The sequence below is a fragment of the Pinus tabuliformis genome, chromosome Q (assembly GCF_031772625.1).
Source record: "Pinus tabuliformis cultivar Carrire ecotype Pingquan chromosome Q, CPIR1, whole genome shotgun sequence".
In the NCBI taxonomy this organism is placed as follows: Eukaryota; Viridiplantae; Streptophyta; class Pinopsida; order Pinales; family Pinaceae; genus Pinus; species Pinus tabuliformis.
In genome coordinates this window covers 376,335,529-376,407,617 of record NC_142296.1, presented here as the reverse complement: position 1 = coordinate 376,407,617, position 72,089 = coordinate 376,335,529, and positions in this window count along the sequence as shown.

Sequence of the window (72,089 nt, the reverse complement as noted above, 5' to 3'; positions counted from 1 at the left end):
TTTCACCTCCATCAAAATCATTTGCTCCGTTCCATGTCATTGATGTGGGATTCATTAAGGCCCTCCTTTGACGGATCGCTTCTTGTCGACATTAGCTCATTATCCAAGAAGTTGATCTGGGAACACCCCATTCAGTACTTTGAAGCTTGCATGCCTCAATGGCAAGTTTCTCACTTCCGGCGACAGGTATACATCAATGACCTTCGACTGAAAGATTTTGCGTGGTGTTCAACGCCAAGTCCTTTATTCACACCATGTGAATTGTACTGTAGTACCTTGAGGGTCATTATCATTATCGGTGATTCCTCTCGCGCTTGTTAACAATTTACATCATTGACTGGTAATCAAGGGATGTCTTTCCATGTTCGACTTCAAAACATTTCTCACATGGATCGACTTGTACTTTGAGTGAAGATCGGACGAGATTGAAGACCCCGGATCTAGTTTCATCCATCTGGGCTGCGATATATATTCAGGAAAATAAAGACATTAAATGTACAACATTGCAGCACAGATAATCATCCTACCAAAAGGATGATGGCTCCATCAGAATCATCAGTCTACCATCAAACGATTGTCTGTCCTATGTACATGAAAATGAATTTATAAAGCTGAGCATGGGAATGCCTGCCTCAGCTAGATCATGAAAACAGTATGAAGATAACGTATTGTATTGTATCTTATTACAGGTCTCTTCCCAGCATTGAAAGAACTTCGGATCCTCCTAATAAAGCATTTCACCCGATAAACGGCCTCATACTTTAGGGGGCAACTTTTATAGACATTTTTGTGCCTTACAGCTCTAAGCATGAAATGTCCATAAACCAAGGGATCCTAAGTCCCTAAAAGTGTTGTTTCGACCCCTAAAGGAACAAGGTCAACAAATTACAGCTTCTCCCAGAAGTTCTCCACCAAAAACTGCTTAGAATCAGTCAAATCAGGATCATTTCAGCTGCTCCACTGGCTAGCTGCATTGCATAGCACCCAAATACACTAGCTAGGTGCGTTGCAACGCACCTAAATGCACTATCAGGGTGCGTTGAGCGGGAAATGACAAATGGCAGTGCCATTCCGCGAGGTGGAAGGACAATGGAAGCTTCCATATTCTTCTCCAATGACACTTGCCTCACTGAGTTCGACCAAGGATGAGTAAGAGGCTCTCAGTCTCCAAGTGGAAGCAAGAACTGACAGAGAGAAGCCACTAGTCAAATCATAAGCTGACTCATCTTCCTTGCATACATCTATATATGGATCCCTCATCCCAGAGATCCGGAGGCTGGAATTTTGTACATTACAAAGAATTGTTGTTGGTTTTGAGATAGATATCAGAGTATTGGGTGATTTATGCTTTGTTGGAGGTGAAGAGGGGCTTCTTTGCTGGGAGGTTGATGCTGGATCAGGAAACATCGGTTGTAACTCCTCCTGGATCTTCTTGTTATATCAATAAAACTATTTGAGTTTCTCCTACATGCTTGTGTATCATTGATGTTTGTTAGATTTGTATGTTTAGCTTAAATCTGATCCTAATCTTTTTATGAATATAAACCCATGTCTTTGTATAGTTTCCTTCTTCTGTGATCTTGCGGGTACTTGGTGAAGCTGGGCAAGTAAGGGAGCAGGTAGCTGGAAGCTGGAAGCTGTCAAAGAGGAGAGAGATTGGATCAAAGGACTAGCGCAAGACACAGGTTGGTTCATCCTATTCCTCTTCGTTTATAGTTCATAAAGAAGAATACAAAAGTAGTTTTTTTTGTTTGTTTCTAAGGTCACTGTCACACCTTAGTGGGATAGGGTCGTTCTGAATAGACACTTTTCCCGTTAACATGCATGGCCATAGTCTTTTCTATCTGCAACCACCATAGAAGATGTGACAATCCTGGCATGTTAAAGGACTTCACCAAATGATTTTAGCAAAACTATAGCAAAGGAAGAGGTGGTTTAGGACAACCAAGAAAGAGGTGGACCACCTCGTCATTTGTTCTTCTGCATAAAGAGTAAATCCTCCTTGAAATGACTAATATATATATCAAGAAATATATATGTTACAACCATATATATCAAATGGGTAATAAGTGTTAATGGATATCTTCCATGATAAACATAGAAAAACATGAAATAATTTATATATATATATATATATAAAGAAATATATATAATACAACCATATATATCAAATGGGTAATAAGTGTTAGTGACATCTTCCATGATAAACATATAAAAAAAAAAAAAAAAAATGTTACATTAAAAAAACATATATAAATTAATTAAATTATAGCTTCATTTAAAACAATTATTATTATTGTTATTAAAATAATAATAATAAGATATAACTTTTATATATATATTTTAAAAAATATGTAAGAAGATTCTTAATCATGGAAATTTAATGCCACTTTTTTATGGAGATTCTTAATTTGTAAATAGGATTTGTTACAACTCATTGGTTATGGCTTATCAGTACCACCAATCCAAAAAACCATAACTCATTTCATATGACACTTGTTCATTTGTCATTTTTTTAATTAGTGAATTTAATTATAAGAGAAAAATGCTTAACTGCCTTATAAATAAATATCAACTTTTGATTCGTGTATATTATTAAGAATATTCAAAAGTATTCTATGGAGGTTAAATCAATACCATCCGGTCAAGGCTACAGTTCAGCTCAAGTGGATCCCCTCTTTGGCCAGCACTTTCCCTCATAGCCGAGCCGATCATGTTGGGGTGAACGATGGGCTTGACCGACCCTCTTTGGTCCGTTAGGCCCCTCCCATAGTGATTCTTCCTTTAGGAATTCCTATGACCAACTTGTGATTTAAGCATGTCTATTTTCAAATAGGGCTTCCAAATTTTTAACCTAATTATCAATAATTAGGTTAAAAAGCTGATAGCAATTGACTCACTCATAATGAGTCTTTGAATTTGTTAAAAAGTCGCCACTCACATCATGCAATGATGTATTATGCACACAAAAAGAGTGAAATTTAAAACAATGACAATCATTATCTATGTCCACACCCATGTGCTATCCATATGGACAATCCACATGACACATAAAACAATAATCTATGGAGATAAATTAACTAAATTTAAAAGTTCTTTTTAGTTGTTCAATAAAAATAATAATACAATTAAATTTTAGTATTTATTTTTAGGTGAAATAACAATTTATCAATTTATTTTATAAGTTATTATATAATTTTTTTACTTGGTTTAATATAAAAAGCTTATTTACTAATTTATTAGTTTATCGAGTTTTTATAAAATAAATAAATTTATTAATTTGATTAAAAAAACTCTAATCATAATTAGATATTAAATTTGAATTGTGTGGTTAGTGTTCAAGTAAGAAAAATATGAATGCTTTATCTTTTTTTATTATTAAAAATTAATAAATTATTCAAAAATTTAAGCCATGTATATTATGATTGTTGGAAACATCTACCCAAATTACTAACTAAAAATAAATTCAAACTTATTTATATTATTCCTCAAAAACTTTTAAAATTAATTTATTATAATTAATAAAATCTTTAACTATTTCCAATTACACCACACACTAATGAATACAATTAAATATTTATTTAATTTTCCAAACTAATATAGTTGGTTGAACCATATTTATATTTAAACTAAAATAAAAAATTTCCCACAAACCATTTTATATCCACAGCTATTTGAAAAAATGCAAAACCATCTAACATATAATACATCATTACTTAAATGATAAATAAAAATAAACATTAGCCATCCTAAGGGCAGTTTTAAACGAAAACTGCTCATAAAAAATGTATACCCTGCTGAAAACAAAGCCTAATATTTGTCAAAACTACTCGCCACTTCCACTCAGTCTGGAAAGACGTCCAGCTGGTGCATGTTAATGATGGCTAATTTATAAAATTGCAAGTTAAAATAGAGGAAACGAAAGCTGCCCATCCACATGACTGTGCTTCCAGAGAGGCTAACGTGTGCAGAATTTGTTAATATTAATATCAAACCGCTGTTCTCCATGAACTTATCTTCTTGAATTATTAACGATCTCTTTATTTATGATAAGGCCGTATTATCTTACATTCTTGAAAATAAGAATGTAAGATGATGTTTGCGCAAGATTTAGGTAAGGTCCATCTATTTCAATATAAAGGAACAATTGAAAATTTAGGAGAAGAAATTCTTTGTACTGTTCGTTCGCAGCAATCGAATTTGGAATATTATAATATTTTTTCTATTATGGTTTAATTAAAGTGGGGTGATTTTCCATGCTTAAAAATTTTGTTACATGTTTTTTAAATATATATATATATAACTAATGGGTAAACTCACAAAAATTATTTACAGTTTTCTGGCAAGTAGGTAGGGTGGAAGAGGAATAAAAACAACTTGATTGAGCACCTTTTAATCATTCGATTGAGCAATGTTTTAGCCCTGGATCATGCTATTTGATAGCTAATATATTGTTCAAAGGATCTATAAAACAAACCCTTCATTGAGATCCTATGTAACCATGATTACTTAAGTGCTTGATTCAGCTATTTTTTCAAAATTCCCGCAAAAACAAAATGTCATGGATTTAAAAAAAAAAGCTAAATCAAGCTTTTTGCATGGTAATCCATGCAAACAAATCTTTATTAAGTTCCTTTAGTGTCTTAAATAGCCTTGTGGTGGTCCCTACAAGTATTTTTTGCACAGACCGTGGCCAAGACAACTTAATCAAGAGGTGTAATCGAGAAATAGAGCTCAATTGACGAGTCCAAAGCTTGACCTAGAAGAACAGAGCTCGACAGAAAAGAACAACGCTAGATCGAGGAGCACAAACCATGATCGAGGAGTGCATAGATTGGATAACTGCAAAATGTCTAATGTTCAAGGTAGGTTTTTTGCCATTAAATGTTCTAAATGTTATGCTTTCAAATGAATAATGCATATAGAAAACTTGTTTAATTCTTAATAAACAAATAATAATTTTAAATGAAAACCATCATTGAAAACTACCACAAGAAAACCACTATAGGAAAATCACATTGAAAACCACCATAGGAAAAGCACCAGAGGGAAAAAAATGATAACATAATTGTTGATTTATTTTTTGAATACTAAATGTGTCTTCATAGTGATGATGATAACTAGATTTGTTAAACATATTTCTAGAATTCTTACAATTCTTTGGGATTCTTATTTCCCAAATTACATTTGGAAAATTATGTTAGGAAAAGGAACTATGATTTCTCCCTCCAAGCCACTAGTGTTTCATCAATTTGAAACAACCAAAACATACAACAGGGTGGTACATGACTTTGACATTGCTAAATTGTACTCTGCTTTTTAACATAAAGATTTTCTTTTATAGGTTCTATACATGGTAAGATTGTATATGTTTTGAATGATTGTATTTATATGTTTTTGTAGAAGTATTTTTCTCAAGAGTAGACATTGCCAAATGGTTATCACATCCTCATTTGGAATCCACTTTAATAAAGTAAGATTGAATAGTTTAAAGTAGGTTTGCTATGATCATAGATATGGTTGGATACCCCATGTACAAAGAGATTATTTTTGAAGACCTAATCTTATCATTTAGGAAATACATTGAGAAAAAAATTGAAGTCCAAAGTATACAAGATTCTAAAAATATGATGTATTATCATACATTATTTATATTATGTTTTGACATGGTATTGAAGCCTATAAGGACACTACCCCTTGTGAGCACGTTAGAACCCAAAATTTATATCCTAGGTACTTTGATATGTCTCCTAAAATAATTTGAAATTTCACTAAAAAATAATATGTCCCATAAAATAATTTGCAACTTCACTAAAATTTTTATAGTCTGTTAGCACTCAGAACTTTTCCTTAGAAGTTTTCAAAAGAAGGAAAGGACCGAGGTAACCACAAACCAACTTTTAAGCATAGGCTCTAGCCAACCTATGGCTCAGAGAGGGCTCTCTCTATATGATTTAGCTTTGTTTGCTGGGATTTTAAGCTATTTCTGAAGGTTCAGGGGGTTTTGATTTGTATTGGAGGTTGGATTGTGGAATCTGTAAAACGGATGGATAGCATGATGTCTTTGGACCATTGGGCTATGGAGTCAAAGAAGGGTAGCAGAACTAGAATTAACTCACTAAAGGGAGTGTTTAGAGGGCAAGCTAGCAAAGTACAGTGCAGGTATTTGAGCCAGATGGGTGAATTGATCTTAACCAGAGTGAGAGAGCACTTAAGAATTCTCAGACCGGGATTAAAAGGAGGAACAGAGGATAATCATGAACAAAGGGAAATTAAGAATCCTTTGCTATAGATTACAAGGAGACTACCTAAACTAAGGAGCAATCAAGAATTCTTTAACTTAGATATTTAACAGAAAACATTAAAATGCATAATAGTTAAAACAGAGTGCAATGAAGCAAATTCTGAGATATCATTCCATATTATAGCATTCAGATTTGAGGTATACAATAATGATGGTGGAAAAGACTTTTAAGAAAGATAACAACGCAAGAGGAAATACTTGTCTACACTTTGCTCTACACATGAATCTAATGAAATGTCTTGTCTTTATTCATTAATCCAGCTTGCTGGTCCAATCAGTGATACAATAGCTTACAGTCTTTGATAAAAAAGGCCTATAGAAATGTCTAAGAATCCACTCTACATAATTTGAATGGTGAATTATTTATACAAAAATTATTACAAAATATCTCAAAACAAACTTGAGATTTAATCTAGGAAATAAACAATATCTTCTTGCAGGAAGATAGAGACAACTATTGAACTGTTTCATGTTGTCCCTTTTATTGTGGTACTGCTGGCTTTTATGGTTGGATTTGTAGCCCTTTATGTTGGCTTGTTGTTGTGGTCTTTTACACTGGAATCTTCTTTGACTTTTACTTCCTCCTGATACTCTTTGACCCTGATACTCTTTAACCATGCTGACCTGTTTTCATCTGTTTACCTAGTTGTTCTACTTTTACTGTGCAGTAACTTTTTACTGTAAATTTCTCACAGTAAATCAGTCATCTTTTCCCACCATTCTGCATCAGGTAACTTGACATTCATCATCCACCTATATATCTCATCAGCCTCAGTATATTTGGAAAAATTGGGTTTAGTGATGAACAAGTGTTTTATCTCATGCTAGAGAAAAAACAAGTTCTCAAACGTATTATACAAAACCTTTCCTGTTAACAATGCTTTTATAGATGAAGAGCTAGGTTGTTCTTCAGCCAACTACCTGAGTCTATTATCATAATCCAACTATGTCATCAGTTTGTCTTTAATGACCAATGGACTGGGCAATCCTTTCTCCCTCAAAATTTGGAATTTGGCCATGAATCTATCAATGGCCACTTGCATGTTGTGGCACTTTTCTTCTAAGTTCAACATTAGGTTTCTCTTGGAAAGGAACTTCCTTATCTCCAAAATGGTTTCAACCCTGTCTTCTATATTTAGCTCCTGAAGCTCATATCTATTTTTGTTGTTAAGGAAGTGGATGAGTCTATTAGCATCCTCAGGCATGTCACCCAATTCCTCCTTGACTTTCTGAATAGCTACTATAGCTATATTTATCAATTTTGTCTGCTAAAAAATAACTTGAATAGATGGCCAAATATCCTTGACGGAGTCAATGATATCGGCCCATAACAGTTCCTTGGCTTGCCCAAGTTGTTTCGCCAATGTTAGGTCCTTTTCCAAGGTTTTGACCATTTCACTCATCTTGTTGGCCTTTTGAGTTTCTTATTTTTGCATAATTTGGGGAAGTTTGTAATCAATTTCTAAACTTGCCACCTTTTCTCTTAGTCTATTAATTTCAATGGCTTGGATAGACATTTCATTCATGGCCTTGACTAATTTATCTGCATCCTCTCCTGGTGTACCCATTTTTGTAGACTCTGTTGTAACTGGCAATGATGTGGCAGGTGGAGCTGTAGGTGCTAGTGAAGCTGCCAATGTGGAAGGGACTGTTGTAGACATTGTAGGGATGACGTTTGCAAAAGTTGATGCAATGTTAGTTTGTTTCATTTGGATTAAATTATCCAATTCTTTCTCTGTTTCCCTTAGTTGATCACTGAGTTGCAGGACCAAGTCCATCAACTCCTCATGCTTTTGTTGGGTCTCCAAAACTTCCAGCATTTGAGGATGTTGCAGCTGGAGAATTTTCAATTTCTTCCTAAGTGTAGCAATATCATTGTTTTTATTCTTTATGAACTGCTCTGTAGCTTTAATATCCAAAGACTTAATCCTAGTATGCTTGGCCTGTGAGGAGGCCTTTTCCAACTGAAACTGTGCTGAGATATTATTCAATGAACTTCGTAAATTATGGGCAGCTATGGCCTAACCTGTAAGGGTCGAGTATATCATTTTCCAACCTGTTTATGCAGTTCTATTTGGTCTATGGGATGAATGTCCCTTGCCAATACTTCAAAGTCAACTCTCTTCAAAATCTGATGATGTTTTGGGTTGTTGTGTTGTAGGCTTGATAAAGGACATCTGCAGCTTTCCCTCCTTGATGTCAAAGGCTAACATCAACCTTGTTTGATTTGTGGGAGTGAGCTTTAGGTATTGAGCATATGTTTGGGCTTTAAGCTTCTCATTCCTCATTTTGATGTCTTTATACCTATCTTTTAAGTCCTTGTCCTTATCAGCAGGCTTATTGAGTGAGGACACTTCTAAACTTATCTGCCTTTCCAATAGCTGAGTCTGTGAAGTGGAAGGCTCTTGCATGTCTGAAGAAGGAGTGGTGGCCCTGCTTCTGTCTGTTTCTGTGGTGGTCACCTGTATTGATTCTTCTATATTTTCCTGTTCAGTGACAGGATTGAGTCTTTGCCTCTTACTGTGACCAGTTTCACATTGTGCCTCAGATGTATTCATAGGTGAGGTGGAGGCTTCTTCTCTGCTTCTTTTAGGATTTTTCTCCTCGTTCTGAGGAGTCTGCATGACTAGAGGGGTGCTCATGGCTCTTTCTTTCTCTTCTGGTACCTACAGAAAAGAGCTCTCATCAAGCTGCTTTTCCAAATCAATCAGAGCATTTTCTACATCTACCCTTGTGTTGTCTCTGTCTACTAAGGTATTTTCCACCCAGTCTATCTGATTTGCATATGCCTCTATTTCTGGTATGGGGTGGTGGATAAAAGGTCCTAGCTTGACCTTTTTCCTTTTCTTGGTAATGAATTCTAAAGGGTCATATCTCCATACAAAACTCCTTTGGAATTTCATGCTTTGTAGGATCAGGTCTGCCTCTTTCCCTACCTCTCTAGAATTGCATATGAAGGGACCTAACTGGTCTTTGATTTTGAAATAGGCCTTCTTCTTAGCAGTGAAAAAGTTGACTTCATCTGCATTGATGATCTGTCTGTAATATTCTAAGGAAAACAACCTCATAGGGAGGTATCTTGGCAACTTATATGGTGCAAGCAGGCAACCATATATTCTGATTTCTGTGTGGTTTTGGTAAAGGTACCAATCTCCCACTTTGGTTTGCTTGGAAATTTGGAGGACTCTTTTTATCTCTGGACTTATCCTAGGTGGAGGATTTCCAGTGAGCATAGTCATGATTAGATACAAAAAAAAAATTATGAAGTCTGAGTATGTATATGGTGATCTAAACTCATGGAAAAGTGGGGTCCAAAAAATGACAAATCTGGGTTGGCCCCTGGTGTCAAGCTTCTGGAGAGTAAAAGGAAACTTATCCGACTAATAATACAAAAATAGATGGTACAATACAGAGGAGTATTTGAATACTCTCTCATTGCCCATTCTTGTGAACTGCTCATGCATTCTATCAGCTATGAATTTGGAAAAGTCATATGTGGTTGCAGGAGGCTGCCCTGGGGTATAAATGGACATGAAGGCAAGAATAAGTTCACTTGTGGTGTAACCCAAAACACATGATATCATGGTTACAATGTACTGGCCCCATTTAGAGAAAATAGCTGATACATATGGAGGGGGGTCCTTAGGGATGTGTTTTTCCTCTATAATGAAGGTTTGGAACAACTGGGCCAATCTTGATGGGCTTAGCTTGGGATACTGGTCCAACAGGTCTCCAATTGAGAGTGGGGTTAGGTTTGGCACTGGTGGGAACTGCAACGTTTCATTAATGGACTCAATTGTGATAGTGAATAGAACCTTCTGGTCATGAGACATTATCTCTCTATGGTTGGGGACGTAACATGCATAGCACATATGAACAACTTTTGGAAAGATATGAACTTGAGGGAACTGGTATCTGGTAAATTGGACTCCCAAAGGCTAATATCATCTGTATGGTTCAGGTGTATGTCTTTGCTTAAGCAATGAATTTTGAGCAAAAGCTCTATTGAAGTTGTATCTTTTATTTGGAAGTCCTTGTCAGCTAGGGGAAGGTGGTCTAGGTCCAAATGTGGGGTCGTCACAGGTCGGACATCCATGGCAACAGGGGCAGCCATTGTTCAGTTCTTTTGGATTTGAACTAGGTGCTAGGGGTTCACTCTAAGGTTTTGAACTGGAAACTTCAAAGGGTTTTGGTCGGAGGTGTTTGTGATTTTAAGTAATTTTCAATTAATTTGACTTAACGAGAATATTGAATAGGCTGAATGTTTTTCAATTTTCATAGGGAATGGTATTCTCTAGTGAAATACCTAAAAATTAGGTGAATTGGCTTCAAATTGATGGTTCTCGGCTGCAGAGGTTTGTATGGTTCTGGTACGGACTGGGAGTTCCGTTGGGTTGTCTGTAGCGTCTTTTGGGGCGAATTTTGAAGTGTGCTGGCCAATTCGGCATTTGCAGGGGCACAAAGGTTCACAGAGTTTACAAAGAGAATGCATGGAAAAAGGGCGGAAGAGAGCTTCGTGGCCTTTTATGGAGAAAATGATTAGTTTTGGCAAGTTCACTTTTGGATGAACAATTGATGGTTTTTCGGTTAAGTGGGGAAGCAGTTTTGGAGGGCCATCGTACGACTTTTGTGGAACGGATAGTTTTTTGGAGGGGTCGTCCAATGTACCTTAGAGTGCGACACGTAGCATTTGGTGGGTCAGAGAAAACCACTTTATCGAGTGGTTATCGTTCAGCCATCAAGCGCGACCGATATGGCTGTGCACTGTTGGATGAGGGGGGACGATGACCAAACGACAGTCGGGCGAAAGAGCTGCGTGGGGGGAAATGAACGAGAGTTGATGGGGGGGCCCAGGGGTTTAATCACAGCGGTTTGGGATTAGTTTAGGGATAAATCACAGGTTTAAAATGATCAGGCCGGGCTTAATGAGGGATTAGGGAGTCGGGTGAGATTAATAATGGGATTAACTTAAGTTTACCGAGATTAGGTAAACTAAGTAAGGTTATATCGGGGTATGGGTAATTTCTATTAGTTTTTATTAAAACCAAAGGTTGGGGTATTTTATATAGGGATTTAATTATTATATGGGAAAAGGGTTTATAACGGAATTTCTATAATAATGTTAGTGATTAATATGAAAATGTGATGGCAAAGTGGGTTTTTTCTTAGTACAAGGGTAAAGTAAAACATTCACGCACTTAGCTTTATACTTAGGAAAAAAGGCTTTTTTTTGTGGGTTTTTTGTGCGAAAGGGTTTTATACAGGGGGTATTACTTTTCCTAGGTAAAGGGTGTTTAAACCTTAGGAAAAGGGATTTTCTTAGGGTAATGAGGGGAAACAGATTTTATGAAGGGGGAATATGTTTTCATGAAGGGGGTTCTAGTACTTGTCCCCCTAAGTCATTAAGCCGAGGGTCTGGTCCCTCCAGAAGTCAGAGAAATGCTCTGAGCCTTTTTTACTTAAAGGATTTTAAGTACTTAGAGCATCTTGATGGGGGAAATTAATAAGTAAAAGGGGTGAAGTGAGTGGGGGGATGTTAATTAAAACACATTTGAAAACCATTGTGCCTGCTTTGTTTACTGTTTATGCACATTGAAAGATGTATCTAAACATGACATAAGTGCTTTTATGCAATGAAATTGATATTTCTGGAACCTCTCTTCTACTCACCCATTCACTTACCCTACCATTTTTTTTTCACTTTATTTGGGTGATTTAGGCTAGCAAACCCTTACCAATCTTTCTTCTTCTCTTACAAAGTAAACTATCTAGTTCTAACCTTATATCATCCAAAGGCTTAGATTAAACTGATGAGCTCCTTTTATTTTCTCTACCTATCTAATAATCTGCCAAGGTTAAACTGTTTGGTCATATTTTATTCTCTAACTATAAACATAAAATTCAAAGCATGAAATAGCCAAGTTTAAACAATTTGACTATCATGGATTGTGGCATGAGTAACAAGCTGCACACAATCATTATTATGCATAAAAGTAAATAGTAGTGACATTTTGACTTGCTCACTTTCATGGTCTCTTTTGTTTTTTGGGGGTTCATATATTTTCATTTTTTGACATTTTCTTATTCTTTTTGTCCTTTGATTATTCTTTTAGGACATACCCTCTTTACATTTTTTAATTTTTTAATACGGAAAACATTTTCAAAAAGAAAAGGTATGTACAATATTACAAGGCTTAGCCTTAATCATTCAAAATTATGACTCCTATTGGTATAGGAACCTAACATAGTCAAATCCCACATGACTTAATTTTAGTGCAAGTAAAAACCCCAACTTCTATATAATATATCTCATAAAATATAGTTATTAATAAGTTAAAATTTTTATAAGAATTACTTTTCTATGTTTCCTTATTATCTTGAGAATTTCATGATATGAAAATTTTCCTTGAAAAACTTAAAGTGAAAATCTTAAGATGACACATTTGAAACTAATACGCCAACTAGTCATAAACCATAAATTCCATAGGCTATATCTTCGAGAGTATAATGGGCTAGACCCTAACATTTTGACCTTGACCACATTTACCCTCAGTCTCTCAAAATCGTGCTATCTAAAAATTCTAAAAAAAAATTCTAGTAAATATGCTAACTATGTCTCATTATAATAAACTATTATCAATTATTAATGATCACATTTAATTAAAATTAATATGACTCCCTATTATTATGATAATGTATGTTTGTCTATAATCATTTACTATTGAATAAGTTTTTATTATAGTTAAATACTAACACCAACCTATTAATATATTTAATATATGTTGGCAAGTATATATCATTGACATAATTATTTTTTGGTTTTATTTTTATTAATGTTTATCATACAACTAGTTAAGCTATATAAACATATTAATATGTATATATTGACTATTTAAAAATTATATAATCATAAATTTGAATTAATAATATTATATTTAATAATATTTATATAATATACAAAATCATAAATTCATTTTTATAAAATAATAATATTTATTACATAAAAAAAAAATATTAATATTAACTATGATTTAAATAAATATTTTAATACATTAATATGAATATATTGATATAAATATAAATAATTATTTCCACCTATGAATATTTTCATATTATGAATCCATTAAATTATTATTTGAATTATATAATTTTTAATTATTAATTTTTATATTTAATTAAATATTATTTATAATTTAATATAAAAATATAAATATATTGATCTAAATAAATATTTTAATACATATTATTGATATAAATATAAACAATTATTTCCACCTGTGAATATTTTCATATTATGAATCCATTAAATTACTATTTGAATTATATAATTTTTTAATTATTAATTTTTATATTTAATTAAATATTATTTATAATTTAATATAAGAATATAAATATATTGATCTAAATAGTAATTCAAATCCATTAAATTACTATTTGAATTATATAATTTTTTAATTATTAATTTTTATATTTAATTAAATATTATTTATAATTTAATATAAGAATATAAATATATTGATCTAAATAGTAATTCAAATTTTAAATATTTTTTTATAGTATAAATTTAATATTAACTTTAATATGTTTATAGTCTAATGTGTGAACTACTAATTAGCACCACAGAGATAAAATGCATATTCAGAAAAAAACAAATATCATAATGAACAGTAGAGGTCAAATATATGAACCACAAAGATATTGAACTTTAATTTGTTGCCATAAAAAATTATATTTTAGAATTTTTAGGGCAACTTCTTTGATATCATCAAAACAATTAAATTATATTTGACTGTAAGTGATTTCATACACACAATGTAACTTTCTACATAGCGCATCAATCACTCAATTTTATTTTCCTTTAAGATTCTTTATATAAAAATCACACTCACTCAAAAAGGCGGTTCATCTGGATCGACGTGAATTATGATTAGGCTACTTAAAGAAACTTGTTAGATTGTTTTGATCACTCATTAAAATATTTTTTTTACCTAGTAGGTAGTCTCGCCATACTTTCAAGGCATGAACTACAACAGTCAATTCTAAGTCATAGGCATAATATCTTTGCTCGTGATTCTTAAACTTAAATGATTCATAAGCTATTACTCTATCTTCCTGCATCAAAACTCCTCCTACTCCTTCTTGGAATGCATTTGTGCAGACCGCAAATTCTTTTTCTGGGTCTGTAACTTGGAACACTCAGGCTATAGTCAATATATGTTTTAATTGTTTAAAATTGTGTCGGCATTCTGTTGTCCACTTGAAGGATCTTCCTTTTTTCTACAAAGAAGTTATAGGATAAGCGATTCTAGAGAATATCTCTATAAAACAATGGTAATACCCACCTAAACCCATGAAATATCAAGGTATGCAATGTTTTTTGGGATAGACCATTCCATATTGGTTTTAATTTTCTTAGGATCTACAACTATCCCTTCTGATGAAATTATATGTCTGAAGTATTGAATTTGATCACTATTAAAATCACATTTAGTATACTTAGCGTATAATTGATGTTCTTGTAAGATCTGTAACATTATCCGTAGATGTTCCTTACGTTCCTCTAAGTTCCTCGAGTAAATAAGAATGTCATCACTAAAAATCAGAATGAATTTGTCTAAGTAAGGATGGAAAATATCATTCATCAAATTCATAAATGTTATTGAGGAATTGGTAAGCCCAAATGGAAAAACAACAAATTTGTAATAGCCATAATGAGTCCTAAACATTGTCTTACAAATTTTCTCTTCGTTTATTCTTATATGGTGATAACCTGATCACAAATCAATTTTAAAAAATACAATAACACCTTTAACTTAATCAAATAAGTTGTTAATCTTTGGAAACATGTATTTATTTTTTATATTTAATTTATTTAGTTTCATGTAATCAATACGCAATCACAAAGTGCCATCATTCTTCGTCAAAAATAGCATAGGGGCTACCCAAGGGGACACACTTGGGCAAATGTATCCTTTCTCAAGTAACTCCTGCAACTTCATCTTGAGTCCTATTAGTTCTGGTATGCTCGTGCGGTAGGGAGCTTTCGACACAAGGGTATCTCTTGGGACTAACTCTATTGTGAAGTCAATATCTCGCTTATGAGGAAACCTCAACATTTCCTCTGGAAATACACGAGCGAATTCTTGAATGACTGGTATATTTTGCATATTGGCTATCTTATCTTTGGAATTGGTATATCTTAATTGAACAACATATATTTGACAACCCTTCGTGATGAATTTTCCTAACTAGGTAGTTGTAATAGGTCGTAACTTAACAGGCCTTTTAGTTCCTTGAATTTCATATCTAATACCCTCATCAATTAGGAAACTAATGGTTTTTTCCTTACAGTTCACTAAGGACCAATGTCCTTATAACCTATCCAATTAACACATGATAGGATCCTAAGGGAAACATATTTAAATTCACTTTAATTTGTTGTCCCACTACTTCAACAGGACAATTCTCTACTTTAGTAGTCACTCTTGTTTTAGCCCCAGTAGCTAGCTATACTAACAAGAGGTTTTTTAATTTCTTGGCTTCCAATTGACACGATTCAACTATTTTTGGATTGATATAATTCACGGTTTCCCGTGGGTCTATTGTAATGGAGATAACATGGTTAGTTATTTTACATTCTAGTTTTATCATCGTAGGTTGATATTCAACCAGGTGATCCTCTAAAGCAACATTAATTCTTGGTATATTTCTCACCACCTCTCCTGTTGGGTTGTGTTATATTCTTTCCATGACTAACCTACGTAGTGAACCGGGGGGTTAGAGGGCCCCCCCTTCGTTGCGCCGATTGTGCAGCGGGGGGGTCACAGGGGGGGCGGCAACCCCTCCTGTCTGGGGGGTTTGAGGGGGGCGGGTAGCCCCCCTCTACCGCTGCCCCGGGAATTTTTTTTTGTTTTTGGACCCTATATTAGGTTGGGCGAACCTACCTATGGTTTTCGGTCCATAGTTTTGGATGCGATGGTTTTCGGTCCATGGTTTTGGATGCGATGGTTTTCGGTCCATGGTATTGGATGCTTCGGCATGTATAAATATGTATTGTAACATTGAAAGGAATATAATGAAAAATCAAGATGGTAGTCTTGTTTTGGGATCCAGGGGAAAATCTCTGTGTATATGTGTTTTATGTGTTATGCTCTCGCATTGTTTATTTTCTGTGTTTTAGAATTCGTATGCAGGTAATTTCTGTACAGGTTTAAAACCTACATTTGGTATCAGAGTTGTTTTGGCTTCAAGGGGACGCCTTTGTTGCTGAGGGGTTTCGCTCGGGCCTGTGGTAGACCCTGTTCAGTGGGAGATCTGCGAGATCGATTCTGGTGGTGAAAGAAGATGGCGAGCAGCGGAAAGATAGAGATCGAGAAGTTCAATGGTTAGAGTTTTGAGTTGTGGAAACTCAAGATGGAGGATCTGTTGGTGGATAAAGATCAGTGGATCGCAGTAGATCCAGGTATTAAACCAACAGGAGTGACCGATGAAGAATGGAAGAAGTTGGATCGGAAGGAAAAGAGCACAATACGATTGTGTGTCTCAGTTTCAGTATTGTTGAATGTATCAGGGGAAGCTACGGCGAAGGCTTTGTGGGACAAGTTAGGGACTTTGTACCAATCTAAGTATCTGGTGAATAAACTGTTCCTGCAGAAAAAGCTTTATAACCTGAGGATGAAAGATGGAGACTCGGTGACAGAGCATATGAACGCATTTAATACTGTGGTAAGTCAGTTAGCATCTGTTGATATTAAAATTTCAGATGAAGATAAGTGCATCAATTTGTTGTGTTCTCTACCAGATTCGTGGGATAATCTCGTTATTGCAATAGGTAGCAATGCAACTGCTTTGTAGTTTGATGAAATAGTCTCAGCCTTGCTGATGGAGGAGATGAGACGGAAAAATATGGAGAGCCAGAATGGTGATGCCTTGTCTGTACGAGGACGGTCCCAGAATAGAAACAAAAATAAGTCATCAAGTAGGAGATCTAAATCTAGAGGGAGATCTAAATCTCCAGGAAAACCTTAAAGGTGGTGTGCTAGAAATGCGGAAAGGAATGGGCACTTCAAAAGGGATTTTAAATCTAAAGCTCCTGATAAAGGAAAGGGATCTGATGATGCTCCTTCTGCAGAGGCGAAAACCACCTCAGATGAAGATGGGGATGTGTACTTGGCTTCTTCAAGTACACATGTAGATCATGAGGCATGGTTGATTGACTCAGGTGCATCCTTTCACTTCACTCCCCATAGAGAGTGGTTCTGCGAGTATCAGAAATACGATGGCGGTGATGTCTTCCTAGGAGATGATAGGAAGGCTAGAATCATTGGTCGCGGAAAAGTAAAGTTGAAGTTGCAAGGTGGAAGGGCTAGAACACTTCCGAGTGTTCTGCATATTCCTGCATTGGCCAGAAATATGATTTCTGTAAGCAAGTTGGATGATGCAGGTGTAAAAACAGTGTTCAAGAAGGATACCTGCAAGATGATTTGGGGAGCACTGGTATTGATGCGAGGAGTTCGGACTGGAACCCTGTACAAGCTGCAAGGTAGCACTGTTGTTGATGTGTGCAACAGTTCTGTGGTTCCTGAAATTGGAGCTGAAAATCTAATGGTCTCTGGAGAGAAGACCATGCTGTGGCATCAAAGGCTTGGAAATATTGGAGAGAAGGGCTTTCGAATACTTCATGGTAAAGGTATGGTAGAAGGTATGAGTAATAGCTCTCTGGATTTTGATTTCTGTGAAAATTATGTTTATGGGAAGCAGAATCGGGTGAGGTTCCCCTCTGGTGCTAAGAGGGCGAAACAGATATTAGAGCTTGTGCACAGTGATGTGTTTGGACTTGTGAAGGTTCCATCACTGGGTAAGTCTGTGTACTATGTATCATTTATAGATGACTTCTCAAGGAATACATGGATATATTTCCTTAAGAAGAAATCTGAAGTCTTTGACAGGTTTAAAGAATTTAAGGCTCTGGTGGAAAATCAGACAAAGAAGAAGATAAAGGTGCTGAGGACAGATAATGGTGGAGAGTTTTGCAGCAAGGAAATTGAAGAATTCTGTAAGAAGTGTGGTATAGCACGGCAGAAGACTACTCCATATACACCTCAGCAAAATGAAGTCACAGAAAGAATGAACAAGACGTTGATGGAAAGGGCAAGAAGCATGCTCAGTGGTGCTGAGTTAGGACAGGAATTCTAGGCAGAGGCGGTGGATACTGCATGTTACTTGGTGAATAGGTCACCTTCATCAACATTGGAGGATAAGACTCCACAAGAAGTATGGACTGGTAAGAAACACTCTCTTTCACATCTGAGGGTATTTGGATGTGATGCATATGTACATGTTCCAAAGGAGAAACGAACCAAGTTGGATAGTAAATCTGAAAAGTGCATCTTTATTGGGTATAAGGATGGTTTAAAGGGTTATAAGCTTTGGAACCCAGTCACACGGAAGGTCTTGTACAGTCGAGATGTGGTGTTCAGAGAGGTAAAATATGTTATTAGACATGAAGTCCAACCAAAGGAACCTGAGAAGATAGAGTTTGAGCTAAAGGAGGAAGAATCAGACTCTACAATAGAGGAGGAATCAAAAGATGAAGAGCCACAAACTCCGGCTCTGAGAAGATCAATTCAAGAAAGAAGGCAGCCAGAAAGGTATAGTCCATCTGCTTTCTGTTCAAATTTTTCTTTGTCTGTTACTGATGATGATCCCAGAACTGTGAAGGAAGCAGTGGATTCAGAGGATGGAAAACTCTGGAAAGAGGCCATGGTTGATGAAATGGCATCTTTGCACAAAAATGAGGCTTGGGATCTGGTGGAGTTGCCAGCTGAAAGGAAACCCATTGGCAGCAAATGGGTGTTCAAAAAGAAGACAAATGCAGAAGGGAAGGTGGAGAAGTACAAAACTCGGTTGGTAGCAAAAGGTTATTCCCAGGTGACGGGAATTGATTTTGGTGATATTTTTTCTCTTGTTGCCAAGGTAACTTCTATTAGGTTACTTTTATCTGTTGCTGCTGCTTTTGATTTTGAGGTAGAATAGATGGATGTGAAGACAGCATTTCTTCACGGGGATTTGGAAGAGGAAATCTACATGAAGCAACCTGAAGGCTTTGTGGTGAAGGGTAAGAAAGAACTGGTATTCCATAAGAAATTTCCTATTGATCCCAACCAGTATGGGATGCCTTATGTCATGGTCACATGGATGTGATATGAGTATGTCGTGGTAAATCAACCATCTTCTTCAACTCTAGCACTTAGGAGGATTGACTATGTTGACGATGAGATTCCTATTTCAGAATTCATGGGGAAGCTTCAAAACCAGATCTATAAATATGTCTAACACTCACACATGTCAAGGTGGAAAGCATATGAATTTAAGCATTCTTGTGATGTATTCCAACCAAGCATAATCTTATAAATTGTAGAATTTTTTGAGAATTACATATTTAATCCTCAGACAGAGATACAAAGTGTGTACTATCACATGGACCGGGTTTCCATATTCATCCATGTTCTATACAAACATACACAATTAAATGTTTAAGGTAGGGATAACACTAACAAGTCACGTGATCTCATTAAGGAGTATCACTTCTATATCAACGATGATTGTGAGAATGACGCATTATTCGTGCAACAATGATTTGGCCTGATTTATGAATCATTCAAATAGAATTATATATCATTCAAAAAGCATTTGATTTGGTCAGATGGTTGTACAAGGAAATTCAAGTCAGCATGCAGTTTTTATTGGTTGAGTTGGCTAAATAACGAGACAAATATTCAACATACTTGGATCTTTTTTGAAACAAGACATGCAAAGGGTGAGCATGGTGGTGTAGGTGATTGTTTGAATGAGCACTTAGGAGGTACCAAATGAGCCATGATGCATATCAACTCTAATCATCAGTAGAGGTGGTCAACTAGTGTAGCTCCCATTCATGACATGAAGGTCATGAACAAATTAGGCTTGTGCGTGGGTTCTTCTGGAATGTTGAACTTGGAAATATGAATAGATCCATTCCTTGGTATTGTAATACTATAGAAGGCACAAGGGAATTACACTCAGTGTAGAGTAAAGACATGGGGGAAATATTTTCCATAGAGATAAGAAAATTTACATGTTTTTGTGAGTTTTTCATTGGTGCAGATGGATATAAACTTGATCAATATGGACAACATGGGTACGTGAAACGATTGAAATATTTCCCTCTTAATCCAACCAAGACTTCATCCAATTTTGACATTGCAATATATGCATGTTGAACAGGCCGACATTTCACTTGATCATGGTCGATTCTCTGTTGTTGTGAGGGAAGGTATGCAACATCCATCATTAATGGTTCCATCTATATAAATTGAAATCTCAAACACATAACTAATACATATTTTATATTTTGGTTGCAGGAAAGGTATTTGTTGTCACTGCCCCCTCAATAAATGAACATAATATGGCTTACTATTTGATGTGATGCACAAGGGTAAAAAGCAGGTTAATGCAACCATATAAACATGGACAATTCACATACCAAATTTGTGGCATGGTTGTGATGGGTCGTTTTTTTGAAAAGGTAAGAAAACAAGGTGGTCACATTATTTATAGATATTTTATGCCTAAATATATATCTTGTCAATATTATGCATACATATACTTTGAGATATGTACATTGAAGCCAATTTGGAATATGTACTATAAACATATACATTTTGTAATGAAATATTTATAACTCATTTTTTCCAAGTTTAAATTCATTTTTCTTATTTAAATCCATTGATATTATCATTTTGATCCATGTGTATTGTAATGAATCCATTTTAGTTAATTTTAGGTATCAAAGTGACTTGCTTGGTAAGATTGTACTTATTTCTTAGTCCATGAAACTAGAAATCAAAATGTTTTTTTTGCAAAATCTTACTTCTTGAATTTTGTAGATCCATATTCACAGTTTGATGGTGACTACATAATGTTTTTACTTCATTATTCTTGTAAACACCATATTCATGGCTTGTTTGTGACTACATAATGCTTTTTTTAATGCCATGCAGTTTCAATTTTATTACATATGGATTTGTTATAAAATTTTATTTTTCAATACCATGGAGAGATAATTTCATTATAGAATATAAATGGAAATTATTCACATAATATGGATGATAAAAGTCATTAAGTACCAAGTGAAATTATAATTTAAAATATAAATAAGTATTCTCGTATGGTAAAAGGCATTTTTCATATAAAAATATGGTATTAATATTTGGAAAGTTTTTCCCTCAATACATCAAAGAAAATGAGCATGTAAATACTTACACACTTAAAATACCTAAAACCATTGAATTGATTTTATTATGATTGTTATATTTAAAAAAATAAGTTATACTATAGAAATAACTAGTGAAATAATTAATATCCATAAACTGAAATTTAGTGAACATCCATAAACAATAATTAATAAACATACATAAACTAAAATAATGAATGTAACCATATACAGTCCACATGAAAATATATTCAAAATACATTGCATGAACATCCATAAACTGAAATAATAAGCATCCATAAACTAAAATAGTGTTCAAGTATCCATAAAATGTCCATATGAAAATATACAAAGTATAGTACACATGTGAATGTGCCCTATGAAATGGGCCTAAAAATATACAAAGTATGTGGTCTAATTACCACTGCCCCCATGTGACCTCTGGTCAAAAATGATGTCTAGATCCTGATACTGCAATATAACAAATTCAAATTCAAATTAATTATCATTATTTACATAATAAAATGTAGAAATAAATGAATTTTCACATTTAATTACTTATGAATCTGCTAACTTGACTCAAATCCAAATGAAAGGTGTGTGGGATAGGGGTCTGATCAATATGAGTTTGGTACTCCTATGCATGTGGCTCAATGATTGGGACTAACATCAGGATCGCCTCTATACCTAGCAAACCACTCATGCAACCAAATCATTGCGTCCTAGACACCACCTTGCATTTGGGCCTGTGTACAAAATGGAAAAGATAAATTGTAAGTAGTCTATGAATTAGTTAGCACGCGTGTAACTTAAAAAATAAAATGTTGAAATATTAGAAATAAAAAAGTTTACCTCAAATGCTAGTCCATGTGGCTCTACATAGTGACTCTCCTCCATATGAATGTGATGACGTGGAGGTGGAGGTGTTAGAGACTCCATGGAAACGTACACTGATGGAGGTTTCTCTAGATGATCAACCGATACCTCAAATGACCTCATAAGCTCATCCATATGGCCCTATGTCTACATGTTATCATGAAATTATTAATATAAATGTAATTTGATATGAACTTATTAATATAATTAATGTATAATTTGACGATAAGAGTCTAATTTTTTCTATATATGTACCTCACATGCGTCATGTTGGTCGTACATCCTTCAAGTTTCATAGATGGCATCACGACATCTATGTGCATATGCCAAAATCTAGTCATGGGGTAGAATCTCGAGCAGTTTAGAAACAACAAATTTAACTAGTGAACAATAATGGTGGTGGTCTACTGCTCTCTCCATGCAATGTAACATGTGCATCAACCAATGTGGTTTGTATGATCTCCGAAATGGTATCCTTGGTCTCAACATTGAGCTATGATGGGTCCTCTAGCTTGGTCAGCGATACCACGCTCTAAGATGGTGGTGGTACGAATATCAGAGGTGGTGGTACATGCACAGTGTCCCTACGAGCCTCAAGATGATCATAGCTACGTCCCCTTCCAGATCGATAAAACCATGATGTGATGCTTATTTAATTTGGCCTCATATGTAGCATGAACTCCACATATAAATGTTGTGCAAAGTAAAGGGGACCTAGTTATGATGGGGGAAATGAACCCAAGCTCCAATGAATCAATCATAAACAAAAGGATCCACATCAAAATTTCTAAAATATTTGAGTGGAATCAGATGATGATGTCTTACACGACTTAGAGGGATGTCAAAGAACTCCCCACACGCATCAATTTCCTTGGTGGTGGCTTTCACTACATGTCAATCATTTATGCCTCTAACATCATACCTCCTAGTATTTTGTATGGCATGTAGGAGGCCACTCTATGGGCCCGCCCTCTAATAAGCATGGATCAACTAATTGATACTCTCCAACATTAGAGTAAAGCTACGTCTAATCGACGATCTAGGAGCAAGGATAATTTTAGGGGCGAATGTTCGCCCTTTGGCGAAATTAAGGGGTTTTAAATTTTTAGTGGGCGAATATTTTGTATCATAGTACATTTTTACAAATCACCTCAAATAGCCCACCTTATTTTAAGGGAGAGGGTAAAAAAGGTAAATTTAGCCCTTGAAATTAGGACTTACAACCTTCCGTTCACCCATTTTCAATAATAGGTTTTATTTAAGTGAATCCATTCGCCCATTTTCATGAATAGGTTTTATTTAAGTGAATCCTATGGGCCAAATACCATATTTATAAAAGAGGTATGGTAAATTAATAAAAATATAAATAAATGAGAGGTATGGTAAATAAATAAAACATTTTTTATATTTACTCCATAAGTCACCTTATATACATGTAACGGTGTAAACAAATAAAAATATAAGTAAAGTGGAGGTATGGTAAATAAATAAAACGTCTTTTTATACTTACTCAAACGGTATGGTAAATAAATAAAAATATAAATAAACTAGACGTATCGCAAATAAATAAAACATCTTTTTATATTTAGTCCATAACCCTCGTTTTATTTATGAAGGCTCAAGAAAGAGGTTTTATTTAAGTGAATCCTATGGGCCAAATACCATATTTCTAAAAGAGGTATGGTAAATTAATAAAAATATAAATAAACGAGAGGTATGGTAAACAAATAAAACATTTTTTTATATTTACTCCATAAGTCACCTTATATTTACGAACACTCAAAAAATGGGTTATATTTAGGTGAAACCTATGGCCAAAATACTATGGGACAAATACCATGGACTAGATTGTTATTAATACCATGCAAAAAACCATTATTAACCCTAATATTAGAATTAATAAAAATAAAAATGGCACACGGTATTGACCCATGGTATTCACCAAAATGGCACATGGTATTGACCCATGGTATTCACCTAGAATGTAGCCTATTTAAATGGGGGAATTAAACCAGCATGTAGCCTATGCTAAGATTCACTAGGAATTTACAAAGGTTTATTATTTAGTGAAAGACTCGCCAAGATCTTACAAGATTTTATAATTGAGTAAAATATTCGCCATGCCTGGTGAGAGATTCGCCAAAAAATTATATATACATATTATATTATTGATAAAATCGCCTTCCATTTTTCCTATATACCATGGAGATTCGCCCATTTATTATATTTATAAATTTAGGGGGGGTTCTTAAAATTTTCCCTGGAACCATTGTGTTAGATATTTTTCCTTGAATTTTTTTTTGAAAATTATCCCAAGTCACTTCATGTTCATCGATTCCCCGAACAATCCTAATTCCTTCGCACCATATGGTGGATTTACCTTATAACTGGTAAATTGCCAACCTAACCTTTAAATTTTTATTTTACTTGTAAATATAAAAGTATTTATTCATGTTATTTATCAAGGGGTCAAAAAATTCCTTCGCCTCTCCATCAAACGTTGGGGGTTTAATCTTCTTGAATTCCCCTTGAATGCAACTTTCTGTCTCTTGGTCCCTTTTCACCAGAATTTTTTTTAGATTCATCATCATTATTATTTTGGCTCCCTCAGATTATAGATTGTCTTCGCTATGTTGGTGTGTTTCAACCCTATTTTCGTTATCAAGACTTGGATTTGGATTTGTTTGATTTTTTCTATCAAAAAGACTCTTCATGATTCTCTCTTGTTCTTTCCTTAGTCTCTCATTATCATCCCTCAAAATGTTCATCTCAACTTACAATTGTTGAACTGTTTCTAGGAACACCACATTTATATTGTGGGGTTCCTCTCCCAGCGAAACCCACATTTCCGGATTAGCTTCTACAAATGGTACGGGTCCAATTCCTATAGTTGGTCTCATTGGTGGTGTGATTCTAGCTCCTCTGTTCATCATGTTTCCGCTATGTGCATCATTAACAAATTTTGTTATTTTCATAATTTCCCAAACATGGCACAGTGTTGAAACTATGGCTCTCATACCACTTGTAACACCCACCAATACTCACATTAAAAAATAAAAATAAATAAAAATTGTATTGTACTATTACTTACATTTTATATGGTTTTAATTTAAATTTGGCATAGCTTCATACATAGATTTATTTCTTTCAATATGTATAAGTTCTATTAGCTCATGGTCATATTTCCCCTATACATAGTTGCACTTCTTTGATTATTTTTCTTTACCGCAAGTGCAATGTTATCTATATACTTTGAAGTTTACATTGAGATTATAAATAAAAAATTGTTCCCAAGCCATAACCCATACGATACCCTCTATGCTTGCTATTCAAATGACTAAGGTTCTCAAGTGAATTCTTGCCCTGCAACGAGTGGTCTCTCGAATGTTCCTCGATTCTAGCAGTCATGCAAGAGGGGGTGAAGGATTTGATGGGAAAGCCTAGGTGGCATCCCCTTTGTCATCGATCTCCAAATCCTAGATCTGACAGCCTATATTCTCTATGAGATGGTTAAGGTTACTATCTCCCACTCTATCGTTGCATGGTGCAGTCATTTATGGTTCGACGTGGGTCGAGGGAAGGCTCCACAACCCACTGTAAACCCTATGTTCTATGAGGTTATCAAGAATTCTTTCCTTAACTATGCTTCTGAGCAAAGGTAAGTTATCTCTAACAGTTTTCCATATCTTGAATTTATTTACTCGGTGTTCATACCCATGTCAACATGAGTTTCCAATTCTATAGGCGACACTAATTAAGCCTTTCCTTTTATGGCTTCATGATCTTAGGTTTCTAGGCAGAAAGGATGCTCTCGAGCTTGCAATGGCTAAATGGAACACTTGTTATTCAAGGAGTGAGGTGAGAACCAATTGAGTTAGTTGGAGAGGGTTTTTATTTTTCTAATTGCTTTCCAATTGTGAATGTTTGACACTAATGGTTTATGGCTGGCCTAGGACGAAGGTTGACTACGCCATCAGGTGAAACAAGACCCCAAGGTAACATTATAATTACCCATATTCTTCCCTCTTGATACCATTTTCGATTTATGATGGTTTTGTGGAAAATATCTATTGCATTTTCTCCTTATGAAGTGCAGGTGAGAACCAGGCATTATCTGTAAGAGAGTATAGTTGGGTCAACCATGTCTTAAAATCTCTCTAGTTTTTCATCTTTCCTTCCATTCTTTTTTAGGTTATTGGTCGACTTCTTTTTGCGGCTAATCATGGGAACAACTTAGGCATGCACGACATCACTCTGTCATTTAATTGTGAAAGTCATTTCTCCTTCAATAGACCATTAGAGTAGACTTTTCATAATGTCAGATTAGCTCTTTTGCTAGGTTTCCTTTTGAACCTTGTGATAATATTTATATACTTTATCTAAATTATAATGTTGTCAATGGGTTTGCCATAATATTCAACACTTTTTACGACACCTCTTTGATAGCATCTTACTAAAGACCACCTAACCTAGGGTTTTAATTGCATGTAAACTTTACATATATGTATATGAATTCGACTCGTTACTTTCTTGTATATGTTTTGGTATTTCATTAATTCAATTGCTAAACTTTATACAATGTTTGGAATACATGTGAAGTGAATAAACTGAAAACTGCAATGTGCATTTCCTCTCATAGTTCAGCTTAGATTTATGAACAATTGTATTTACTCTTCATTGTACAATTTTATGGTTGGTTTCTACATTGGTTGATTGGTTACTGTATAAAACTCGAGTAACTTTTGCAAGCTCGACTACAGATGTGATAACTCTGTTATTGGTTTAGACGCAGTCTTATAAATCCTTTGTTATACAGAGAGAATCCCATTCTTCTTTAGAGTCATATACGATCTTAAGTATTATAAGCAATTTACAAATATTTATAGTCCACACAACTTCATACATAAGCACATTTCGTTCCTAAGATCACTTAACTAGCCCTATTTACTTACTCTTAAAAGAAATTCATGTTTACCAAGAGGACAAAAAATCATAATGCTCACCAAAATCACAGAGTTTTTGGAAAGTAATTGTACTCATTTGTTTTAGTCAGAACAATAAGGAATTCAACTAGGAGAAAGGGCACTCCTTACAACCAATGGGAATGACAATTATATCTAGTGCTCCCCTCAAGCTTTTCAATTTCCAAAACAATAGACAACATGGACCTACTAAGGTATATTCTTAGGCACAACATAGTCCAACCAAGAATTTAACAGACCAAGCTTTGAGTCCAGCTTAAGAACACCCTTATGGCAACCTTCTACCCACCTTAACTGTCTTGTTCAAGGTTTTTCCAATCTCCTCTCTTTTTCTCTTCTTCTAATGCCTTTCTTGGCATATTCTTTTCCCATTGAGATATTTTATCTCTAGAGAAAGAGAAAGAGAAAGTAATTGTCTTCAATTAACTAGTAATTGAAAATTTCATCTAGAGTCTTTTCATGTGAATTCTAAGACTTATAATTAAAATAAGCTTTTAAACGCAAAAATTCAATAGATTTTTTCGCTAAACCCATAAATTACCAAATCTGATGCAGTAAGCTGAGGTGTTAGGTGTTACAAAACGAAAGCTACCCACCTACATATTCATTAGTGGTGCTCATGACTTTTCCTTCCATTTTCATATTCATAATAGCGTGACTGATCAGCAGATATTCATAATGACATCACTGTGCTTCCCGAGAGCTGTTCTCCATGAACTTATCTTCTTCAATTATTCAGCATCCGTATTATCTTGCATTCTTGAAAATAAGATTGACGAAAGAAATTCTGTCACTCTGTGTCTGGACGATGATGTTTTGACAAAAAAAGAATTCAAAATTTAAGACAATAACTCCTCCAAATTTTCAAATAATATATGTCTATTTCACATCAAGATTTTTTGTCAGACTGTTGATACGAATTTTGAATGGAGTTTCCTTGATTGACATTCTATTCTCTTTTTAAAAAAGTAAATTATTATTGACTTTCTGTAACAACCGAATTGAATTTTTTGAAATGATGACAAAATATTGCGATTTAGAAGGTGATGATGATATGTCGTGGTGAAGATTCCCCACACATCAGAACGGAAAGTGATAGAAGGTAGAGTGACTTATAAAAAAAAGATATTAAAATATAAAAGTGCCTTAAATAATGATCGAGTAAAAATAATATTTAAAACATGTGTATTTATCAACTTATTAAAATATTTATAATTTTTAAATTTACCATATCACTCCTTTTATTTTGGAAATCGATATCATGTATCTAATCTGTTTCGGTTTCAGTGGCATTCGTTGGATATCTTCTCTTCATTCCCACGCTAGTCGACTGCTTGCAACCATCGATTGCTTGCACACGTGTTTCGCCATGCAGTAGGTTAAAACCAAAACGGACAGTGACGATGTAGCCGATGTCGGTCAATTTAAAATTTTAACACGATGAATCATGGTTGATTCGAAACGGGTCAACAAATGAAATATCATGTGATTTAGGTCGAATTTTTTTCTTAAATTTGATATGGATCACAAAAGCCTCAATTCAACAATTTTTAAATTTATCATATTGATCATTTCATTTTCGACTATTATAAAAAAGTTAATGACAAGGTATTTATTTTCATTTTATTTTGAAATAAAATTTTTGGAATTTTAATTTAATCATCAATAGTAATGATTAGAAATATGGTAAAATTTAACTTTTATATGATATTTTAAAATATTTTAAAAATATTTTTATAGGTAATTATTAATTTAATAATAATATTTAATGTTTCCTAATATTCCAAAATATTCAGTCACATATCAAAAATTCAAATTTATTTTAAAATACTTACATCTTTCTTACTTTTTAATTAAATTGATTGATTAAAAAAAATATCTTATTAACATGAGTTATAGTTTTTTTAACCAACCTAGATTTTATCTTAACTCCAACCTATCAAATGCTTAGAGGAATTAAATCTCTTTCCACTCTAAAAAAAGTTTGGATCTCAATAAAATAGATTTTACATGGTGTAATTGCTAAAAAAAATTAATTATCTTACTTTTATTTTATTTTATGTAATTTGACTAAGTCAAAATGTTTTAATTAATAATTACAATTGTAATTATTAATTTATTTTATTTTTTATATTGGAGGATTCTGTGATTCATAATTTTCAGGAAAAATCACATTGAAATCTTAGGGTCTACACGTTTCGAACCCCTACTAAAGATCATCAGGACAAAGTTGGAGAAAAAGATCAACACATCAAATATTTATAGTAGAGATGCAACTCCAAAAAAATTTAACAGTCACAAACATAAATATCATATAATTAAAATGACATATTATAGGATTCATGCTATTTTATTTTATTTTATTTTTATTTTTATGTATTTTGAATCAATCAAAATGTCAACATAACAGAACAAAAATATTCAAGTTAAGATGGGTGTGAATCTCTATGGTTAAAAATCTTGTTACATGTTTTTTATATATGTTTAACTCATATATTAATTCTTAATTCTTAATAATAATAATAATAATAATATTTTAAAATAAATTATAATTTAAATAGTTTTTATGAATTTTTAAAATTTTTGTAAGGTAAGAAGTATTATAAGATAAATGTTTTGATATTTATTGGTTTTTATCTACCATTTAATTTATATGGTTAAACTAGTAATTACTCAAAAAAAAATATATTTCAATAAATAAAAAATTAATATCAATATTTTCCATTCCACTTTCTATTATTATATGACAATAAAAAAAAAAAGAAGAGTAAATACAATCTATATTGTTATATAATACTTATCTTATTATTAAACAAATATAATTGTATTTTAGGTTTTGGTTTTTCTTTTCAACTTATTTTATAAATATTATCTTATTATTAAAAAAATATAGTTGAGGTATTTTAGGTTTTGGTTTTCTTTTAAACGTATCTTGTAATTAATTTTACTTTAAATTTTGGCGAAATGATATATTTAGGTTCTAAATTTTATATATATATATATATATATATATATATATATATATATATATATATTATTTATGTATTTAAATTTCACTAAAAGATATATCACCAAAATATAATAGAAAAACTAAAACGTCAAATACTTCATGTATTTTAAGAAAAAACATATTAAAAGATAATGTTACATTTCTCTAAATGAAAACTCCATTGCAACAATAATCCACCTTTTTCATTTGGATCTATGCACAAATTCATGGACCTGTGTGTTAACAATAATAAGGTATGTTGTTCTCAAGCCCAACTATCAAATTACACATTGTCCTTTAACAATATCATTCCATTCTCTATTCTTCTAACCACCACCCATCAAATTGTATGATGAGGAATATAACCCTACCTTCCACTTCCTTAGAGATTCTCAGGATGAGAAAGGTGTTACTTGTTGGTTAACTCGATCTATAAGGTTTGTGATGAAAATAGAGTTAGCAAAAATATTATTTTTGTAAGTCTGCGAAACTAGCTTCTACTAACAACATCAAGTTCGATTCATTAAATGTTTTCCAATAGTATAAATTTGATCTCAATCTGACTCTTGTATTGAAAGTTGTGCCATCATGAAGTTTGACCAATTAGATTAGGTCACACTAGCATTGGGTTACCATGTGGCATCCACATGTGGCTCTTATTGTACTACCACATCAAATTAACATAGGTCCATGTCATGTGGTATGGACATGTGGCATCCACATGTAGTCAATGTGGCACTGCCATGTCATCACAGTGTAGGTCCACATCATTATGGGTTCCTACATGGCATCCATGTGTCCATTTCAACATTGTCTCAGGGATAGGGCCCACAGGGCCTCCTTGGTTTTTGTAGGTTTTCCCCATTATAAGAATTTTGGGTCAACCCAAATCTTTGTAGTGGGAGTTCTCCCTAGTAGCATGGTTCCCACTTCTCCCTAGTAGCATGGTTCCCACATTAGGAACAAATCCAAGCTGGCATGGAAACGACTTCAATCCAAATTAATGGTATTGCGACACCCTAATGGTGGTATCAATATGGGAAAAAGGGGGGTCAATAATCATTATTATCCATTAATCAGGGAGTCGTGGTTTGGAGATAATCTAAATTGCGCCCCCCTACTCGTCAAACATAAACCATGAACCCTCCCCCGTAATCAATCTCAAATCATTTATTTTCTGCATAACAATCTTTAGTAAGCGCCAAAGGATTCAACGATAAATGGTGTCAAGGTTCAAAAACATACCTGCGGTTGCATCAACCATTCTATCATCTGAGTGCCCACATGGCTTAACAATACAACACACAAGTTGGGGGTGGGCAGTGAGTGGTGAATGTTATCAAGGTTTTACATAAGAACCACAACTAGATTGACCAATATATTGGTGGCCTACCACTAACAAGGTTAATGAGTTAGTTACAACAATTTTGTTGGTGGGTGGTCATGTCAGTTACCAGGCCTAGAAAATGGAGTTGTTCATAACAACTATATTTATATCTATAACCATCAATGCCATTGGATTTTTCACTGCATTGAATTAGAAAAATAAGCATGTTAGTGGTTACAAAAGTTTGACAGGGTATCGCCTTTTGGTTTTGGGCACAGGTTATGGGGTTATTCCTATGGACCGTCCCACTTAGCACCAATTCCTGGTATATTTATGACAAGTGAGAATATTGGCCTCAGTGATGGCTTTAGAGAATTGGGAACGCATTAGTGAAATTTCATACAATTGAACACCAATCCATAGTCTTTATTTAATATAGGAATTGGGGTATTACCCCCACTAGGAAACATGAAAGTATATTGAATATAGAATAATAATGGGAGTTTGATTCTTCACCCACGAAGAAAATGAGTTGCATCAACACCGCTATTGAATAGGTTGAGTTATTGTTTATAAATAAATATTGGAATGTAAAGAAAAGGAATCATAAAAACACAAATTATCACTTCCATCATGAGCATAGCATTGAACAACATAGTTATAAACCTGTAAGGTGTCAATCTAAACTTTGATAGTAAAATTTAGGCAATCAACCATAAAAATTCAAGATATCTTATAATCATGCATTTGGTAGTTAACTACCTAGTTCATGAATACACTTTGTATTCATAAACATATAAGGTAGGTGGTCAATTGTTAGCATAACAGTGAGTTTTAAGCATCCAGTCATGAACATATAGGATTAAACATTAATCATAAGAAAAAGAAGAAATATCATAGCCTATAGTCTTACATGCATAAATAATTACACTTATCTATATTTTTTAAATTGGTTGGAAACTAAAGGAGAGACTTCAACTATCCACAAAACCATAGGACAACCACGTTGCATTCTATCTTGTAGGTGACCACCCCTGAGACAGATCTAAGGTATGATGGGATGCTTAAACCAAGTAAGTTCACAACCAAGGCTTAATAACATACCTAAGAGAAGAGGTCCACTATCCAGGTGGTTTAATAGCTCTTCCAACAAGCACCACAATGACTCACTTACTTTTTGAGTTAAAACACATGGATTTACCCAAGATCAAATAAGTCCTAGCTCATTTCTAGGAGATAAAGTCAACTACTTTTGGTGGTTTATCAGTCGCCCTTCATGCAAAGCATTGCAATAGTTCGGTGTCTACTATCTAGGTGGTTTCACAAACTCATGGTAAGTACCATTGAGACCCAAATTTACCTATTCTAGTTGCTTAATAGTAAGGAGAGAAGCACTAGGTGGTTCTCCAGCCTCATGGAAAGCATCACGGTAACCTAGTCCTCCACTAATCTTACAAATGATCAATATATCTCAGATGCATGGCCCAATTACCTTAATACAATCACTATGGACACTCTCCAAATTCATAGAGTAGAGTGCTTATTTTCTCCCATCCTTGGTCCTTCTTTCTTTGCACTAGTAGTTTGACATAAAGTTCCTCTTGAGTGTCTTCAACAAGGAATCTATTGTTCCACAGTTTGTGGTGCTCTATGTGCTCTCTCAAAAGCAATATTTTGCACCAGTCATCCTTCCTTTTTCTTCTTCTAAATCATTCTCAACTTTTTCACACTTCTCGAATGCTCACCCTCCTTTCTTTCTCTACCATGTTATATTAGGATGGGGGTGGTATGGGAAACTTCCTCCACCCAGCCTTCCCACTTTGAATTTAATTTTTTTTCAGTGCAGGCTAGTTCGTGGTTAAGTAGGTAGTCATGGTAATTTATTAAGGTTGGTATAGACCTACTCATAGAAATCTCTAAGAAACCATACCACAATGCAACGAGCCTCCAACAGGCACTTAGAAAGCACATTATCAAGCACATAATGGCCCTCCTCTCATAGTTTTGGATCCATAGGTTCCTCCCTTTAGCTAGTCACCCAATTATTTTCACATAATTTACATATGTTCAAGATGTACATGGTTTTATTTACATAAGAGTTGTTATAGACATCACCCCCTTAAAGGAACATGAGCTTTAAATTTACAACTATTACATTCATTTACAAAGTAAACAAAAATGGGTAAACTACCCTCATTTGGTCTTCCATTTCCAAGATGGCTTCATGTGGTACAAAGTTCTTCCATTTCACTTTGACCTGCTCTATTACTTGATTCTGGTGCACAATCTACCTCTATTCCAAGATTCATAATGGTTCTGGTTGGAACTCTCCCTCAAGTTCCACCCATATAATAGATGAAATGACAATATGATTAGTTTCATGTACATACTTCTTAAGTAAAGAGATGTGAAAAGAATCATGTGCTTTCACTATGGGTGGTAAGGTTAATGTATAAGCCACTAGCCCCACTCTTTCCAAAATATGAAATAGCCCACAAACTCTAGGTGCCAACTTAGCACAAGATCCCACTTTCAAAAAATCTCTTTCTTGGTTTAATGAAAAGATATACTGCTCTCCCACTTGGAATCATTCTGTAATCTATGTTAATCTGCATTACTCTTTTGCATGTCCTAAGATGCTCTTAGTTTCTTTCTAATATTAATTATGTCCTACTCCATTTCCTTTAGCATATCATGTCTAAGAACCATTCTATTTACTAGGTCATCCCAACTATTGTGAGTGTTATGTTTTCTTCCCTACAAAACCTCAAAATAGATTATATTCAATGACTTTTTATACCCATTCTTATAGAAAAATTCAAATAATGGAAGGAACTCTTCCCATGAATTTTTCTAATGCATGAAATACATCCTCAACATGTCCTCTAAAAAATTGTTGACTCTATCAGCTTTTTCATTAGTCTAAGGATGATATGATGTACTAAAAGCTTGGTAAGTTCCAAAACCAGCAAAAAATTCCTTCCAAAAATTAGAAATAAATTTGACATCATGATCTAAAATGATTTTCCTGGGTATTCCATGCAATCTTAGTATTTCCTTCATGAAAATATAAGCTATTTCAATGGCTTTGCTAGTAGAATTTATAGCTATAAAGTGATCTAAGGCTTACTCAACTTATCCATCGCCACCATAGTTTAGATTTTCTAGGAATTCCCATGATTAAGTCCATGGATGTGGCTTCCCACTTCCACTCAATAATTGGGATAGATTATAGAAATCCCACTGTATGTTTGCATTCTGCTTTAACTTGTTGACATTCCAGGCATCTGACAATGTATTCAACAACTTCCCTCTTCATACGTAGCCAGTAATAGATTTTTTTTATGGATGAGATCATTTCCTAATAACTAGGATGACCTAAATAAGATATTTAATGAAAATCATTCATGATGAGCTTATTCAAGTCACCCATATAAGGAACATACCATATTTCCTTGAAATTCAACTTGTCATAATAGTGAGTATGCAATTTTTATCACCAATTATTTTTGTTCCTACTGCATGCATTCTTTCATATGCTTTTAATTCTCATCATGAGGTAATGCCTCCTTGATCCTTTCTTTAATTTCAACCTCACAAATACTTACGATTGTCAAGAAATCCATTTGTAGACTCCTACTTAGTTCATGTTCTATCTCGTTCTCCTTTCCCTTAATGTGCTTTTATCTCAATATCAAACTCACTGATCAAGGCCAACCATTTGGGTCATCTTGCATTTAGTTGGGGTTGGTCAAGCAAGTATATCAAACCTCCATTGTGTGACATTAAAACAAACTCCCTCTCAAGTAAGTTGTACCCCCATATTTTTAGTGTGCATTATTACTACAAGTTCCAAGTCATGAGTGACATAGTTCTTCTCATGTTGATTTAATTTCCTTCATTCACAATAAATCACATGTCCCTCTTGCATTAGGAATCCAACTAGCCCTTCCTTTTAGGAATCTATGCAAACTAGGAAATATTTCTTTGGATCAACTATTCTTAGGATGGGTGCATGTATGAGTAAGTGTTTGAGTTGCATAAATCTAGCTATGCACTCTGATGTCCATTCCAAAATTGTCCCTTTATTTTTCAAAGTTGTGATTGGGTGGCCAATGTTCGAAGTCTGAATGAACCATCGGTAGTATCTAAAAATCCCCATGAAATATCTTACTTTTGTAACAGTTTAGGGAGTAGGGCACTCCATGATGGCCTTGATTTTCTTGGGGTCCATTTCCACTCCTTCGTTGGAAATGATATGTTCCAGGTGCTAAACTTGTGATTGGAAGAATCCACATTTACTGAGCTTGGCATAGAGCACGTTCTATCTCAACAATTGTAATACCATTTTTAAGTTCTCTTCATGCGCTTCTCTATTTTTCAAGTATACTAAGATATCATTTATGAAGACCAATACAAAATTTTCTAGATATGGGTGGAGGACATTGTTCATCAAACACATGAATGTGGTGGCGGCATTGATAAGCAGAAATGGTACCGCCAAAAAATCATAGTGTTCTTATCTGGTCCTAAAAGTTGTCTTATGGATGGCTTCAGCCTTAATCTAAACTTGATGGTTACCAAACCTCAAATCTATTTTTTAGAATATTGCAACCCCTCTTAGTTGATTAAATGAATTATCAATCCTAGGCAGTGTGTAATCATTTTTCATTGTGGCTTTATTTAGCTATCGATAATCAATGCATAGTCAAAAGATGACATATTTCTGGTTTACAAATAGTCATAGGGCTCCCTAGGGTGACACATTGGGTCTCCAACGTTTCCTTCAATTGGAGCTTCAACTCCACTAGCTCTAGTGTCCTCATGCACTATGGGGCTTTCAATACTGGCAGTGATCTTGGGAGAAATTCAATGGAGAAATAAATTTCTATCCTAGCTAGTAATCCTAGTAATTACAGTAGTAGATAACAAAGGTGTCACGTGGTATGCTAGACCTACAAGCCTTCCTTACCCACTTAATCAGATTTCTTGTCACATTGAATTTACTATGGAACTTGAAGCTAACCATTTTGTTCCCTTTCTTGACATCCTTGTCTCTCGCCTTCCTAATGGTTCTCTTACCCACCAAGCCTATTGAAAGAAGATTCATACTGATAGGTACCTCCATGCCAATTCTCACCATCAACCTGCTTAAATGTATATTGTGCTTAAAAATCTTGTTACTTGAGCCATTCATATTTTTTTCCTCATAACCATTCTCCAATGAAAAACACCATCTCACCAAGGTCCTTAAATCCAATGGTTAATTTTCATCCCAAACAAAAAAGGCATTCCATTCATATATCCACTTAAATCCTAAAAAAGGCTCTAGTAATCTACCCTTGGCCAAAGTATCTCTACTAAATATTTAAGGAATTATTTATAATATTTCCAAATTCCTTTTTAAAAGGTACATCAAGACCTCATTCATGCACGCCTATATCCATGTTAACCCTGAATTTATCAAGTGCAGAGAGGAACCAAATCTATTGAGGTGGAAACCTAAAGTTTTAGTGCAAGACTTGAGGAAAGTTTTGCACCTCGAGAGATTTCTTCTTGTCAGTGCTTGATAGATACGAGGTTAAGATGGATATAAGATAGTTTCTATTGTGCATGATCACACAAAATTTGTTGAACCTCTAATTATTTAGATCATTTTAAATATGCTAAATATGTCTACGATTAATATGGTCATTTTATATTTAAAATTGCTTAGTTACCTTATTTTTTGAGATAATTGAGACTATTAATAAATTGAATGATGAAAAACGATGAAATAAAAATTTTGAATGCAAAGTGACAATGTAACATTGTTGAATGATAGAAAATATGAATAATAAGAATGTAGTCAATTACAAGTAGTCTTCATTGTGATCATTCTCAAACTATTTTCTTCTACTATTCTTATTTTCACACCTATTAGTTTTACCATTTTTTCATATTGATCATATGAAAAGGGCAGTTGAAGTCATAGGCCATTCAAACCTTTTTGTCATGCTATTGTAGTAAACGTCACACCTTGTCTCTCTTATTCTCCAACATTCATAGTAGTTTTCTCCAATGTCAATAATTGTAACTTATGGAGTGTTAAACCCCAAGTAATTTTCAATGGTAGTTATTTTCTATTACGTCGCTTAATGCAAAGTGACTAATAATGTCGAATGATGGAAAATGAGAATAATAAGAATGTAGTCAATTACAAATAGTTTATAGATTCAAGAAAAAATGTTTTAGGCAAGTGAACAATTTATTTAAGATGAAAATTCAACTATTTTATTTATGTTTTAATTTTCGTAACACAACAATTAATGCATGATGTCAATAATTTTTTTGTGCCTACACTGAAATCAATCCACACTATTAATATAATTACTTTGAAATTAATGTGCATCATATAGATAGTTACATTAAATCAAAAATCAACATATACATTGAAATCAATGCTTCTAGTGCAGGCAATCAAATACTATTAGAAAGCAACATATACACTAAAATCGATGCATCTTTTGAAAGCAATCAAATAGGATTAGAAATCAACATGTACAATGAAATCAATGCATCCAGTGAAAGCAATCAAATAGAATTAGAAATCAACATCTACACTTGAACCAATGCATCTAGTGTAAGTAAACAAATAGGATTAGAAATCAACAACTACATTGAAATCAATGAATCAAGTGCAATCAATCAAATAAGATTAGGAATACACATATACACTAAAATCAATGCATCTATTTCAAAAAAAAAACCAAATTATTCATGGCTTTATAAATCAAACTTCTTTTACCTTTTCTAAAATCCTTACTTCATCTTCCTCTATAATTAATGATGTTCAATATTATATAATACTATAATATATATCTTTGTCTTTGTGTGTTGCTTTCTTCTTCCCTCTTTCTCTCCCTTCCATTTTTTTTCTAGATTCCTTCATTTATCTTTCTTTCTCCCCCCACACTCTATTTCATATCTCTCTCTCTCTCTGCCTCTCCCTCCCTCTCTTTGTCTCTTTCTTCTTACCTCTCTCTACCCTTGTCATCTATATTTACACACCCCCCCATCTTTACTTATTTGTCTCTCTATCTCACCCCCAAAACACACATGCTCTCTCTCTCTCTCCATACATATCTATTTCTCCCTCCCTCCTTCTCTGTCTCCCTCTTTTCCCTCTCTCCCCCCTCCATCTATATATTTATCTCCCTTCATCTCTCTTTCTTTATCTCTCTATCTCACCCACCAAACATACACAGTCTCTCTCCATATCTATCTATCTCTCTCATCCACCCAATTCATATCTATCTCTTTCTCTCTCTCTCTCTCCCTCCCACTCGCCTCTCTACCTCCCTCTCTCTCCATATCTCCCTCTTCACTCCCTTTCTCTCTCTCCAGCTTTATCTATTTATGTCTTTCTTCCCTCCCTTTCTCTCCCCCCCCTCCTTCTCTCTCTTAACTCCTCTATCCTTTCCTTCCCCTCTCGCCTTTTCTCTTCCACCTCCCTCTATCTCCCCCCATCACTCACTCCCTCTCTCTCTGCCCTCCCACTTTGTCACTATCTCCATCTCCATCTCCTTCTCTGTGTCCCCATCTCTCCCTTTCCATATTTGTGTCTCTCTCTCTCTCTCTCTCCTTCTCTCCCTCTCTCTCTCTCTCTCACTCTCTCCATCTCTCCCTTATCACTCCCTCTCTCTCTCTCCACCACTATCTCTCTAAGTCTTTGTACTTCCCTGTCTCTCTCCCTCCCTCTCTCCTCTCTCAAGTCTTCTCTCTTCCTCTCCCTCCCTTTCTCTCCCACCACCCTCTATCACTCCCCCCCATCACTCTCTCTATCTCTTACTCTCTCCATCTCTATCATTATCGTTCTTTCATTCTGCCCCCTCCATATCTATGTCTCTCTCTCTCTCTACCCTTTCTCTCCCTCTCTCTTTTCTCTTTTTTGTCCCTCCTCTCCTCTCTCCCTCTCTCTCCTCTCTCCCCCTCCATCCATATGATCAAGAATTGTCACTCTGTGATCAATGATATATGTAAGGTCTAATATATTTTACATTTTATTTTTTTATTGTAAAATGAGTTGTGGTGTTTGGACATGTGGTATTGATAAGCCATGGTATTTCCCCATGGTACTTTAACAAAACCTATTTACAAGTTAATAATATCCATGGTAAAGTGGGGTGAATATCCATGATTAAGAATATTTTAAAATTGTAAGTTTATTGTAAGTATTAAGTTTTTATATGTTGATTAATTAAATTTAAATATGGTTATGGAATAATTATTAGTCCCTACCAAGACACAACTCTAACAATTGATTTATAGGTTGAACATTATTAGTTTAGCATTGATGAAAGCAAATTATAATGTTTAAATTGGACCATAACTTCAAGGTTTTATTGCAACATTTCCACAATATAATGCCATGTGGAGAATTGTCTTACATATTTTATGTCATAATTTATAGATATGGTTGGAATATTCATGCATGATTTTTAGATATTTGTGTAGTGATTTACCATATTTACCATCAATTACTTCCCACCATAATTTAAAAAGTCTTTGCATAAAAAATGAATAGGAATAAGATGTAATTGAAAATACTTAGCACAATTAATTCTCACTATTATTTATATTTTCACTCTAAATGTGTAAAATTACTAGTGGTTACTACACACCAAAATTTATGCAAGTTCTTGTACCTAAGAAAACAATTTACTTATCCACTTCACATCTCAATTCATTAATTCATGCCAAAGCAAAACTACACTATGATTTGTCTATCAACCACTATTAATTTGGCATACAATGTAATTTATAATTATTTATGCAAATTTTCTCAAAGCATGAGCTAGAGGGACTAAGTTGCACTGCAAAAAAAATTACAATGTAACAAATTGAATTTTATTCTTTTCATTATTTTTAACTTTTTATTATTAATTGAGAGAAAATTTAATTGTTTGAACTTATTTATGGACAACACAATATGTGCGGAGGCTCCATATTACTTGTAATGTTTTATTATTTTTAATTGATGTGACATATAAATGTTAAATTTTATGTTTATGTTTATAAACATTTATGCCTATACATTTCCCCTCGACTATGTTGTAGAGCGTCTCTCGATGCAATAACCGAATCACAAAATCTGTCATCACCAAATAATCCCACAATAACACACATTTAATTTGTTTTCACAAAACCAAATTTTGGCTTCTACTCTCTTCGACTCGAATTGTGTCATGAAAAAAACTTTAGAAATCAAATACCACCTCAACAACTTTAATTACGAAAATAGATATAAGTTATACCACTCTTGAAAATCCACTATCTATTTTTTGTCCAATAAACCTAATCCCATTGTTAGTTCTAACCATTTTTGGTACTTCGTTCTCCTTCGGTTTCAATGTTTCTTGACCTTCTTTGTTACTTGATTACCTTGTTTCCCCTTGATTAGCTCATTCGGTTGGGCAAAGACAATATATGACTTGCATTCCCGACTTGAATTTGCACCGGCCAGGTTAGGAAAACCATCGAAAAGGTTAAGTATGTGTCCCCATTAATACCTGCGTAGAAAGAGTAGACCTATGTGCTCCTGACATTTCTTTCTTTTCTTTGAAAAATGGTGCTCGCTATTTGCTCGAAACAAGGCCTGATTTGTCAATCAATTAAACTGTTAGCCCACTTCACTCAGTCTACAAAGACGTCCAATTGATGCATATCAACCACGTATAATTTATAAAGTTCAGTGCCGAAGACAATTAGAAGTGATGAAACTAAAGCACGAGGAGGAAACTAAACCTACCGACCTACATCTGCTTTTCATATAAGCAGGCGGAGGAATCTTTCATTATTGGTGCCCATGACATTGCCTTCCATTTACATATTCATGTTAACTTGACTAATCTGCACATATTAATAATGACATGACTGATTCCAGAGGGGCCTATGCTTTTCATATAAGCAAGCGGAGGAATCTTTCATTATTGGTGCCCATGACATTGCCTTCCATTTACATATTCATGTTAACTTGACTAATCTGCACATATTAATAATGACATGACTGTGATTCCAGAGGGGCCTACTTTTCAAGGATTTGGCAATTTCTACATCAAACCGCCGTTTTCCACGAACGCATCCTCTTGAATTATTAACTATCTAGTTATTTGTAATCAGTTTTTTGCAATGCATAACGCATTATCTTATTCAAATATTCAACGAATTCGTTGGGCCATCATAGCTATGGCTGACGCGTTCTAAAGTCCGAAAGTTGTGCAACCATCAATTCACGAATATTTAGTATTACAGCACGAGAAGACTGTACAGTCTATTCTTACAGGAATATTGCTTTTCGCAATAATATCTGTCGCACATATCACCGCAGCAGAACTTGCAAGTGATCCTCGATGCTTATTCAAATTTTGATGGGATTCCTCAAGATATATTTAGATCGTGAAATACCGACTGTCCTCTTAGCTCCACGTGGAACGGTTTTACAAAAAAGCGTGAAACGTCTCGCAATACAGTGACCGGTACGAAAAGGAATATGACGCTTGGATTTGCATCGGTCATGTTTGCTTGTGGAGCGTAGAAAAATCATGGAAAAGGTGTCTTAGGTATGTGTTTGCCATATAGGTTAGGTATGTGCTCGCCATGAATACTCATCGCAAATAACCACATAGTAGACCTACGTGCTCATGGGAATTCTCTTTCTTTTCCCTTACTTCAAAAATTGAGCTCGCTGAATGCTCGAAAGCATGGTTAATTTTTAAAACTATCAACTCTATGAATGAGTTGAAACTTTATCCTTGGATTCAAATAATAGTGTAGAAAATGAAAGAAGTCAACAATCTTGTTAGTTGAAGCTTCAATATTATATGGCATTCTCGATTTTAGGATCAAGATACTTTAATAACAAAAAAAAAAAAAATCCAGAAGTTTCAATATTATATGGCATTCTCGATTTTAAGATCAACCTACTTATAAAAAAAAAGTTGCTGCTACATAATTTCAAGAAAGAAAAAACAACGTAATTTTATTAGAAGATAAAAGTGGCCTGGGCATATAGAAGATAAAAGTGGTCTTGGCATATATGTTTAATCATATTATATATTATTACAATAAAGTTGAAAATAATGTAGAATATTGTATTATTAGAGAGAGTTTGTTTTCTAGTTGTAAGTATGTCTTAGATTAGGATTAATTCCTATTTTCTTCAAGTCAAATATAATTTCTCTGAAATGATGTAAACTTATATATTTCTTATTTTTATAATTAATTGAACTGAGCATTCTTTTTAGGTAGTCTCCAAGAGTAGTTTTCTGGCCTATGAGCTGCGAGTTTTAGATTATAAGTTTCAGCTCCATTTCTAACATAGTATCAAAGATGGTGAGCCTTGGTGGCTAAATTGAGTGCCTTAGTGGTAGAATTGAGAGCCTTGGTGGTTGGACAACCTTTGTTGCAGTAGTGGAGCCTTGGTGGCTTGAGAGCCTTAGTGGTAGCAGTGGAGCCTTAGTCACTGACTAATTCGAGAGCCCTCGTGGTTGGGTGTGTTGTGAGCCTTGGTGGCTGAAGCGTGGAGCCTTAGTGGCTGGAGAGAGGCGTTTTTTTCCTCTCGTGCAGAATTGGAGCAGCGCGGAATTTTTCCCTATTTTCCCCACTGGCTAAAGAAGGGAGCAACGTGGAATTCGGGGTATAAAAGTGTGTTGATTGGCCATAACTCAAAGTGATTTCCATCAGCCCAGATCTGACACCCTAAACCTGCGCTGGTGTGACACCCTAAACCTGCGCTGGTGCAATTGTGGGTTGATTGCGCGAATCGTGTGGATCGATCGTTGTGGATCGGCTCAAATATGGATCTCTATAGATCGTAGATGCCAAGATTGTGCAGATCATTGTTGAGATCCTATTGAGGATCGAATCAGAAGCCGAGTCTTGGAGATCACCTGAGATATTGCCCCCTTTGGTATGTTTCTCTGTTTTTTTGAGATCGCCTTTGTTGGTGTAGTTTTTTGCTATTGGCTAGATCGATTGTTGGAGATTCAAGATCTTGAGGTAGATCCATAGATCGATCATGTCACAATGAATAATCATATGGCAGAAGCGTACCTAAATGAGAGATATAAGCCTGATGGGTCGAACTACACAAATTGGAAATTAAAATTACAAACACTACTCGAGAGGCAAAGTACGTGGACGATTGCAAATGGGGATGAATTGAAGCCGAATATAGCCGGAGGTGGAACAACTACAGTAATTCAGGATTGGGAGAAGAGGGAGAACAAAGTAAAGTTATTGTTGAAACTATCAGTGAAAGACTATATCATCCCTCACATCAGAGAGTGCAAATCTGTAAATGATATTTGTGTGACTCTCAGGGATTTGTATGAGATAAAGAATACAAATCGCGTATTCTTCCTAAACAATAATATTCTCTCCATCGGAATGGAAGAGAATGAATTAGTTTTTGCATTCATCTCTTGGATCAAAGATTTGAGAGATAAGTTGGGCGATATAGGAGAGAAAGTGTCCAACATGGATCTTGTCATGATTACCTTAAATGGTATGACTGATGATTATTAGATGTCCGTTACAAGGGTGATAGCAGGGGAGAAAACCCCCACTTTCGAAGAATTGATAGGCATCTTGATGCAGGAAGAAGAGAGGCAGATGAATTTAAAGCCTCGAAATGCAGATCTCGCATTAATGGCAAAGAAAAATCATTTTCAAAGGGAAATTAGGAGTATGATAGAAAGGTGGTGGTACACCCCAGAGAAAGCCATTTCAAGGTATGTCTTTGACCAGAAATGATTCAGGAATCAAGTGTTTTTACTGTGGTAAATATGGTCACATTGCTAAACATTGTTATAAAAAGAAGTTTGATGAAGTGAGTCATAGATAGAAGAAGCATACAGGGAACTTTGCTGACGAAGATTAGAATCATGACCTCAAATTGTTTTTGTCTAATTCTGCTCTTTCTGCTGAGATTGATGAGGCCAAAACTTGGTTTATGGATTCTGGAGCATCCACTCACATGACAGGTAATAAGCACTAGTTTGAAATTTTTAATGAGACCAACAGTGGTGCTAATATCTGCGTTGGTGATGACAGAGCTTACCAGATTAAAGGATATGGAGACATTCCTGTGATATTGCCTGATGGAAAAATCAAGCACATCCAGAATGTGATGTATGTACCAGGGATTAAAAATAATTTTATCTTTGTATCTGTGATTGTAGATCAAAACTTGAAGGTAGATTTTTTTAAAACCTATTGTGTCATAAAGGATTTTCTAGATAAACAAAAACCGGTTGTATCTGCAATATGAGTTGGAGGCTTGTACACGTTGAATGTTACAAGCGTGCCACACCATGCTTTGACTTCAACAACGATGACAACAGAAAACCTTTGGCATCAAAGATTCAGACACATCAATCTTCATGACTTATTGCTGCTACAAAAACAAGGTATGGTTAATGGACTCCCTGTTTTAAAAAATGCACATGTTGATTGTGAAGGATGTGCACTTGGAAAGATGCACAAGGATGAATTTCCCTCAAGTTTAAATAGAAGAAAGAGAGATATCTTTGAACTTGTGCACATTGATATATGTAGACCGATGTAGAAAAGATCATTAGGAGGAGCGTATTATTTTTTATTATTTGTTGATGATTGCACAAGATATACCTAGGCATATTTTATCAAAAAGAAAAGTCATATGTTTGAATATTTTAACAAATTTAGAAGTATGGTTGAAAAATAGAAAGGGAAGGTCATCCAAATTCTCCCCTCAGATCAAAGGGGGGAATACAAGCTTCGAGACTTCATCAAATATTGTTGGGACCATGGAATAATTCAGCAGTTTAAAGTACCCCACACTCCACAACAGAATGGGGTTGTAGAGAGAAAGAACAAAACTTTGGTGGAGTGTGCATGCAGCATGTTGAAAGGTAAGAACCTATCTAATGGTTTTTGGGTAGAAGATATTAATATTGAAGTCTATTTAAAGAATAGGAGTCCAACGAAGAGCCTTGATCTCAAGACTCCATTCGAGGCTTTACATGGTTTTAAGTTTGCAGTGAGTCACTTAAGAGTATTTGGTTCGAAAGCTTTTGCACATATTCCTAAGGAGGATAGGAATAAATTGGATGTTAAGGCCATAAAATGCATATTTGTAGGGTATTGTTCTAAGTTTAAAGCATACAAATTGTTTAATCCATATACTCACAAGGTGTTTGCGAGTAGAGATGTTATATTCCATGAACAAGTTGATGAAGGGAACAGAGACAAAAGCTATGAGGAGTGGCACATGCCTTTGATGATTGAAGACAATAATGAGGAAATTAAAGAAAACCATGTGCAGCAGTCACAGCAAAAATAAGAATCAACTGATGCAGCTACAGTCAACAAGCCATGACCACTGAGGAGTGGGAAAGACACATTTGAGGAAAGTCCGCTACCAAGGATATCAAGTGGGCAAACTCAATTACCAGTAAGGTATAGAGACTCTGCTTATGACCAGTGTTTTAAATGTTGTTGATCCCTTAAATTATAATGAAGCAAGCTAGTATGATGAATGGAGGGAAGCCATGGAAGAATAATATGAGTCAATAATTAAAAACAAAACATGGGATTTAGTTGAACTGCGAGAAGGGAAAGAGCCTATAGGCTGTAAATGGTTATATAAATCTATGTTCAAAGCAGATGGTAGTGTAGAAAAATATAAAGCTAGCTTGGTAGCTAAAGGTTACTCACAAAAGGAACAGATTGATAATGATGAGACCTTTGCTCCTGTAGCTAAGTTAAACACTATTAGAATGTTAATAGCTTTTGCTACAAAGCATCAATGGAGCCTACGCCAGCTAGATGTGAAATCTGCTTTCCTAAATGGAGAAATGAAAGAAGAGGTATATTTTAAAACAACCTTAAAGGCTTATTAAATAGGGGTAGGAACATTTATTCTGCAAATTAAATAAGGCATTATATGGATTGAAATAGGCACCCAGGTCATAGTATGAAAAAATTGACTCCTTTTTCTTGTAGCATAGTTATAAGAGGAGCAAAAACAACCCAAATCTGTATATTTTGTTTGATGTAAAGAGGCATATTGTCTTGATTTTTTTATATTTAGATGTTCTAATTATCATTGGAAATGCTTATGAATTAATTAAACAAATCAAAGTGCAGATGTCGCAAGTTTTTGAAATGAGAGGCTCGGATAATTACATTATTGTTTGGGTCTAGAAGTTTGGAGGGACTCTAGCCAAACTTTTCTTACTCAAGGAAAGTATGTCAGTGGATTATTGAAAAAATTCATAATGGAACATTGCAAAGATGCCTTAGTGTCTTTACAGGATAATCTTAAACTTCAAAATGTTGATGATTCTAAAGAGGTGGATGCCACATTATATAGACAACTAGTTGGGAGTATGATTTATTTGACTACAACTAGACCAACTTAGAATTCTCAATTAGTGTGTTAAGTCAATTCATGTCAAAACCTCTTGAGAACCACTGGGTGGCAGCAAAAGGTGCCTTGAGATACCTTCAAGGAACCATTGATTTTGGTATTAAGTACACATATTTTTCTGATGTTAATTTGATAGGTTTTTCAAATTCAAACTCGGTAGGAAACCTGGATGAAAGAAGATCCATAATAGGTTATGCTTTCAATGTCGAGTCTGGGGTGATTGCTTGGAGCAACAAGACGCAAAGTATTGTATCCTTATCTTCTATAGAAGAAAAGTATCAAGCGGTGTGTGCAACCACGTGTGAGTTAATTTGGTTGAGGAGACTTCTCCATGATGTTGGAGAAGAACAAAAATATGCTACAATAATCAGATGTGACAACCAAAGCTCAATCAAGCTAGAAAACAACCATGTGTTTCACAAAAACACAAAACATATTGATACTCAGTTTCACTTTGTTAGAGAGAAGGTTCAGTCTAAACAAAATTTTATTGAATATTGTAATACTTGTGATAATGCAGTAGATATTTTTACCAAGCCCCTTGGGAGGATTAAATTTGAAATGTTTAGGGAGATGTTAGGAGTACAAATGAACCCTTTCTCCATTAAGGGGGAGATTTGAGAATAATGGAGAATATTGTATTAATGGAGAGAGTTTGTTTTTTGGTTGTACATATGTCCTATATTAAGATTAGTTCCTATTTTCTAGGAGTTAGTTCTAATCACCCTAAAATGATGTAAACTTATATATTTCTGATTTCTATGATTAATTGAACAGAGCGTTCTCTACTTGGGGAGTCTCTAGGTGTAGCTTGCTCACCTGTGAGCTGCTAGTTTCAGATTATAAGTTTCAACTCCCATTTCTAACAAATAACAATATTCTTGTGTAGGAACAAAATAACCAGATTGACAGAAAATACTAATGGGCAATAGTTGTAGATCAATCAAGCAAAAAAATAGAGAAGAACCGGATCTTCCCAAAATGGTAGAGGACTTACATAGAAGACATCCTAGAAAACATAGTTGCTAAATTCAAATTCGAATTCAAATAAGGATTTGAATTCTATTCAATAAGGAAAAAAATCGAGTATGTAAAATTTAATACGATAAAAATTTGAGAGTATACATCTTATAAAGAGTAATATGTTGTTATTTTTTTTCAAAATTTTAAAAAATTGAAAAGAATTGCTCCTAAAGAACAAGAAGATGCCATGTTTACTTATTTCCAATATTAATATTTCATGTGGACTTAAAACATCCAGAAATAAGAGATATAAAATGTATCCAATGTATTTGGTAGTGAAGGGAAATTCCAATAATAACTATTTCCAACCTATTATCATCAAATAGAATTATAAAAAAGAAAAATATATTTTAATTTTTTTTAATATAAAACTTAACCTTCTTTCTATTTTTTTAATAAAAAAATATTTAATGTGAAACATGATAATGCTTTGTAACTATAATCTTTTAACTATAAAAATGGTAATGGATGTTTATGTGGATCTATTTCAGTAGACTGGTTGTTTTCTCATCGATCACAGGATATTCATATGTTTTTTTAGAGCATTGTGTCCCTGCTCAAAATTGCAACAGGTGGTTCTAAGTTTGACTCGAACCAGATAACCATTAACACTATCACCTTCAATTAATTTCATAATCCAAAATTTCTGTACTGTATTAAAATTAACATACTATAATGCGAACCGAACCGTACTAATGAATTTCTAAATTTTTTTTACCAATACGGCCGAACTTGGTAACTATGCTAGGAAGTCAAGGAGAGGAGACAAAACTTGAAGCAGCCAAGACCTGCACAAAAAGATAAGCAAAAGAAGACAAAAATACCTACAAAGAAAAGGCTCTAGAACTACTAAAAGAGTCGTCGACAAGGATAGAGAAGAATATCTACCCTAGAATAACACATCTATCAAGCTTGGAGAGAGAATCAACATAGTGATTATGTTCATGATAGACATGAGTGAATTTGATTTCCTTGAAAAGGCTTATCAATTTCCTGATTTGATACATCCATTTGAATAATGCAAGAGGCCCAAAGGATGTATTTCCCTACACCCAATTAATTACAGGTTTAGAGTCCCTTGTAACCTCCATCACATAGATCTCTAGCCAGGAAGCACATTGTAAAATGCCCCAAATAGTGACAAGCTTTGCTTTGTTGTTGGATTGAGACCCAACACTCGAATGGAAATGGTATTGGAGACATGTTTGCATTAAAATTATAGCCCCACAACCACAAATAATTTCTCCATCAAAAAAACCCACAAGAAGAGACGAATCAAAATCTTTGTAAATAACAGAAAGTTGGATGGGGCAGGGAAACCAGGACCCAATTCGCTAGAAGAAATCCACAATCTTCAAAACTGTGGAACACACATCAGGGTAAACATGATCGAAAATATTAATGTTCTTGCATGACCATAGGCTTTGCTATCTGTAACCACCAATAGAAGATGTGACAATCCTAGCCTAAATGTTGGAGGACTTCACCAAATGCTTTTAGAAAAACTACAACAAATGAAGAGATGGTCCAAGGCAGCCATGAAAGAGGTGGACTACCTCTTCATTTGTTCTTTTGCATAAAAAAACAAATCCTCATTGAAATGACTAATATACATATCAAGAAATATATATAACACAACTATGTATATCAAATGGGTAATAAGTGTTAATGGACATCAATCATGATAAACATAAAAAAATGCTACATTAGGGGAAAGCATATAAAAATTAATTAAATTATAACTTTATTTAAAACAAATATTATTATTATTATTAAAAATAATAATAATAATAAGATATATATATATATATATATATATATATATATATATATATATATATATATATATATATATATATATATATATATAAAAGCAGATTCTCAACTATGGAAATTTAATGCCACTTTATTATGGAGATTCTTAATTTGTAAATAGGATTTATAACAATTCATTGGTCATGGATTATCAATACCACCAATCCAAAAAACCATAACTCATTTCATATGACACTTGTTCATTTTTCACTTTTTTAATTAGTGAATTTAATTAAAGGGAAAAAATGATATAACTACCTTCGAAATAAATGTCAGTTTTTGATTTGTGTATACTATTAAGAATATTCAATAATATTCTATGGAGGTTAAATCTATACCATCCACCTAATAATTATTGATAATTAAATTAAAATTATGAAAACTATATTTGAAAATAGACATGATTATTGACATAATTACATTACAATATAAATATAGACTCATTCATAAAGAGTTTTTGAATTTTTTAAAAAGTGTAGTTCCATCGCCACTCACATCATGCAATAATGCATTATGCACACAAATAGAGTGAAATTTAAAACAATGACACTCATTATCTATGTCCACATCCATGTACTATCCATATGAACAATCCATATGTCATATAAAACAATAATCTATGGAAATAAATTAATTAAATTTAAAATGCATTATGCACACAAATAAAGTGAGCTATAAAACAATGGCACTCATTATCCATGTACTATCCATATGTCATATAAAACAATAATCTATGGAGATAAATCAATTAAATTTAAGGCAATGGTACTCATTATCTATGTCCACATCCATGTACTATCCATATGGACAATTCATATGTCATAAAAACAATAATATGTGGAGATAAATTAATTAAATTTAAAGGTTTTTTAGTTGTTCAATAAAAATAATAATAAAATTAACTTTTAGTGTGTATTTTTGAGTGAAGTAACAATTTATCAATTTTATTTTAAGAATTATTATATAAAAAAGTGATAAGATTAAGCTCCTCATAGAAATTTATTTATTAAATTGATTAAAAAAAAATCATAATTGGATATTGAAATTTGAAGTGTAGAGTGAGTGTTCCTCATAGGATTAGGGTTTAATATAAAGGTTTTATTTATTAATTTGATTAGTTCACCAAGTTTTTTTAAAATGAATTTATTTATTAAATTAATTAAAAAAATTAATCATAATTGGATATTAAATTTAATTGTGTAGTAAGTGTTGAGATAATTTTTTTTTTTTTTCCAAAAATAATGAATTATTTAAAAATTGAAGCAATGTATATTATTATTGTTTGAAAAAAAAAGCAAGGAAACGAAAGCTGCCCATCTACATCTGTTTCCACATATGCAGAGCAGAGGAATGATTGAGTATTGGTGCACACAATTTTCATATTCATAATAACGTGACTCATCTGCAGATATTCATTACGACATGACTGTGCTTCCATAGAGTCTAATGTGTGCTTCAATATCAAACCGCTGTTCTCCATGAACTTATCTTCTTCAATTATTAACGATCCCTTTATTTATGATAAATGGCGTATTATCTTACATTCTTGAATATAAGAGTGACGAGAGAAAATATGTCACTTATCTTCTTCAATTATTAACAATCCCTTTAATTATGATCCGCGTATTTCTTACATGGTTGAAAATAAGAGTGACTTGAGAAAATCTATGACTGCACGATGATGTTTGCACAAGATTTAAGTAAGGTCCATCTATTTCAATATAAAGGAACAATAAAGTAAAAATTTAAAAGAATAACTCCTCACATCACGATTTTTTCTCGTACTGTTGTTGGAAGTAAGCGAATTTGCATTATCAATACTTTTGAGACTATTAAAATTATTTTTAAATTTTAAATTTACTATATTATTCATCTGATTAGGAAGGTTGATATCTGTTTTGGATTTAATATTATTAGTCGAAAATATTTACATAACAAGATAAGATATTATATCATCTTTTTTATTATGTGTTAAAGTTTTTTAATCTCTTTTGGTTTCAATATTATTAGTTGAAAATATTTACATAACAAGACAAGGCATCACAATGTTTTTTTCATTATGGGTTAGAGCCTCTCTCCGTCCAATTAGCCATCGTATTGGGTTATGATATTGTGCCAAAGCCTATTTACAAATTAAAAATCCACCATTAAAGTGGGGTGATTCTCCATGGTTAAAAATCTTGTTACATGTTTTTTAAATGTATATATGTTTAACTAATGGGTAAACCCACGAAGGTCGTTTATAATTTTTGGCAGGCACAAAGGGTGGAAGACGAAGAAAAACAACTTAATCGAGCACATTTTAAGCACTCGATTGAGCAATATTTTAGCCCTTGATCATGCTATTTGAGGGCTAAAATATTGTTCGAACAAGCTATAAAGCAAATCCTTCATTGAGCTCCTATGTAGTCGTGGTTACTTAGGTGCTCGATCGAGCTATGAGCTTGATTTAGCTATTTTTTCTAAATTCCTGCCAAAAAGGAATGGGATTTTTGAAAAAAAGAGCTCAATCAAGTTATGATCAAACCTATAGTTCAATCGAGCTATTTTGCATGGTAATCCATGCAAAAAAACTCTATTGAGTTCGTTTAGTATCTTAAATAGCATTGTCGGGATCTCTACAAGCATCTTTTGCACAGATCGTGACCAAGACATCTCAATCAATACATATAACAGAGAAATAGAGCTCGATCGAGGAGTTTGAAGCTCGAGTGAGAACAGATCTCAATCAAAAAGAAGAGAGCTCAACCGAGGAGCACAAACCTCAATCTAGGAGTGCATAGAGTGTAAGGACAGCTACAAAATTTCTAATGGTAAGGTAAGTTTTTTGCCATTAAACGCTCTAAATTTTTATGCTTGCAAATGAAGAATGCATATAGAAAACTTGTTTAATTATTAATAAACAAATTAATTTTAAATGAAAACCACCATTGAAAACTACCACACGAAAACCATTATAGGAAAACCGTCATAGAAAACCATCATAGGAAAAACACCACAGGGGAAAAAAATGGTAGCATTATTGTTGATTTGTTTTTTGAATTAGTGATTGTGATATTTGTTAAACATATTTCTAGTATTCTTACCATTCTTTTGGATTCTTATTTCCCATATTAGATTTGTAAACCTATGTTAGGAAAAGAAACTATGGTTTATCCCTCCAAGCCACAAGTGTTTCATCAACTTGAAACAACCAAAATATACAACACGTTAGTACATGACTTTGATATTGCTAAATTGTACTATATTTTTTAGCATACAGATTTTTGTTATATGATCCTTACATGGTAAATATGGTCTATGTTTTAATGGTGTGATTTATATGTTTTTGTAAAAGTATTTTTCTGAGAGTAGACATTGCCAAATGGTTATCACATCTTCATTGGGAATCCACTTTAATAAAGTAATATTGAATAGTTTAAAGTAGGTTTGATATGATCACAAATATTCTTGGATACCCATGTACAAAGAGAATTTTTTTGAAGACCTAATCTTATCATTTAGCAAATATTTTAAGAAAAAATTGAAGTCCAAAGTATACAAGATTCTAGAAATATGATGTATTGGCATACATTATTTATATTATATTTTGACATAGTATTGAAGCCAATAAGGACCCTACCCATTGTGAGCTGTTAGAACCCAAATTTTCTATCCTAGGTACTTTGATATGTCTTCTAAAATAATTTGAAACTTCACTAAAAAAATTATAGTGAAATCCCACGTGACTTAATTTTGGTGCAAGTGAAAACCCCAACTTCCATATGATATATCTCATTAAATATAATTATTTAAAAGCTAAAAGTTTTATAAAAAATAATTTTCTCTGTTTCCTTAGAATTTCGTGATATGAAATTTTTCTTTGAAAAACTTAAAGCTAAAATATTAAGATAACTCAATTGAAACTAATACCTTAACTAGTCACAAACCATAAATTTCATAGGCTATATCTTAGAGTGTAATAGGCTAAACCCTAACATGTTGACCACATTTATCCTCAATCCCAAAAAATTTGCTATCTAAAAACACTTAAAAAAAGAAAAAAAAAAAAAAGTTATACTATATATGCTAACTATGTCTCATTATAATCAACTATTATCAATTATTAATCATCACATTTAACTAAAATTAATATCACTCCATATTATTATGATAATATATGTTTACCTATAATTATTTATTATTAAATAAATACTAACACCAACTTATTAATAAATTTAATATATGTTGACTAGTATATATAGTTCACATTGTTATTTTTTTCCTGACATAGTTATTTTTTTTTTTTTAACATTCACAATACAACTTATTAGTCTATGCTAATATGTATATATTGATTATTAAATTATATATAAACATAATTTGACTTAGTAATATTATATTTAACCATATTCGTTCAATATACAACATCATAAATTCATTTTTATAAAATAATAATATTTATTATAAAATATATTAATATTAATTCTCATTTAAATAAATATATTAATATAAATATAAACAACAATTTCAACTCCTAAATATTTTCATAAATCTATTAATTATTTGAATTATATAAAAAATTTAATCATTAATTTTATATCTAATTAAATATTATTTATAATTTAATTTAATAACATAAATAATATATTGATATAAACCGTTATTTAAAATTTAATAACATAAATAATATATTGATATAAACAGTCATTCAAATTTTAAATAGTTTTATAATATAAATTTAATATTAACTTTAATATTTTTATATTCTGATGCGTGAACCACCATAGAGATAAAATACACACTCTGCATAAAGCAAATATCATAATGAACCGCAGATATCAAATATCCGAACCGCAGAGATATATATTCATCTTCGTACTTGCAAGATCTTTTTATTTAGATATTTGTAATGGGTTAATAATGTAATCTTGAGAATTAGATTAATCATTAAGAATCTCTACTTTATAATGACTAATCTGTTTAGTATAAGTGTTTAAATATTGGATAGAGAACAATTTTTTTATTCAAAGTTACAAATAAACCATGAAAATTCAAAAATGTTTTGGGAGCATGTTTACAATTAAGTAGAAAAAATTGGATCTCCTCAAATAATATGATAAGAGGAAAATGACATGTTTATCTCATTATACCAAACATACAATGAATGAATTAATAAGTGGGAAAACTTAATTTTTTAGAAAGTTTATTTTTTTAGTAATATTGAGTCAGGTTTATTTTTTTTAATAATATCGAGACAACATTATTGACAATATTCATATAATTTTTTGTTAAATCATTTCTCAAATGGGAGGATGAATGAATAAGATAATCAAATTTATAAAAGAGTAATGAGAAGAAGAAAACATTTTTTTTTAATAATATCGAGACAACATCATTGACAACATGCATATAATGTCTTGTCAAATCCTTTCTCAAATGGGAGGATGACTGAATAAGATAATCAAATTTATAAAAGAGTAATGAGAGGGAAAAAACAATTTCTACTCCATACTTAGAGTGTCCATATTGATAATAAGTGTCATGAAAACACGGGTTCTTCACTCAATGAACCTCTAACATATCACTTGTGTTAGTGACATACTAAACAATACCCTTAATTTGACTAGATATTGGAAAATACATATAAAAATCACATTATTCAACCACCTATTAATACAAACCCAATAAACCTTCCCAATTTAAAAAACCCCTACTTTCACTAGATATTATAGGTATCCATTTTCTCATTAACATTTTTTATACCCCTTTATATTTTTCACTAACTTTGGGCTCCATTTTTTAAACATGTGAATATAAAAACCCTTTACCCCATATTATATGCTTAATAAGTATTATATGCTTAATATATTATGTCATTTTTCCTCAATATACGTGGTATGGTATAGCTCCAGGAGCATGAAAAATAAGATTTAGTAAATTATTATTGTTTTATTTTTATTTTTATTTTTATTTTTATTTTTATGTATATTTCTTTATTAAGTAATATATCTTATAAAAACTAATTTCATCTTTTATTATTATTATTATTATTATTATTATATAAGTGTTTAAAATTTTTCAATCGAAATATGTATTATATAGTTATTATGTGTGGGTATATATTTATATAAAACATTAATAAAATATTATATTATTTTTAATTATTTATATAATTTTTCTAATATCATATTTCAAAAAATTTAATATATTGTAATTTCTTTTATATAAAATTATTGTATTTATTTCTGAATTTTCCAGGAGAGCTGCAATGGCGGAAACCCTGGCTCGAAGCGGCACGAGGAAGGGATATACAGTTGCAGGAGCTGTCAACGCCTCCTTGACGGATCCCCTGGGCATGATCCCAGACAAAACAATCTTCCAGAGAGCCCCAACTAAGGACCTCGGGACCCAAGATAACCCTCGGTGTCGTCCGTTTGGCTGTACACAACCCATCCAGGGCAGGGTTCTTTCATCTGATGGCTACGATGCCCGATCTGGTCACTGGAAAGGCAAGATCATTACTGTTGGGCTCATCAAGATCAGGCCCAAAGCTGCGCACCTTATTGATCTCCGAAAAACTGTCTTTGCCACTTGCATGCACCAGACTACAGTCGTTAAGGAGATCAGCCAAGAGCACAGCCCAGATCCGAGTTTCCAAACCTCTGGGGCAGACGTGAGGCAGGAGGAAAAACTGATTGCTGACGGAGCCGAAGCAAGTAGACCTCAAGGCATCGTTTCTGCAGTAAGGGCAATTCCGTTTTTTTTATATCCTCCCTATATACCCGAACTTGTACAAGATGTGTCTGCAGGGCCGATGTATAGATCTAGATCGGGCATCCTGACCATGGAAGGTGGTTAGATGCTCAGATCTGCCATTGAACCATCAGATCAAATGCTCAAAAGAACAAGAAGCCTTCAAAAAACCCATATCTGTGGACACAGGATACCTATATGCCCTGATACCTGGGCCATAAACGCAGAAGAACGTCGTCTGATTGGGGTAACAGATCGGGGGTGAACTTATCCAGACTCAAACGGAAGGTAGGCTTTACTGCTTGAGTTTATGGAGGGGCAACAACATCCAGGAACTACGGAATAGAATACAGAACCTTCTAGGCATACCAGAACAAGGGCAAAACCTAATTTACATGGGGCACAGCTTACAGGACAACTACACCCTTCAGGATTACAACATAACCATAGACTCGACCATCATCATCAACCTTCGTCTGCGAGGTGGATGTTCTGGAACCAGCTCAAAGAATACAGGCTCAAAGAACACAAGCTCCTTCAAGGATGTTGTAAAGGGTAAAGGGAAAACGCAAGCCAATCTAGCAACAAACCCTGTACTTCCCGGACCCTACATAGTTGAACAAACAACTGAGAATCCTACTCTCACCATTGCAATGCCTGAGGTGAATGATCTGTACTCAGATCTATATTCTCACTTTGTTATCTATAGATTCAATGGGTATTGGCCCAAATCAAGTGATTTGCACCACTGGATCCATACCACTTAGACACCAAACTGCAAAATCTACTTATGCCCTAAAGGTTTTTTTATCGTAAGGTTCAACACAGAACAGGAAAAGGAATTCATCCTTAATAAGGGGCCATGGTTCTGGGGCAGCGCAGGGCTCTTCATCACTCCATGGTTTCCAGAATTCGATGCCAACACAATGTTGGTATCAAAGATGCCAGTCTAGGTCAAGCTGCACAACCTTCCATTACACTTCTGGCACCACAAGGTTTTAATAGCTATAGGGAATACCTTGGGAAAATTTCTAAAGATTGATAACGACAGACTTACAAAGGGTATATTTACCTTCGCCAGAATATGTGTCGAAGTAGATCTCAGCCAGGGACTACCAGAAAGCATAATACTGAAGTTCAACAATACCCAGTGGACACAATCCTTGGACTACGAAAACACAACATTCTGATGTCGAGGATGCTTACAAACAGGCCACCTTCTCAGTGCTTGTACACAGGCAAAAAACAGCCCCAATCGGAATAAGCAGCAACAGAGGAAGCCTAAAGGATGGCAAAGCACAGAGCCATTGGATGAAGAAGACGTCGCAGCAGACACTACACATTACAATGCAGAAAAGGAGGAACAAAAGATTCAGCCCAGCATGCAAAATGCAAGAGGAAGCCCCCAGCAACCCATTGCAAGAACAAGACCCCCAGACAACAAGAAAGGCAATCTCTGGTAATAAGAGAACTCATGGATCAGAAGGATCTGAGACGGACAAGGACTCTCCCATAAACATACCAGAAAATCAACTCTCCATAGTAACCACTACCCCCAACTCTGGGGGATGGCGAAAGGTGGAGAAAAGAAAGGGAGAAAAGAATAAGTTTCTTTTTATTTTTTATTCTTTTGTTTCTTTGAAAACCAGAACAGTAACTCTGCATATGCTTGTTAGCATCTACAAATTGTAATTTTATCTTATGAATAAAATTACGACTTTTTCTACGAGAAAAAAAAATAAAAAAATAAAAATAAAAAATAAAATAAATAAATAAATAAATATTATTGTATTTAATTAATTATTTCAAGGAAAATGTACCATAATACTAAAATAAAGTGAAATTTCTTTGTCATTTAATAATTTAAAAAAATAAAAAATAAATTAATTTAAATTTTTAAATATATGTATATATTTTAAATATTTTATAATATAACTAATTTCATCTCTCCATTTATTCTTTATTTCACACTAGCAAGAACTCCCTTAACTCTAATTATTTCTTGTAAATCTTATCAACAATATTGGAAGTCGATTTCTTAGAAATTAACCAACCTTTAATAAATTCTTATTGTCCATTGTCCATTTTACCACTTTACCCAAAAGTCTTCATGTTTGTTAGATACTATACTATCTTCCATGATTCCTTCACCAGCAAGCAACTCCGTGGGGCACATTCTACTAAGATAACCGTACATATGGCACGTGAAGCACCTAAAATGAACTTTGACATATTCTGTCAACTAATGATATCCAAAATCCATCCAATATTATTACCTATAATAGCTAAAACACTCTTTTTCCCCAACCATGGAGGAAAAGGACAATACATTATGGATAACATGAGAAAAGTAGTTCATCCATAATGTTCATGTGTGTTTTGAACAACTAAAAACATGCATAATTTAGTTTTAGCTAGAAATGAAAATGCTTGATATGTGTTTTTGAGATGAGATTGGCATTGTGGAGTAAATCCATACTAGGTCCAAAATTTTAACTATCCTAATGAATGTGAAACCTAAGATGGTAATGAGGTAATTAGTGCTAATAGTGGTGAGGAAGTTAATGACAATAAATATGGTTTCATGGGACCATTAGAGGCATTTCTTACTAAGAAAATACTTATTGCTTATTTTCCCTTGGATGACAACTTGATATGTAGTGTCTTGTAGAAATATTGTCTTCATGTGCTTACACTGAGTATGTCATATGCCAAAGTCAAACATTATAAGAACTTGTCTGATTGAGTATTTGGTTGGCATGAAATTTTAGTTTTTGTAAGTAGAATTATTTCAATTTTTTATACATATTTATGCTCTATGAATAAAATTCATTATTTAGAAATGAGAAAAAGTGTCAAGCTAGATTTGATCACTTATTTTGATTGTGTTTACATGGAACTCAATAATTTTGTTGATAAATTATCAAAAAGGGAGTATAAAGTTTAGGAAGGCTAGATGATTCTAGATACTTGAGTTTAGAAATGGTTTTCTTATCAATATTCTTCTACCAATGTAAACTTTTTATTTATATGTTATTTTTTTCTTTGATTACTTTATATGTGTTATATGTACTAGTTTTTTTTCAATTTTAAAGGTCTATGATGAAATCTTATAAAACTTAGAAGACTCTTACATACTTAAAATAAAATTGTATTGCTTCTATTCCTCTATAGTGGTCTTTCCTTCTATTTCTCTATACATATCCCTATACTAGTATTAATTTTAAATCATGATGTCCTAGCAAACCTATCTCAATAACTCAATTTAGCATGAAGTATCAATTCTTTATTATATCCCTTCATCAAATTAGCATTATATTTTCTCAAATGTTCCATTTCTAATGTTTGTAGATTATAGTATATGTTAGATGTTTATGTACAAAGTAATTAACCTTTTCCACTGAATATAATTTTAGGTGATGGCACTTTCATATATGGTTTCACTCAATCTAACATTCTATGTTTTCATTTATATTTATAAATTTTCTAAATTATATTAAGTATTAGATATCAAAAACCTAACATCCTTATGTATTACATGATTATATGTTTTTTTATATGATTTGAATTGACTCTTAATTTTTATACTTTATCCATATTATAATAAATCCCATTCCAACTAAATTTATGTCGAGCCTTCTCCCATGCCACCCCCATCAACAGGCCATTGTAATGTGGGGAGATCAATGACACATGGTTGGGCTCATCATAGATCACATTGTGTAACCAGATGTCATGTTTCACCGGTAGATCCTAGTTTTGACACAAGTGGAATTGTTAGAGGAAATGTATTTGTCTCTTTCGATGATGTCAAAAAGAGTCCAGCTTCACATGTCCTAGGTACATCTCATGCATTTTCAAATCCTCTTTAATTTATGTGTTTACGTCTTTAAATTATATTTAAGTTTTAAATCGTCTTCAATTTATGTGTTTGAATTTAATGTATTTGTTATTATGTTTACTGTGTTATACATTGTCTAGATAATCTTCGGCAAAATCACATAATCAATCTTTTGTCGACGCGTTTCGAACCAACCAGTGTGGTTCATCGTCAGGACAAGTTGAAGAACTAATCTGGCTTAGCTTAATTAAATAGGGTGTGCAGAGACTCCAACGGCTATATTGCAACGGCTAATTTTGACCAGAGGATCAAAGTCAAACCACTAATTTTATTATTAATAGAAGCATATAATTCGTTATTATAAGTTAAAATAAATTTATTGTTTTAATATAATGGTCATTATATTTATTAAATAACCTATATTCCTTATTATCCCCAAATTATTTAAATACAACTAAATAGTATTGAATTACTATTATTCTTAGAATTTAGTTATAATAGGTAACTGTGTATTTATTTAATAATAATTGTTTAAATCAAAGGGTCCAATGGTAAACTAGATATAATGGTCATTAATAAATTATGGTAAATTAAATAATGGTAACCTAAATATAATGGTCAATAATAAATTATATCTTCATATAACCTATATTTATTATTATTCCCAAATTATTTAAATGCAATAAATAGTATTAAATCACTATTATTCTTATAATATAGTTACAATAGTTAACTATGTATCTATTTAATAATAATTAATTAAATTTAAGGGTCCAATGGTAAACTAGATCTTCTCTAAAATAAATCAATTTTAATAATTCTTTAAATGCAATGGCCCATTCGAAATTAAAATAATACGTTCAAACAATAATTTATGATTATTAAATCATCTATATTTACTTAATAATTTATAATTCTAATATTATACATAGTATTCTAGTTAAATCATTATTATGTAAATACCATAGTACATGTTTATTAATAATAGTATATCTATTAAATTAATTTAGAAATTTATATCCATTAAACAATCAATATTTATTACTAAAATTTTTATTAAAATTAACTATGTTATTACTAATAAGGTTTCAAAAGGGGGTCTTTATTAATTCACTAAATAGGAGATCAGTCAAGGGGTAGAAGAATTAAAAATCAATGCAAAGAATCTAATCTAATATTTTAAATTACCCCATGGGATAAGGTTAATACCATAATTAGCCCGAAATTACTTAATAACAAATTACTAACTCATGCACTCCATGACAGACCCGCCAAAAACAAAACTTGAGGAGAGGGAAGATAGAAACCCTAAGACCTAACAAAAGGGGAATGAGGAGGTTAGGAAGACAAGGCTGGGACCCAGCAACTGCTAATCTTCCAGCCATCATCCCTATTAAGATTGTGTTATACATGTTAAATTATGTTTATGACATTCGAAGCTTGAGCAAGGAAAATCTAAGTGTGACAGTGTGTCTTTGATCCCTCTGTGGGATGACGCCATGGCCATTATCACACTCGATGATGTTAGAGCCCAACATGTCTGGATTACAAGAGAGATGGGTACACTCCCTCCTAGATCGTCGATTAGACGTAGCTTGACTCTAATGTTGGAGAGTATCAATTAGTTGATCCAGGCCTATTAGAGGGCGGGCCCATAGAGTGGCCTCCTACATGCCATACAAAATACTGGGAGGTATGATGTTAGAGGCATAAATGATTGACATGTAGTGAAAGCCACCACCAAGGAAATTGATGCGTGTGGGGAGTTCTTTGACATCCCTCTAAGTCGTGCAAGACATCATCATCTGATTCCACTCAAATATTTTAGGAATTTTGATGCGGATCCTTTTGTTTATGGTTGATTCATTGGAGCTTGGGTTCAGTTCCCCCATCATAACTAGGTCCCCCTTTACTTTGCACAACATTTATATGTGGAGTTCATGCTGCATATGAGGCCAAATTAAATAAGCATCGCATCACGGTTTTATCAATCTGGCAAGGGACGTAGCTATGATCATCTTGAGGCTCGTAGGGACACTGTGCATGTACCACCACCTTTGATATTTGTACCACCACCATCTTGGAGCGTGGTATTACTGACCAAGCTAGAGGACCCATCATAGCTCGATGTTGAGACCAAGGATACCATTTTGTAGATCATAAAAACCACATTGGTTTATGCACATGTCACATTGCATGGAGAGAGCAGTAGACCACCACCATTATTGTTCACTAGTTAAATTTGTTGTTTCTGAACTGCTCGAGATTCTACCCCATGACTAGCTTTTGGCATATGCACGTAGATTTCGTGATGCCATCTATGACACTTGGAGGATGTACGACCAACATGACACATGCGAGGTACATATATAGAAAAATTTAGACTCTTATCGTCAAATTATACATTAATTATATTAATAAGTTCATATCAAATTACATTTATATTAATAATGTCATGATAACATGTAGACATAGGGCCATATGGATGAGCTTATGAGGTCATTTGAGGTATCGGTTGATCATCCAGAGAAACCTCCATCAGTGTACATTTCCATGGAGTCTCTAACACCTCCACCTCCACATCATCACATTCATATGGAGGAGAGTCACTATGTAGAGCCACATGGACTAGCATTTGAGGTAAACATTTTTATTTCTAATATTTCAACATTTTATTTTTTTAAGTTACACGTGTGCTAACTAATTCACAGACTACTTACAATTTATCTTTTCCATTTTGTACACAGGCCCAAATGCAAGGTGGTGCCTAGGACGCAATGATTTGGTTGCATGAGTGGGATGCTAGGTATAGAGGCAATCCTGATGTTAGTCCCAATCATTGAGCCACATGCATAGGAGCACCAAACTCATATTGATCAGACCCTTATCCCACACACCTTTCATTTGGATTTGAGTCAAGTTAGCAAATTCAAAAGTAATTAAATGTGAAAATTCATTTATTTCTACATTATTTATTATGTAAATAATGATAATTAATTTGAATTTGAATTTTTTATATTGCAGTATCAAGATCTAGACATCATTTTTGACCAAAGGTCACATGGGGGCAGTGGTAATTAGACCACATACTTTGTATATTTTTAGGCCCATTTCATAGGGCACATTCACATGTGTACTATACTTTGTATATTTTCATATGGACATTTTATGGATACTTGAACACTATTTTAGTTTATGGATGCTTATTATTTCAGTTTATGGATGTTCATGCAATGTATTTTGAATATATTTTCATATGGACTATATATGGTTACATTCATTATTTTAGTTTATGTATGTTCATTAATTATTGTTTATGGATGTTCACTAAATTTCAGTTTATGGATATTAATTATTTCACTAGTTATTTCTATAGTATAACTTATTTTTTAAAATATAGCAATCATAATAAAATCAATTCAATGGTTTTAGGTATTTTAAGTGTGTAAGTATTTACATGCTCATTTTCTTTGATGTATTGAGGGAAAAACTTTCCAAATATTAATACCATATTTTTATATGAAAAATGCCTTTTACCATATAAGAATACTTATTTATATTTTAAAATATAATTTCACTTGGTACTTAATGACTTTTATCATCCATATTATGTCAATAATTTCCAATTATATTCTATAATGAAATTATCTCTCCATGGTATTGAAAAATAAAATGTTATAACAAATCCATATGTAATAAAATTTAAACTGCATGGCATTAAAAAAGCATTATGTAGTCACAAACAAGCCATGAATATGGTGTTTACAAGAATAAAGAAGTAAAAACATTAAGTAGTCACCATCAAACTGTGAATATGGATCTACAAAATTCAAGAAGTAAGATTTTGCAAAAAAACCATTTTGATTTCTAGTTTCATGGACTAAGAAATAAGTACAATCTTACCATGCAAGTCACTTTGATACCTAAAATTAACTAAAATGGATTCATTACAATACACATGGATCAAAATGATAATATCAATGAATTTAAATAAGAAAAATGAATTTAAACTTGGAAAAAATGAGTTATAAATATTTCATTACAAAATGTATATGTTTAAAGTACATATTCCAAATTGGCTTCAATGTACATATCTCAAAGTATATGTATGCATAATATTGACAAGATATATATTTAAGCATAAAATATCTATAAATAATGTGACCACCTTGTTTTCTTACCTTTTCAAAAGAACGACCCATCACAACCATGCCACAAATTAGGTATGTGAATTGTCCATGTTTATATGGTTGCATTAACCTGATTTTTACCCTTGTGCATCACATCAAATAGTAAGCCATATTATGTTCATTTATTGAGGGGGCAGTGACAGCAAATACATTTCCTACAACCAAAATATAAAATATGTATTAGTTATGTGTTTGAGATTTCAATTTATATAGATGGAACCGTTAATGATGGATGTTGCATACCTTCCCTCACAACATCAGAGAATCGACCATGATCAAGTGAAATGTCGGCTTGTTCAACATGCATATATTGCAATGTCAAAATTGGATGAAGTCTTGGTTGGATTAAGAGGGACATATTTCAATCCTTTCACGTACCCATGTTGTTCATATTGATCAAGTTTATATCCATCTGCACCAATGAAAAACTCACAAAAACATGCAAATTTTCTTATCTCTATGGAAAATTTTTCCCCAATGTCTTTACTGTGCACTGAGTGTAATTCCCTTGTGCCTTCTATAGTATTACAATACCAAGGAATGGATCTATTCATATTTCCAAGTTCAACATTCCATAAGAACCCATGCACAAGCCTAATTTGTTCATGACCTTCATGTCATGAATTGGATCTACACTAGTTGACCACCTCTACTGATAATTAAAGTTGATATGCATCATGGCTCATTTGGTACCTCCTAAGTGCTCATTCAAATAATCACCTACACCACCATGCTTACCCTTTGCATGTCTTGTTTCAAAAAAGATCCAAGTATGTTGAATATTTGTCTCATTATTTAGCCAACTCAACCAATAAAAACTGCATGCTGACTTGAATTTCCTTGTACAGCCATCTAACCAAATCAAATGCTTTCTGAATGATATATAATTCTATTTGAATGATTCATAAATCAGGCCAAATCATTGTTGCATGAATAATGTGTCATTATTACAATCATCGTTGATATAGAAGTGATACTCCTTAATGAGATCACATGACTTGTTAGTGTTATCCCTACCTTAAACATTTAATTGTGTATGTTTGTATAGAACATGGATGAATATAGACACCCGGTCCATGTGATAGTACACACTTTGTATCTCTGTCTGAGGAGTAAATATGTAATTCTCAAAAAATTCTACAATTTATAAGATTATGCTTGGTTGGAATACATCACAAGAATGCTTAAATTCATATGCTTTCCACCTTGACCTGTGTGAGTGTTAGACATATTTATAGATTTGGTTTTGAAGCTTCCCCATGAATTCTGAAATAGGAATCTCATCCTCAACATAGTCAATCCTCCTAAGTGCTAGAGTTGAAGAAGATGGTTGATTTAACACGACATACTCATATCACATCCATGTGACCATGACATAAGGCATCCCATACTGGTTGGGATCAATAGGAAATTTCCTATGGAATAATGCCAAATCACCACATTTAGTGCATATTCTCCCACCTATACATCATTTCTTCTAAAGAAACTCTTCTACCTCCCTTCTGCACAATATTAATTAAACAAAATCACGCATTTTGTGAGGAGGAGGGTGATTGTGCTAGTTCTTCTTGCAAAATTCCCAAAACGTGTTGTAATGAAGTTGGAATTCAACGTGATATTAGGCAAAACACGTGTCATGGTTTGTATTAGGCCTAATAGACCATGGTTTCAATTTCTGAAACATGCTTATGGATATCTTGATATGGGGATTTCTTTTCTAAAATTCTTCAAACAATGCAACTTTTATCATTTATACAACATTCTTAGTGTGATCTACATACTCACCTTTAGATAGACAATGTCACACAACATGTTTTCTATTTGGTATAAAACAAGAATGGATCTCCCAAAATTCTACCACAAGTGGTATAATTCTTGATATAAGCATGTATCAGTAGGGTTTGCTAGTGATAAGAGCCCAACAAGCAGCTTCATCATTTTCATTTGCTCGAACCCTAAATTTGGTATTCTTTTACAATGTTCGTCTAGAGACATGAAGCAATTTCGACATTTTTGCCAACATTTGTTTTCTTGATGTACTTGGTGAAACAGTAACAATTGTAATTTCCCTACAATAATCTCAAACATTTAGGTTTTCTTGATTTATCAAACATAGAGAATGCCTTTGATAAATTTTCAGTGACAGCTAGATGTGTCTTCCTGCTTTTAAGATCTTGGATACCCAAAATCTTTGTGGCATGTTTTATTTTCTTATGTTTGATCAACCCCTGTAGTATCTGAGCTTGTGTAACAACTAAATTCTTCTTAAAATCACCTTAAAATAATCTTGAATGATATCACTGACATGATCTCTAACAATGTGATTAGGGATGGTCTCCCCAAGGTCCTCTCTTATGCTTGCATCTAAATTTTTTGCAAACCTTCCACCCCTTTCCAAACCACTACAACTCTTTGTTATCATATCAACTTGAGAGGGAAAAACCTATTCTTCTAGAAGTTGATTAGCTTGATAGGGAACATCTTGTTTCTCATGTGGTTGATCAATTTCCATTGCTACATAGTGGAATATAAAATATAAAGTGAGTGAATCATAATTATTTAACAATAGAAGGTGGTTGAGGGGGAGTCCCTTGAATGGATAGAAGTAGTGATGTTGCGTGTAAAGAATATATGGCTACCAATGCTCGAGAGGGCATGTGTGTGGTTACCTTTTTATGAGTTATAAGGGGATAAAATCCCCCTTCAACGGGAGGAAGACATTTAATTCTTCAAGACTAACGTTTTGGGGCAAGTTCTGTAATGGTGATCGCTAAATTGAGTGCATGGAGATGTCACACGAATGTAGTTCATTCTCCCAGTTAAATACACGTGTTTATTAAATATGACAAACAAAACTTATGAAATAAATGCAATAAATATGTTATAAACAAGTGTTAAGTACTTTGAAATACACACATTCACGCAATAGGAAAAGAAAGCATTCCTAGACACCTACACATCCTTTCCACTCAATGCAAGTCAATGGAACCTTTCTGCAAGCCACCATCAACGGGGGCTCAAGCCCATCAAATGGATGGTATACTCGCACTGGGTGAAAACTTGTTATAATGATGGAGACTATGGAGAGTACCAATAGCAATCAAAATCTGATCGAGGTAACATTTCTTCACACAGCGGGCACCTATAGGGTAAGATAATTTAACTAAGATTGGTCACTATGGTACCTTAGCCAAACGGATATAGACAGGGGAGAAGTAATTGGCACTTGAACAATATGTGATCAACTCAGAACCAAAGTGGTTTGTAGCCACTAAGTGAGCACACTAATCAGAATACCTCAGGTTTTACCTCCTTGTGAAATGATGTCACTTATCCCGAGATTTCTTTTTTTTATGGAGATGAAGGATTTTTTAAGATCCCTACTCATGGCTAATACATAATATGATTCCATATTCCAATTTATCATTTAATCAATGCCAGCAATTAATAAACATTTTTTATGCTCTACAATATGTCTTACAATTATAGAATTCAATGATTTTATCATCTTTCTTATATGCAGGGTGACCAAATTATTTGTTGGAAGCAAGTGCATTGTTGAATGAAATAAAATTTATATGTAGGAGAAAATATCTTATTAATATGTAACATTTTTCATTTAAATTCTAGACTGAAATGATCAATTTTGCAACAATGTAATTTCTTACAACATTTCATCCATACAAATTACGAGAAATGACATTAAACCAAAGTTGTTAAAAATTTATTTTATGAAGGAACAACATTTACAAAAATATATACAACTAACTTGAACAATGATTTGGCCAACTAACCTAAAATAGTATTACCTAAGAATGTGAGACTTAATTATAAAAAAGGAAAATAAACAAACCATCTCAATCAAAAATAAGATCCTAACGTTGATCATAAGGTAAATATTAATCTTTTACCATTCAAATTATATATGTACTCTATAATTGGATTTTGAATTTTAAAAAAAATATGCGTTGTTGTGTTGCCTGCGAAGTGTCCCATGCCTAGTCCATCGTGGAGATCACACAATACCTTTTTTGAATCATGCACTTCCAAACACTTGAGAAGTACTCTATTGTGGTTCTTTTTGAACAACACCCCATGCACCAACTGATAACACCCCATGCACCAACTGAGTGTCCTCTTTTTCCATGTAGTAAAGTGGGAGGGAACCATGTCGTGCTCAAGGCATTGGCGCACATCCGTGTGCCAATATTTTTTGCTAGCACTGGGGGAGGCTCACTCAATGTTGTAAATATTAATTTCTTGCTCCCATCCTGAAATATCCTCTTCTTCTTCCCTTGCGTTCACTGCTTCCGTCACTAGTCGACAAAGACCATAGCCCTTGATTATGTGAACTATCTTGACTTCTAGATCATATTCTTGCAACCCGGTCATCTAGTTCGTTCTCCTTTCACCCATCTCTTGTTGAATGAGCAATGATCTGACTACTGGGTGTGGGACAAAGACAACACGATGATTTTTCAATAGATAGGGCCAAAAATTCTTTACCACCTTGTATACTGCATAAGCATGTTTGTCCACGACAGGGTAGTTAAAATATGGTCCTTGCAGACTCACGTTAATGAACGAGAAAGGTCACTCATTGTTCAGTTCATCCTTTTGAGTGAGTAAATTGGTGAGAGAAGTGTCAAAAACAAAAGTGTAGAGTAAGAAATATTTATTGAAGTCTGGGTTGTACAATGTGGGTGCTTCTACTATAGCCTACTTAATACAGGAAAATGCATCCTTTTCCCTTTTATCCCATTTATAAACTGTATCCTTCTTCACCATCTCCTATATTGGCTTGACGATCTCGGCGTAGTCGGAGATGAACTTGCGGAGGAAATTTATTTGGGCCCTAAGAAGGACTGCATAGCCTTCTTATTCACTAGGAAGGGAATCTGCGTCTACCTTAAGCCCACTTTTGGCAATAATGTGGCCCAAGAGGTTACCCTCAGACATTGCGAAGATGCTTTTCTTGGGATTTAAGGATATCTCGTACTTGCTACAATGCTCAAAAATCTTCTTTAAATGGCATATATGGTTTGACCTCTATTTGGAGAACATGGCTTCGCCTAATCAATCCAAGGAAAGCGATGTCCATAGCACGTTGAAATGTTGCACCAACGTTGATTAGCCCAAATGGAATTCGTCTGAATGTGAACATGCCCCTCTTCATTCGAAAGGTGGTCTTAAGTTTGTCAAGCTCTACAACCAAAACCTGGTTGTATCTAGAATAACTGTCTAACAAAGAAAACATTTCAAACCCTGATACTATTTCCAATATTTGTTTCATATATGACATGGGGTATTCGTCCTTATCTAAGGCATGATTGAGATTTCAGAAATCTACACACAAGAATATTTCGTTAGACTTCTTTTTCACCGGGACCAAATTTGACATCCACGTTGAGTATCGGACTCTTTAGATAATCAGAACATCTAGCAGTTTTCTCAACTCTTTCTGAATAAGAGGCTCAAGCATTGGATGTAATTTTCTTAACTTCTGTTGGAATGGTTTGGCCCCTTCCTTTATCGGGATCACGTGCTGTATGATTCATGTGTCATATCTTTTAAGATAATCGTATGTCCACATGAACACATCTAGGTACTACTTGAAAAAGTGGATAAAGGCTTGTTGCTCTTGTGGTGTACAAAAAGTGTCAATATTGACATACTTCATATAGTTTCTTGTTCCCAAGTTAATCTGCTCATGTGATAGTGTGGAACTGTGGGTCTTAGCATTGACAGGTTCTTAGAAGGGATTCTGTAGGTCATACAACTTCTCTAATGATACAACACCCTTAAGGATGAGGTTTCCTTTACTTGCACTAGCTGCATCGTGCAATGCCTTTTCATTCTCGTCCTCATCGATCGCTGGATCTTTGAACACATCAGCGTTCGCCATGAAGCACGATATTTTTTGGTCATCATAAAAAACATGTAAATTAGTGATATTGTCAGGGATATAAGGCTTATAAATAATTTCAACATATACACCATCCTTCAATGGTGACAACCTAGCAATAGCATTTGCTAATGCATCTGCAGTTGCTTTATGCATTCTTGGAAAAAAAACAATATTGAAAGCTTAGAAATGTGAAACCAGATGCCATACCTCTTGTTGATAACTTCTAAGGTGAGGTGACACATAATGTATGGTATTGGGAACTTATTGCACCACAATGTTTGAGTCACCTACCACTTGCAGGATGGTAATATTGAGGTCAATGGCTCTTTGCAAGCCCAAGATGAGTTCTTCATACTCTGCATTCTTGTTCGTGGACTCAAATTCCAAGCGGATAGAGATCAAATGTTTTCTCTGTAGTAGTTCTATTAAAACGAAACCAACTCTAGAGTCCTCCTGCATTTTGGAACCATTGAAGTACAAAATCCACATATCATATGTACATGGACTAGGTACTACAATAGTACTTCTACTACTACTACTAATTATACAAAGGTCATTTTCACGAGTTGGACTCTGAAGGAGCTCCAACTGTATATCTGGTGGAACTGGGGATGGTGGCACAAGATAACACCCCAGTTGTGTTTCCAAAAAGAAATTTCCAAAAAGTAGTTTTGCGAAAGTCATCATTTCATTTTATCTGTCCAAGGGAGTAATAATGTGTTTCATATATCTTTTTTATTCCACCCAGGTCTGGTTATTTCTTCCCTTATACAAAAGACATAGATGTGACCAGTCCATGGAAAAGTACCATTGTAGCTTGTTAGACTAGTCTCTGCTCAACAACACTCCATACGCTTCTGCAATGTCCACAATCACTATGTTGATACATTAGTGGACCCGTCCGTTGGATGATAAATGGATGATGACATCTCTGAGTTCACCAATCACATGGACATAAGTTATGTCCAGTTGAATAATATGTGCATCTATTTTGTCCCATTTTTTGTAGATTTTCTTGGCAACAGATAATGGAATTACGTTAACCAATGCACCAGAATCATTCAAGAAATTGTGTACATTGAAATTAAATATTTCAAAAATTAACAAGAAAGGTGGGAAGAGATTTATTTCACTCCATCGTTAAAGAATTAAGTACAAATTTGAGAGAACTAGAAGCCTTACCAGATCCCTTTTCTGAAGAGGAAACATTACCTGTGGAGGTATGCCCAAGTGCCTGTAAGAGGATATCTCATTGGCTCATGATATTTGTTAACTCAAACATTGAAATGTTCACACGAACATTCTTCATGTCATCAACTATGTTCTAGTCCATAGTGGGAAGAATGGTCGAAGTGTCTGGGGATGTAACTTGGTTTGTGGCTTCCATAATGA